Source organism: Malus domestica, chromosome 12, assembly GCF_042453785.1.
Source record: "Malus domestica chromosome 12, GDT2T_hap1".
Lineage (NCBI taxonomy): Eukaryota > Viridiplantae > Streptophyta > Magnoliopsida > Rosales > Rosaceae > Malus > Malus domestica.
The window spans coordinates 14445863-14517951 of NC_091672.1; the positions used below are offsets into that span (position 1 = coordinate 14445863).

The 72089-nt window shown below is 39.1% G+C and overlaps 2 protein-coding genes and 1 pseudogene across 2 annotated transcripts in view; 2 read left to right on the forward strand and 1 right to left on the reverse strand.

The window, feature by feature from the left end:
* Window positions 1-2692, forward strand: part of LOC139189826 (uncharacterized) — a 3871-nt gene extending 1179 nt beyond the window's left edge. Inside the window, exons 3-6 of the mRNA XM_070809058.1 lie at window positions 1-167; window positions 516-661; window positions 914-2036; window positions 2163-2692. The exon at window positions 1-167 is cut by the window's left edge and continues 152 nt beyond it. Of these exons, the coding sequence (XP_070665159.1) occupies window positions 1-167; window positions 516-661; window positions 914-2036; window positions 2163-2692 (1966 nt within the window). The remainder of the gene's footprint in view (window positions 168-515; window positions 662-913; window positions 2037-2162) is intronic.
* An 18976-nt stretch (window positions 2693-21668) lies between these two features.
* Window positions 21669-23360, forward strand: LOC103427598 (pentatricopeptide repeat-containing protein At1g07740, mitochondrial-like; annotated as a pseudogene).
* Window positions 23361-26302: 2942 nt separating this feature from the next.
* LOC103433326 (F-box protein PP2-A15) lies at window positions 26303-41957 on the reverse strand. The gene is made up of 3 exons (XM_008371572.4): window positions 41214-41957; window positions 40958-41076; window positions 26303-27128 (listed from the first exon to the last, which is right to left on the reverse strand). Exons 1-3 carry the CDS (start codon window positions 41523-41525, stop codon window positions 26666-26668), a joined length of 894 nt encoding a protein of 297 aa, XP_008369794.3. The 5' UTR covers window positions 41526-41957; the 3' UTR covers window positions 26303-26665.
* Window positions 41958-72089: the final 30132 nt, after the last annotated feature.

The window sequence follows — 72089 nt, forward strand, 5'->3', positions numbered from 1 at the left end:
CATGTTGCGTAGTGGAAAAGAAGTTGGAAGTGAGTCCGACACTCCTAAATCTGCCCAAAAAGAGGATGAAAAGCTGCAAAATGAGGAGGGGAGCACTAGCACACCCACGGAAAGAGTGAATCAACCGTTGCCCCAGGCCCTTATCATTCCTAAATCGGCCAAACAAGGTAAGTTGAGTTCAAATTCACTTAATACTAATCTGACTCATGTTCATTTTCCTCGTAGGTTCATGCAATCGAAGAAGGATGAGAGTGAGAAGGACATTCTTGAAACATTCCGGAAAGTGCAAGTAAACATTCCATTCCTTGAGGCAATTAAACAAGTCCCGAAATATGCCAAATTTCTCAAAGAGTTATGCACAACCAAGAGAAGAATGTCGAACAAAGAGGTATTTAAAGTAAGTGAAAATGTTTCAGCCGTATTGCAACGTAAACTGCCCACTAAATGCAAAGGCCCCGGAAGTTTTACGATTCCCTGTGTGATTGGCAATACTCGATTTGAAAATGTAATGCTAGATTTAGGTGCATCTATAAATGTCATGCCTTACTCTATATATGCATCTATGAACTTAGGTGAATTGAAAAAGGATGGTGTGATTATACAATTGGCTGATCATTCTAACGCATACCCAAAAGGTGTTTTGGATGATGTTTTAGTACAGGTGAACCATTTGATATTTCCGGCTGATTTTTATGTTTGAGACATGGAAGATTAAGTCCATTCCACCTCTTTGCCGATTCTTCTTGGTAGGCCATTCATGAAGACAGCCCGTACAAAGATTGATGTATACAAAGGAACTTTGACGATGGAATTTGATGGGGAAGTTATCAATTTTAATATTTCTGAAACTATGAGATATCCCGTTGATGATCACTCTTGCTTTTCTATTGATGTTATTGATTCTTTGACGCAGGAGTATCTTGAGGAATTGAACGAGGATGCCCTTGAAATAGCCATTACGAAGGGCATAGAACTAAAAAACCAAGAACTTGGGGCAATGCAAACCCACGGCCAAATTGGGGAGCCCAATGTCGTGCCCTTTAATGAGGAAGTTGTGGAGGTTGTGGCTGCCCTTGAGTCGCTTCCACGAAAATATGGTAAGGTTCCGCTCTCAATTTCAAGTTCAGTTTCTACTAAGATGTTACCTTCTGTTGATCATGCACCTACTCTTGAACTTAAGCCGTTGCCGGACCATTTGAAATATGTGTTTTTGGGAGATGATGAGACATTGCCCGTCATTGTTTCTTCAAGTCTCACGACACATGAGGAAGAAAAGCTTGTGAGAGTGTTACGAGAGCACAAAACAGCCATGGGGTGGACCTTGGCCGACATTAGGGGAATTAGCCCCACCACTTGCATGCACCGTATACTTCTTGAGGAGGGGACTAAACCATCCCGAGAAGCTCAACGCCGTCTCAACCCTCTTATGATGGAAGTTGTGAAGAAGGAAATAATCAAGCTCTTAGATTGTGGCGTGATCTATCCTATCTCCGATAGCCATTGGGTTTCACCAGTTCAAGTTGTTCCCAAGAAGTCTGGAGTTACTGTTGTCAAGAATGATGAGAACGAGTTGGTACCTACACGAATTCAAACCGGATGGCGTGTTTGTATTGATTATAGGAAGCTAAACGCTACAACGAGGAAAGATCACTTTCCTTTGCCATTCATCGACCAAATGCTTGAAAGGTTAGCCGGTCATGCTTTTTATTGTTTTCTTGATCGATATTCTGGATATAACCAAATTGTGATAGCACCAGATGACCAAGAGAAGACCACATTCACATGTCCCTTTGGAACTTTTGCCTATCGTCGCATGCCATTCGGCCTATGTAACGCACCTGCCACTTTCCAAAGGTGTATGGTAAGTATATTCTCCGATTATGTTGAGAAGATAATTGAGGTATTTATGGATGATTTCAGTGTATTTGGGCAGTCTTTTGATAATTGTTTGGATAATCTGACCTTGATCTTGAAACGATGTGTTAAAACTAACCTTGTGTTGAATTGGGAAAAATGCCACTTTATGGTTAAACAAGGTATAGTTTTAGGCCATATTGTTTCAGAAAAAGGAATTGAAGTAGATAAATCAAAAATAGACCGTGTACGTCACTTACCCTCTCCTACTTCGGTTAGAGAGGTTCGTTTGTTTCTTGGCCATGCAGGGTTCTACAGGCGTTTCATCAAGGATTTTTCCAAAATATCCAACCCCCTTTGCCGATTGCTTCAAAAAGATGTGCCCTTCCAGTTTGATGAGGAGTGTGAATCAGCATTCAAGCAGCTCAAAGAGAAGCTCACTTCAGCCCCTATCATTGTTCCTCTCGATTGGAGCCTTCCTTTCGAGCTTATGTGCGATGCATCCGACTATGCATTAGGTGCTGTTTTGGGGCAAAGAAAAGACAAGCAGCCGCATGTTATATACTATGCCTCTCGGACTCTCAATGATGCCCAATTGAACTACTCCACAACGGAAAAAGAACTTCTAGCTGTTGTCTTTGCTTTAGATAAATTTCGATCTTACTTAATTGGAACTAAAGTGATTGTTTATACTAATCATGCAGCTTTAAAGTACTTACTAACGAAGAAGGAAGCAAAACCGAGGCTCATTCGTTGGATGCTTCTTCTTCAAGAGTTTGACATCGAAATCCGAGACAAGAAAGGAAGCGAGAATGTGGTGGTTGACCACTTGAGCTGAATGGTCCATGAGGAGCATGAGCATAACGTGCCTATCCCTGAAACTTTCCCCGATGAGCAGCTGCTGTCCATTGAGGTAAGTGAACCATGGTATGCCGATCTAGTGAATTACATAGTGTCTAAACAAGTTCCTAGCACTCTCACCAAGCACCAATGTGATAAACTTCGAAAAGATGCACGTTTCTATGTTTGGGATGATCCCTATTTGTGGAAGTATTGCTCTGATCAGATTTTGCGTAGATGTATGCATGATTGTGAATTTCTTTCGATTCTAAGATTTTGTCATACTTATGCTTGTGGTGGACATTTTGGCACTCAAAGAACGGCATTAAAGGTTCTTGAATGTGGATTTTATTGGCCCACGTTATTTAAAGATGCTAGAACTTATTGTCTAACGTGTGATCGGTGCCAAAGAATGGGAAACATAGGTACCAAGGATCAAATGCCGCAGCAACCCCTATCATTTGTTGAAATTTTTGACGTTTGGGGTATTGATTTCATGGGTCCTTTCCCTCCATCTTATGGTTTCACTTATATCTTGCTAGCTGTTGATTACGTTTCAAAATGGGTGGAAGCAAAAGCCACTCATACTAACGATTATAAGGTTGTTGCAGATTTTGTGAAAACTAACATTTTTGCTAGGTTTGGAATGCCTAGAGTTCTCATTAGTGATGGAGGATCCCACTTTTGTAATCGAACCATTGAGGCTTTGCTCAAAAAGTACAACGTTACACATAAGGTTTCAACACCTTATCATCCTCAAACCAATGGGCAAGCCGAGGTTTCAAACAGAGAGATCAAGCAAATCCTTGAGAAAACTGTGGGGCCAACAAGGAAGGATTGGAGCTTGCGCTTAGACGATGCATTGTGGGCTTATCGTACGGCCTACAAAACTCCCCTTGGCATGTCCCCTTTTCGGCTCATCTATGGTAAGCCATGTCATTTGCCCGTCGAGTTAGAGCACAAAGCACATTGGGCTATGAAGACCTTCAACATGGATATAGATGTTGCCGGGGTGCATAGAAAGCCCCAATTAAATGAACTCGAGGAGATTAGGCATGAGGCGTACGAGAATGCTCGGATTTACATGGATAAGACCAAGGCGTATCATGACAAGATGCTTCGTACAAAGATATTCTTCAAGGGGCAGAAAGTGCTTCTCTTTGATTCTCGCCTTCGGTTATTCCCCGGTAAGTTACGCTCTAAGTGGATTGGACCCTTTGTTATTACTAATGTTTTTTCCCATGGTGCAGTCCAAGTCCAAAGCATGAAAACCGGCCATGAATTTAAGGTGAATGGGCATCGTTTGAAGCCCTATTACGACCTGTTTGAGGAGCATATCGTGGAGGAAATACCTATCCATGCCGTGAGCCCTAATGGAGCTTAAAATGAGGTATCGTCCGACTGCAAGACGTTAAAGAAAGCACTTCTTGGGAGGCAACCCATGTATTCAAATAAGGAAGATTTTTGAATTGCTCCACAATCAGTTTTGCGTTTCTAAAAACCTTCCATTTTCTGTAGTTTTATTTTGCCATGATTGTCATTTTTATTTTGTTGCTTGTTTAAATTATTTTTGGTGTGGGTTTATTTTTGAAACACTGACAATTATGCAAGGTATTTTTACATTCATAAAAAAGAAAGGAACATTAAGCAGATAAATACAAGAGGGAGCCTTCAAAAAGGCTGCTTAGGAGAAGTCTCAGTAGTCGGCGGAGCCTCAGCAGTCGGCGGAGCCCCAGAAGGAGGAGGCATCAGAGGTTGATCATTTAGAGCTTCATTATGCAGCATAGCCCCAGAAGACGAAGGCAAATGCTGTTGGAACAAACCCACAAACCGCTGATGATCAAGTAAAATCTGACCATCATATTCCTACATCTGGTCAATCTTCCTCTTCATGTTTGTAGCATAATTATGTGCGAGCCTGTGCAATTGTTTATTTTCATACTTAAGCCCTCTAATCTCCTGCTTGAGACTCATCACTTTAGCCGCCAATGATTCAACTTGACGGGTTCGGGCAAATAGGCGTTGGGCCATATTGGACACGGAACCTGCGCACTGCACACTGAGAGCCAGAGATTCCTTAACAGCCAACTCATCAGACCGTTTGGCAAGTAGTCTGTTATCTTTGGGAGTGACAAGGTTCCTGGCCACCACCGCAGCTGTCATATCATTCTTCATCACTGAATCCCCAACGGTAAGGGGACCAGTAGGGGATATGAAGGATGGGCGCCATATGTTGTCTGGAGAAGGCGGGGCTGCCTCTTCACCAAGGGTCAAGTCAAAACGACGGTCGGAAGGGCCAGACATTTTTCAGAGGTGTTAAAGAAAGAGGAGATCGGACAAGTCAAGATCGTAAAAGTGCAAAACGGGAGTTTTTACAGGCAGAAATTCAAGTGTGCTTTGAACGTCCTGCATACCTCTATAAAAATCAGCACACGATGGGATTTCAGAGATCGAAGAGGCGATCTCAGAAATCGAAGAGCCCAACTAAAAAAATCAAAGAGGCGCTAGTTTTCTCAAAAGCTGAGCTTGCTCAGAAACCACGGCCAATCTTCTTTTCCAGATTTGTCAACATCTGTCACATGCATAGTAAGCTTTGTGGAAATCACGGGCAGTTTGTCGAAGCGCTGATTCCAACCATCTGCTTTTCCAGACGTGTCAACATCTGTCACATGCAGAGTAAGCTTTTCAGAAATCATGGGCAGTTTGTCGAAGCGCCGATTCCAACCATCTGCTTTTCCAGACGTGTCAACATCTGTCACATGCAGAGTCAGCTTTCTGGAAATTACGGGCAATATGTCGAAGATCTCTTGTGAAGTAGAAAGCACGTGAAGTTTACTATTAAATCATCCAACGGTTGCTGACGAGAGTGAAAGACTAGTACCGGTTATTAATTTTTATAAATGTCATCCTTCACCCTCAATTGCAAGGCAGACATACATAACCCTTCTTCTTCTCAGAGAATGCCTTTCCAACAAACCCTCTCGAGTCACTCAGTGTTCCTTATTCCTTGGGGTACCTCTGCAAACAACCCATCCAAAGCAAAAGTATTTCATATCATGAAGGTTGAAAGCAAGAGTATCTCATATCATGCTTTCTCCCTGTCCTTCTCCTTGTCGTTATTTATTGACAAGAAGAAAGTGAGTAATCAGCCAGCACTTGGTATCAATCTTCCGATCTAGAACCGACTGCCTGGAACCCCTTCTTGATTGCTTACCTAGCCTTGCTCTCGAGTACTCATCTTCATAATCTTATGTTTCCGCTTCGTCTACCACATCTGCCTGGGGAACAGATAAGGAAAGTGAAAATGATATCTCTAAGCATGTGGAGACAATTTACCAATTCATCCTCAGCTAGGGACAAGGAGAAAGAAAGCAAGAGGTGGGCACTTGGAAAGATTGAAAAAAGAAACAGACCAACATTTTACCTCGTGCCTGCCCGCCGTGCAGAAGAAACAAGCAGAGAAGAATGCAGACTGCACAATCAAATCATCCCAGCGGAAGGAGTCTAATTTGAAACCAAGGAACTCTCATATTTCTCGCTCAGAATTCCAAACCAGTTTGAGATCAAAGCTGTGGAAAGTCAACAAGATCATCTATCTCCAAAACCAAATTTGCATTCTTAAACTTTACTCTGTCTGGTTTTTACTTTGCCATATTTGTCATGTTTATTCGTTAATTGTTTGTTTGCTTGTTTTTGTGTGAGTTTATGCTTAAAATATTGAGGACAATGTTTGATTTAAGTGTGGGGGGGGGTAACCAAGTTGTTTTGCATGAAATTCGTAAGAGTTTATCACCCATTACTTCTAGTGTTGTTCCTTGCTGTTTTAAGTGTTTTTAAGCTGTTTTGGAGTATTTTAGTGTGTTTTGACATGAAAATCTCATAAAAATTTGAAAAATTGTTTTGAAAAAAACCAAAAAGAGTTGTTTTTGTATGTGTCTTAGGGTACCTTCCAACACAATGATGAGGATTTGGTTTTTAATTACATGACTGTTAAAGAGAGTTATAAACATGGATGAACATTTGATTTACTCTTCGGTGTATGCTTGGTTGTGGTTATAATTTATGAATTCACATGCAATCATAAAGGAAAAATCAGTTTTGTAACATGCTTGAAAGAAGGAACTCAAATGTACGCTACAACCTTGTGAGACTTGAGCCTAAACGTTTATTTGGAGAGTTAATAAACTGTGCATCATTGTTTTCTAAAGTCGTTGCATGATCTCATTATTCTTTGCTTGGTTGCTACTTAGAAAGCGTTTCATCATTTAGTTCCAAATGCTAGAACTCATGCCTATTTCATACAAAGCATGTTATTGATTTGCATAACACATATTCAAGATGAAGTTGCTTAGTGAGCCAAGAGCCAAAAAGCCTATCCCATTCATTATATGTTTAAGTTTAACCCCGTTGAGCCTTGTTTAGCCTACGTTCTTTGTTAACCCACACTATCCTCACCTAGCCTAGATTAGGACCATTCATACCCTTGTTCTTGAAGCATAGTAAAGCATGACTCAAATTGAATTCCTTTTGATTAATGTATTGCAGAAAACAAGTGTGGGGGAAGTGATTCTTATGTGTGTGTGTGTGTGTGTGTGTGTGCCAAAGTCCTTAATAAGGCAGGGGTCGAAAAAAAAAAAAAAAAAAAAAAAAAGTTGTGAAAATGTATGAAAAAGAGTTCTAAAGTGTTGTTTATTGAAGAAAGGGTCCAAAACATTGAATTCGGCCCTAAGTGTTGCTTAAATCTTCCATTTGTGTTAAAAGTTGATTTCTACATTCTAAAGTGAATTCTAAGTTTCGATTTCATTACTTTGCTTGCTATTGCTTTAAGAATGTTTGTTATCCCTATCTTTCCTTTGTTAACCATTACCCCAAGCCCCGTTACAACCCTTGACTTCTATCATGAGTGTTATGTGTTTCAATTTGTGGAGTTTGAATTTGGTATGAGCATATGGTGTCACTGGTTCTTGCATCTAAGTAGTAGCATTCCATTCATGAGATCATATCTAAACATGCTTAATAACTCCAGAAATTGCTTTCTTTGTAACACATATATGTGAGTGTTCGTTACCATGTTTACATCTATCTTCTCACATATAACTAGTGTAGGGTGTGTAGTCAGAAAATGTGTGAAAATAGAGAGTATCTTGTAAGGAATTGAGGAAATTCTCTAAGGCATGTTACTACATTCAAAACATCATTTTAATTGGTTAAATGTGAACTAGTAAGTGGTGACTATGATTAAGTATGTGCTCAAGTGTAAAGATAACTAAAATCTGTGGGAATAATGATTTTTAACATGTCATGTGCATTGGAAATCCCTGAGGCAAATGTTGGAAGGATTAGAATGTGGTTTATTTACTTTGTTTTGTTTGTTTGTTTTCTTTATTTTGCTCGAGGACTAGCAAAAGCTAAGTGTGGGGGAATTTGATAGGAGCATATTTATGCGACTTAGTTAACATGTTTTCTTACACTTACTTAGTTAGTTATTGCTTATAAGAGTGTTTTAAACCATTTTCGTATGTTTGTAGGTCCTAATAACAAAGATGGCAAGAAAAGTGCATTTTGGTGCATTTTAGAGCAATTTTGGGATGAAATGGATTGCATGCACTTGGAGACATGAGGATGGACGTTTTGGGAAGATTAGAATTCAGCATATGTGTGTAAGTGTGTGACCTACAACTAACAAACATCATAGCTGCCATGTGATGGAGACAACATCATGCAAGGTACATGCAAAGACACCCACATGCAAAGACAACACACAAACGGCATGGAGAGAAAGTATAGTGGTTTGTGGCTGAAATGTTGAAGCAAGTGTGTGCAAATGCAAAGGGGATCTAGACATGGATAGCACATGTCATGTAAAAAGGAGAAACAAAGATGACAACACACACATGCAAAGAAGAAAACAGCAAGAAAGGCACGGCACATGGAAGAAAGCATGGCAGCACACACATGGGAAAGAAAGGCACGGCATGGGCAGGAAATGAGTTGAATTGTGGCTGAAATAATGAAGAGCATGTGTGTGTGCAAGTGTGACAGCTTGTACATGTGGAAATGATGACTAGATGGCAGCACACACACATGGGAATGCAAGGAAACACACGGCATGGGCAGCAGGAAATCAGAAAATGAAGAATGAAGATGTGGAAATGATGATTACATGGACATACACACACATGCAAAGAGGCCTTGAGCACCATCCTTCACACTTGTGCAGCAGCAAACCTTCATCATTACTTAAAATTTCTGCCACAAGAACATGGAGACAACATTATACAAGGCATGTGCAAAAGAGAAACATGGACAGCCAACAAATTCGTCAAAACTGCCTGTGCAGATTAGCTGACTTTGGAAGCATGTTACGAACAGCTCCGAATGAATGAGAGAATGAGCCTTATATTCTTGGAAAGCTACGGATGTCTATTTTCTGGAGAAATTTACGGATTGTTAATATCATTTTTCCAGAAGAAGTTATGGGCATTGTAACACTGAAAGGTTCAGAAAAGGGCTAAGCAGATTTGGCTAATAAAATGAGAAAGTAAAGGCACTTGTTTTGTGTTTTGCTTTGTCGTCAACACTCAGCAGCAAATGGGGTTATGATTGCACTCATTTGGCTTTGGAGCAAGTGGAAATGCATAGCTAGAAAGAGAAGACACACCCACATGCAAAGGAAAGGAGAAACATGGGCAGAAAATGGGTGGATTGGTGGCTGAAATGATGAAGCATGTGTGTGCAAAAGGAAAGGAGAAACATGGACAGCACACACCCATGCAATCTGCACATGCAAAGGAAATGGAGTGGTCCTCTCCCTAGCCTATAAATACATCCACCACCCCCCTTCCAAAGGGGTACAATCTTGATCCATCAAAAGAGCTTCATTTCATTCACAAACACAATTTCCTTGTAGTGACCTCCATCCATTCATCCAGCCATACCACAAAATTTGATGCGATGAAAGTTAAGCACTCAAATTAAACCCTCTTTTGACAATTGTAGTATATGTATAAGTACGGATCGTTCTTAAACCGGGGATTAGGAGGGCTTGCTAAAACCACTAAACTTACTCAAAAACATAAAAATAAATTAAAAACGTTTGAATAGACTCAAGGGACTCAAAACAGATTCTAAAGACTCAAAACAACTTAAAAACACTCAAAACTGCCTAAAAACAAAGACTAGGCAGTTTCTGACTCTAACACAACTTTGGACGAAATTTGGTTTTTGACTTGACTCAAAACACTCCAAAACACAAACAAAACAGATTTTAACACTTTGAAACAAGAAAGTAAAAGGGGGGTTTTAGTTTTGATGAATTTGAAACAAACAAACAAACAACTTATAAAATTAGACAGATTGTAAAACAAATTTAAGAAATGAGATGATGGATGGATTAGTTAGAGGTCCGTTCTTCACACATGACACACTTGTATATGAATCGATTTCCAATTGCTTTTCAATTAACTATGATGCTCAACACCCCAAATTAACCGTGATGCACAAATTAACCCTCAAATTTTGCTTTACTCATTGAGTTGGATGAATGCATGCAACAACCCAAATCATTCTCTAAAAGTCCCCTATATGAATGCATAATAGAGATACAATCAGAGATCATTACGTTCAATGAAAATCATAAGTGTTGATGAGGCAATTATAACTATGAATGCATGATACATTTGCCAAGAATTCAATTAACGCGATTGTGATAAACAACCTTCACTACTCATGAATATAAACTTGTAACAATTAGGTGAAACTCATTTATATTCTAGCATCTAATTCATGCATGAAAACTAAGTATGCATCCTTAATAAACATACAAGAATTAGTTATGAATAAAATAGATAATTGAATTGCAATCACAACTTATCAAATCACAATTGGAGGAAATCAATTCAAATCTCAAGCATGTTCATGGCTTCAAACTTCCCCCTAACTAAATAGGGGTTTAGTCACTCATAATTGCAACAAAATTAGAAAGTAATAAAGTAGACATTGAAAGCAAGAACGAAGTACACCTAAAACGCTCCAAAGTTCCAAGCTTGAAACGCCAAGGACCTTTGTTTTCACCGCCTTGTTGTAGCACAAGTGTCTAGGATGTGTATGGATATATGGATGGAATGGATTTGCACGGCTAAGAGATGAAAGTGTATGGATTGGTGAGATGTAGTATGGCTAGATGAATGGATGGAGGTCACTACAAGGAAATTGTGTTTGTGAATGAAATGAAGCTCTTTTGATGGATCAAGATTGTACCCCTTTGGAAGGGGGGTGGTGGATGTATTTATAGGCTAGGGAGAGGACCACTCCATTTCCTTTGCATGTGCAGATTGCATGGGTGTGTGCTGTCCATGTTTCTCCTTTCCATTTGCACACACATGCTTCATCATTTCAGCCACCAATCCACCCATTTTCTGCCCATGTTTCTCCTTTCCTTTGCATGTGTGTGTGTCTTCTCTTTCTAGCTATGCATTTCCACTTGCTCCAAAGCCAAATGAGTGCAATCATAACCCCATTTGCTGCTGAGTGTTGATGACAAAGCAAAACACAAAACAAGTGCCTTTACTTTCTCATTTTATTAGCCAAATCTGCTTAGCCCTTTTCTGAACCTTTCAGTGTTACAATGTCCATAACTTCTTCTAGAAAAATGATATTAACAATCCGTAAATTTCTTCAGAAAATAGACATCCGTAGCTTTCCAAGCATATAAGGCTCATTCTCTCATTCATTCGGAGCTGTTCGTAACATGCTTCCAAAGTCAGCTAATCTGCACAGGCAGTTTTGACGAATTTGTTGGCTGTCCATGTTTCTCTTTTGCACATGCCTTGTATAATGTTGTCTCCATGTTCTTGTGGCAGAAATGTTAAGTAATGATGAAGGGTTGCTGCTGCACAAGTGTGAAGGATGGTGCTCAAGGCCTCTTTGCATGTGTGTGTATGTCCATGTAATCATCATTTCCACATCTTCATTCTTCATTTTCTGATTTCCTGCTGCCCATGCCGTGTGTTTCCTTGCATTCCCATGTGTGTGTGCTGCCATCTAGTCATCATTTCCACATGTACAAGCTGTCACACTTGCACACACACATGCTCTTCATTATTTCAGCCACAATTCAACTCATTTCCTGCCCATGCCGTGCCTTTCTTTCCCATGTGTGTGCTGCCATGCTTTCTTCCATGTGCCGTGCCTTTCTTGCTGTTTTCTTCTTTGCATGTGTGTGTTGTCATCTTTGTTTCTCCTTTGCACATGACATGTGCTATCCATGTCTAGATCCCCTTTGCATTTGCACACACTTGCTTCAACATTTCAGCCACAAACCACTATACTTTCTCTCCATGCCGTTTGTGTGTTGTCTTTGCATGTGGGTGTCTTTGCATGTACCTTGCATGATGTTGTCTCCATCACATGGCAGCTATGATGTTTGTTAGTTGTAGGTCACACACTTACACACATATGCTGAATTCTAATCTTCCCAAAACGTCCATCCTCATGTCTCCAAGTGCATGCAATCCATTTCATCCCAAAATTGCTCTAAAATGCACCAAAATGCACTTTTCTTGCCATCTTTGTTATTAGGACCTACAAACATACGAAAATGGTTTAAAACACTCTCATAAGCAATAACTAACTAAGTAAGTGTAAGAAAACATGTTAACTAAGTCGCATAAATATGCTCCTATCACCCATACATCAAAGATCTCCACATTAAAGATGAGGGTTTGCGGCATTTGATCCTTGGCACCTATTGTACCTGTTCTTTGGCATCTATCACAAGTTATACAAAATGTTCTAACATCCTTAAACAATGTAGGCTAATAGAACCACTCTCTAAAACCTTAAGGGCTGTCCTTTGGGTGCCAAAATGACCCCCACATCCATAACTATGGCAAAATGCAAGAATTGAATTAAACTCGGAATTGTGTACACATCTACGAATAATCTGGTCAGGACAATACTTCCATAAATATGGATCATCCCACACATAAAATCGTGCATCATTTCTGAGTTTATCACGCTAGTATTTATCTAGAGTGCAAGGAACTTGTTTTGTGATCAAATAATTGACCAAATCAGCATACCAGGGCTCACTTACCTCTAGGGACAGCAATTGCTCGTCAGGGAAGGTCTCTAGAATGGGTAAGGAGTCCTCCTCGTGCACCAAACGGCTGAGGTGGTTAGCCACCATGTTTTCACTCCCCTTTTTGTCTCTTTTTTCAATGTTGAACTCTTGAAGTAGGAGCATCCAACGAATCAGCCTTGGTTTGGCCTCCTTCTTGGTGAGGAGGTACTTCAACGCTACATGGTCAGAATATACAATCACTTTAGTGCCAAGTAAGTATGAACGAAATTTATCTAAAGCAAATACAACCGCAAGAAGTTCTTTCTCAGTGGTAGAATAATTCAATTGTGCATCATTTAGTGTCCGGGAAGTGTAGTGGATGACGTGGGGTTGTTTGTTCCTTCTTTGGCCTAAAACAGCACCAATGGCATAATCAGATGCATCACACATGAGCTCAAATAGAAGGCTCCAATATGGTGGCATGATGATGGGGGCCGAAGTCAACATGTCCTTAAGGGTTTGGAAAGCGGTCTCACACTCCTTGTTGAACTCGAATGCTATTTCCTTTTGGAGTAAACGGCAAAGGGGTTGGGTGATTTTTGAGAAATCCTTGATGAATCTCCTATAAAATCTTGCATGGCCAAGAAAAGAGCGAACCTCCCTCACCGAAGTGGGAGAGGGTAAGTGACGTACAAGATCTATTTTAGATTTATCAACCTTAATCCCTTTTTCTGATATGATATGCCCTAAAACTATACCTTGTTTTACCATAAAATTGCACTTTTCCCAATTCTAGACAAGATTAGTTTCGATGCATCGTTGTAAGATCAGAGTAAGATTATTCAAGCATGCATCAAATGAGTCACCAAAGACACTAAAGTCATCCATAAACACTTCAATGATCTTTTCCACAAATTCTGAGAAAATACTTACCATACACCTTTAGAATGTGGCTGGTGCGTTGCATAGCCCAAATGGCATGCGTCGATAAGCAAATGTACCAAAAGGACATGTGAATGTAGTCTTTTCTTGGTCATCAAGAGCTATCACAATCTGATTATAACCTGAATAGCCATCAAGAAAACATTAAAATGAATAACCGGCTAACCTTTCCAGCATTTGATCAATAAAGGGCAGCGGGAAGTGATCTTTTCTTGTCGTAGCGTTGAGCTTCCGATAATCGATACAAACTCTCCATCCGGTTTGGATTCTGGTGGGCATAAGCTCATTATCTTCATTTTTTACCACAGTGACTCCGGACTTCTTAGGAACAACTTGGACCGGCGAGACCCAATGGTTATCAAAAATTGGGTAAATCACTCCACAATCTAGTAGCTTGATGATTTCCTTCTTCACAACATCCATCATGGGTGGATTGAGCTGGCGTTGTGCTTCTCTAGATGGTTTGGCTCCTTCTTCCAAGAGTATTCGATGCATGCAAGTGGTAGGGTTAATTCCCTTGATATCGGCCAATGTCCACCCAATGGCAGTTTTGTATTCCCGAAGCACCCTCACCAACTTGTCCTCCTTTTGTGCAATGAGTGAAGAAGAGATGATGACGGGCAGTGTCTTTTGTTATTCCAAAAACACATATTTCAAATGGCTCGGCAATGGTGTAAGCTCTAGGGAAGGGGGCTGGATTACAGAAGGAAGCAACTTGTTAGTCGAATTGGGAATTGAAATTAGGTTAAGAGACTTACCAATATGCCTTGGATTTGACTCTAGGGTAGCAACCATCTCCACCAATTCTTCTTGAATAGGCATGGCAAGATGTTCCTTGTTGTTGCCGTGTGCATGCCTAAGTGCTAACCCTTCGTTTTTTAGTCCAATGCTTTGCGTGACAGTCTTTTCAAGTGCATCCTCACTCAAATCATCAAGGAATTCCTGCGCCCAAGAGTCAATCACATCAATGGAGAAACAAGAGTGACCATCATGAGGATATCTCATAGCATCATAAATATTGAAATCAATAACTTCCCCATCAAATTCCATGGTCAATGTTCCCTTGAATACATCTATCTTTGTAAGGGCAGTCTTCATGAATGGTCGGCCAAGTAATATTGGTAATTGAGGGGAATGGTTCGAGTCTTCCATTTTAAGCACGTAGAAGTCCGCCGGAAAGACTAGGGGCTGGTTTGGTATTGCTGTGCTTTGAAAAAAAGCTGCTGTGAGAATAAGCGACTGTGCTGTGAGAATAAGCAACTGTGAAATAAATCAGCAGAGTGTTTGGTAAACTTTTTTGTAAAAGTGCTTTTGGAAAAAAAAAAGCAGTCTAATAGTGAGTCTTTTCATTAAAGAAACACTGTAGCTCCGTGTGCTTTGAAAAAAAACCAGTTTTCCAAAGCTGCAAATAGCAGCTTCAGCTTTTTCCTTTGATTTCAGCTTATTCTCACAGCAGCTTCCAAAATAAGCCCTTTTTTTTCAGTTTACCAAACACCTAAAACCCTTACAGCTTTTTTTCATGGGTGCTTTTTTTTTAAGCACCTCACTCCCAAACTAGGTCTAGGTGATTCACCTGCACTAAAACATCCTCCAAAACACCTTTTGGATACGCATTAGATCTATCGGCCAGTTGAATGATCACTCCATCATTTTTTAATTCTCCCAAGTTCATAGATGCATATATTGAATAAGGCATGACATTTATTGATGCACATAGATCTAACATGGCAGATTCAAAGCGAGTATTTTGATGCGAAAATTAACGTAACACACAATTTAAACCCTCTTGTTGTCAAATTGTAGTATAAATGCAAGTAGGGATCGTTCTAAATCGGGGATTAGGAGGGCTTGCTAAAACCTCTAAACTGACTTAAAAACATATAAACAAAGTTAAAAACACTAAACTAGACTCAAAGAACTTAAAACAAACTCAAATGACTCAAAACAAGCTAAAAACGCTCAAATCTACCTAAAAACACAAACTGGGCAGATTTGGACTCTAACACACTTTTGGGACACCTAAAAACAAAAATCAAAACAAAATTTGACTAATAAAACACTTTAAAGTAAAGGGGGTTTTGGTTTTGACGAATTTGAAAACAAAACAAGTAAATTAAAGAACTAATGAAATCTGCACGAATTTGAGTAAATTGAATGGATGGAAGGCTAGCTAGGAGGTTCTTCTCCACACATGACATACTTGCACATAAACCAATTTTCAGTTGTTCTTTCGATCAATCATGAAACTCAACACCCCAGGTTAATTAAGTCCGCTTAAATTAACCTTGAAGTTCTCCTTAAGTTATTGAATTGGATGAGAAAGCGCATACAACAATTCAAGCATTCTTCAAAAGTTCTTTACGTGAACAGCACAATAATGATACAATCAAAGATCATTAAGCATTATGAAAACTATAAGTATTAACGAGGCATTCGTTACTATGATGAGCATGAAACTCCTGCCAAGAATTTATTTAACGCTATCGTTTATAAGCGACCTCCACTAATTGTGAATATAAGTTTGTAACTATTAGGTGAAACTCCCTTATACTCCAGCATCATATTCATGCATGCAAACTAAATGTGCACTCTTAATAAACATACACGAATAAGTTATCAATCAAGCAGTTAAACAAATTGAATTCACAACTTATGAAATCACAACTGAAAGTAATCAAATCATATTGCAAGCATGAACATGGTTTCGAATTCCCCCCTAGCTAAGAGGGGTTTAGTTCCTCATACTCACAAAGCAAAGATAAACAAATTTACACATTGAAAACAAAAGAATGAAAACACCTAAAAACGCTCCAACAATCCAACTTGAATGGCAAGCACGTCCAAAGGTCCTCCTTCTTCTCTTTGTTGCGGCACAAGGTGTGGTTTTATGGATGAGTGGTAAATTATGGTGGTGGATGGATATAGGTGAGTTATGGTGAAGGGTGGATGGATGGATTGTGTTCTCCCGACCAAGGAATGAAAGTGTAAGTGTATGGAGTTGTGAGATGTGAATGTAGTGTCTTTTGATGGATCTTTTCTCCTCCCCCTTGTTATGGTGAAGGATGGATGTATTTATAGGCTAGGGAGAGGACCACCATCTAATTAAGGTGGTAGTGGTGTATGTTGTGGTAATGAGTGGATGTAATGGGTATAGTGGATGGATGTTTGGTAATGAGTGGATGTAATGGGTGTAGTGGATGAGTGTTTGGTATTGAGTGGATGTAATGGGTGTAGTGGGTGGATGTTTGGTAATGAGTGGATGTAATGGGTGTAGTGGATGGATGTTTGGTAATGAGTGGATGTAATGGGTGTAGTGGATGGATGTTTGGAGTTGTAGGTCAACACACTTGCACACACACATGCTGATTTCTAGCCTTCAAATCTTCAAAAACGTCTATCCTCATGTCTCCATGCTTGCACTATCCAATCTTGGTCAAAAAATACTCCAAAATGCTCCAAATAGCACTTTGTTGCTAACTTTGTTATTTGAACCTACAAACACACGAAAATAGCTTAAAATACATAATTGACTAAGAAATAACAACATAAATGCACCAGAACAAGCTAACTAAGTCGCATAAATATGCTCCTATCATATTTCCTATAACACAAGGAATTGTAAAACTGCATGGATCTTTGCACTTAGGAGGTAATTTTCGTTGCAACACAGCTGAAACATTCTCACTTACCCTTACCACCTCTTTGTTCGAAGCCCTCTTCCTTGTAGTGTACAACTCCTTCAGGAACTTAGCATACTTGGGGACTTGTTTAATTGCATCTAAAAGTGGAATGTTGACTTGCACCTTTCTGAATGTGTCAATGATGTCTTTGTCACTCTCATCCTTCTTTGATTGCATAAACGTACGAGGAAATGGTGCATTGGTTGGAATGGAATTAGAAGTCATGGAATTTAAACCCAACTTACCTTTGGTGGTCGAATTAGGGTGTGTAGGTGGCTGCGGCAAAGATTGCTCAATCCATGTCGAAGGCAGGCCTTGCTCTTTCTCCTCAGATTGCATCTCTTTATCCTCATTTTGATTAGATTTAGATGGGCTGGGATCCTATCCAACTTCTTGTCCACTTCGCAAGGTGATGGCCTTGGCAGATTCGAAGCCTCCCTTTGGATTCACATCTGTGGAACTAGGTAACTTACCTGGCTCTCTACTAAATTGCCCCATGAACTCAGCCATTTGTCCCATCTGTCTCTTCAATTCAGTCACCTCTCGAGCTTGATTTTGCACTTCCTTGGTGTAATTGTGCATATCTTTGGCTTGATTTTCTTGACCCTTCGCCAACGTAGTTAGTAACTGAATAACTTGAGCATTATCAAAAGACGAACCTGAGTTATTTTGGGCAAGTTGTGTTTGGGGTTGTGCAGGTGCATACGGCCTTTGATAGATTCCCGGAGGTTGCTGTCTGAATACACTTTGTTGTTGGGTTTGTTGGGGCTCCCTCCATTTGAAATTTGGATGATCTCTCCAACCTGGATTGTATGTATTCGAGAACGGATCATTCCTTGGTTGGTTTTGACTCCCAAAACCCACGGCATTGGCAGATTCCTACCCTCCGTTCTCGATCAATTGAGGGCACTTATCCGTGAGATGTCCATTCATTGAGCACACGCCATAAGCAGCTACACTTTGTTCTTTTGGTTTTTCAACCACCTGTGAAAGAAGAGTAGTAAGATTAGCCATTTGATTTTAAAGTTCGGAAATAGCACTTACCTCATTAACTTGTTGCTGCCGTGGGTTGTCTCTTTGACCAACGCCTTCATATTGTTGAGCATTCAATGCTCGGTTAGCAATTAAGGTCTTAGCGGCCATGGGTGTTTTGTCCACCAAAGCTCCTCCCGCTGAGGCATCTAGCATTTGGTGTTCAATTGGTAGAAACCCTTCGTAGAAATATTGAAGAAGAAACTCATCCTTCATCTGGTGTTGTGGACATGAAGCAATAAGGGTTTTAAAACGCTTATAGTAAGTGGGAAATGATTCACCTTGGTTTTGTTGAATGCCACTAATCCTTTTGCGTAGTAGAATGACTCAAGAAGTTAGGAAAAACTTCTTAAAAAATGCCCGTTTCATACTCTCCCATGATATGACAGTTCCGGGGGCTAGCTCATACAACCAATCTTTAGCCTTTTCCAAGAGAGAAAAGGGAAAAGCCTTCATTTTCAAAATGCTCCCATCAACATTCACAGGGGTCATGCTTGAACAAACAACCTCGAACTCCTTCAAATGTTTATTAAGATCTTCCATGGACAACCCATGGAACTTAGGAATATGATGCAATAAACTGGACTTTAATTTGAACTCGTCAGTCTTGTTTTGGGCCGCCCTTGGATATTGAATGCATAAAGGCAGAGCATTGTCCAATCCTGAAGCGGAAAGCTCCTTGATTGTTCGATTGTCTACTGCCATATCTTTGGCTTCTTCAAAAGTCCTTACCGTGGCCTCCTCTTGCTCTTCTACTTTGTCTTCTTCAAGATCTGGTGCAAGTTGAGATGGTTGGGGATCTTGTTGATTCCTTGCTCGTCTCAAAGTTCGTTCAAAATCGTCGTCAAAGTCAAAGATATGCTTATGAATAGGTTGAGAACTTCGAGTCATAAACCACATAAAACAAGAAAACAAGTAAAATCGGCAACTAGGAACAAAAACACATGAAAATAAACAAAAAGAAATAATAAGGGCTTAGCAAAGTTGCTAATCCCTGGCAACGGCGCCAAAAACTTGATGCGAAAAATTATCTTAACACACAAATTTAACCCTCTTTTGACAACTGTAGTATAAGTATAAGTATAAGTAGGGATCGTTCTGGACGGGGATTAGGAGGGCTTGCTAATAACCTCTAAACTAACTCAAAAACATAAAACTAAACTTAAAAATAATTAACAAAACTCACAAGACTCAAAGCAAACTTAAAATACTCAAAACAGCTTAAAACAACTAAATAAACTTAAACTAAACACTAGGAATGACTTTGGACGAAAATTGACTTTTACTTGAATCAAAACATTTAAAAACACAAATTAAACAGATTCTAACTAATTAGACACACTAAAGTAAAGGGGGATTGAGTTTTGGACGAAGTTAAAACAAACAAACAAGTATGAAAAACTAGACAGATTGTAAAACAAATTTGAGAAATAAGATGATGGATGAGATAGCTAGAGGCTTTTTCTCCACACATGACATGTATGCAAATAACTCGATTTCCAGTTACTACTTCATTGAATTATGAATGACAATGCTCCAAATTAACCATGACATCACTAGTTAACTCTAAGATTTTCCTTATTTTATTGGATTGGATGACATCATTCGACAACCCAAAACATTCTTCAAAAATTCCCTACATGACATCATAATAGAGATACAATCAAAGATCATTACGTTTAATGAAAATCATAAGCATTGACAAAGCACTTGCAACTATGACATCATGTCACTCATGCTAGGAATTGAACTTAACGCGATCATTTATAAGCAACCTCCACTACTTATGAATATAAGTTTGTAACGATTATGTGAAACTTTCTTATATTTTAGCATCGGATTTATGCATGCCAATTAAGTGTCGACCCTTAATTAACAAATACAAATAAGTTATCAATCAAATAGTTAAGCCAATTGCATTCACGATTCAATAGTTCATAATTGGAATTTTTCAAATTATATTGCACACATAATCATGGCTTTGAAATCACCCCTAGCCAAGAGGGGTTTAGCCACTCATATTTACAACAAAACGAAAGGAAATGAATTTAAACATTAGAAACAAAAGAAAGAAAACACCTAAACGCTCCAACGATCCAAGTTGGACAGCAAGCACGTCTAAGCACTTTCCTTCCCTTCCTTTGCTATGGCACAATGTGTTGGTGAGTGTTTGAAGGTTTGTTTGTATGGAGGAATGGATGTGAAGATGAATGGATGTGTTTGGATGAAGGTTGTGTTGAAATGGGAGTGAATGATCTCACCAAGTATGAACTAAATTTATGTTACACACACTTCCTTTTATAGAGGAAGTGCATGGCAATGGAGGGGAACATGGAGTGGTGTAGCAATTGAGTGCAATGATGCATGAAATCTGAAATGATGGAGGGAACAAGGAATGGTGTAGCAATTGAGTGCAATGATTCAATGTAATGATGCATAGCATGGGGGTAAAATGGAGTGGTGTTGCAGCTAGGGAACATGAATGATTATGCACATGGTAGAGAAAGGAAAGAGAGGTGGAATGATGCAACAAATGAGTCAATGGAGGGAACATGGATGATGATGCACGGCATAGGAATCCAAATGGAGTGCAATGGTGGTGCACGGCAATGATGGAAAGGTGAATGGTGGAGTGACACCCCTTTGTGGTTGAGCTCTTTGTCCGTTTTATATTAATTCTTCTTTCTCTTTAACACATTCTTAGCCTCTTTAGTCTTCAATTTCGTCCATCCACCTTGCTCCATGCATGTGCTATTCATTCCAGGCCCAAAACTGCTCCAAAATGCACCAAAATGCATCTTATTGCTTCATAAGCCTATGGACCTACAAACACACGAAAATAGCTTAAAATACATAATTAACTAAGAAATAACAACATAAATGAATGAGAACAAGCTAACTCAGTCGCATAAGTATGCTCTTATCATCCGCTCCCTTTTGCACTTGGCAGACTAAGGAATGATGATAGGATTAATAATAAAAAGAGAATCGTATCTCCGCTTTTGCTTTTCCCGTGTTATTCGCAGGAGATGGAATCTGGGTCGGTGACTGAATACAAAAACTTCTTGAGTAATTGTAGATCTTTCTGCAACTCAGGTGTCATGGTTGGTGTAGGCATGTCGAATCAGCTTTGCTTTTGCTTTGCTTGTACGACAGAAGGTAGCCAACAAAGCGGTTGCTGAAGACATAAGTGTGGGGGATGCCCTCATTGGTTTCGTCGTCGGAGTTGTTTTTGGAGGACTTGACTCCGGTGATAATGCGTGGGAGGCTTCATATGCACGTCGTCGTCTATAAGAACACCACTGCCTTCTGCCAATTTTAGACTCCCTTGCCTCCGCCGGACATATCTTCTCCGAGCAGAAGCTTTGCAAACCGCTCATTCATCAATTCAACTTCAGACAACTTGGTCTGGGTTTTCTCCGTTATCGACGGCGGAAGGACGACACGTCGTCCACCTACTGCCGGCAAAACAAACGGCATGGGTGGCTGTGCCGACAAGAAAAGCCACTGGAGCTTTTGGACTCACTGACGTCGGCACTCCAGCTGTAACTTGTCGAAGCGCTCGCTCAACCGCAAAGCTCCGTAGGCCGATACCTTTTGTCTCCGATGTCAAAGAAACGCAAGACCCAGAAGACGCCTTGTCTCTCTTCCACGAGTACCACCAAATGGGCTTCAAACACGACTACCCTTCTTACTCTGCTCTTCTCTACAAGCTCGCTCGCCGCCGGAATTTCGAAGCCGTCGACGCCGTTCTCAGCCTTGTCCGAGATCGAAACATTCACTACAAAGATACCCTTTCACTGCTTTGTTTCAACATTACGGGAAAGCCGATTTGGTAGAGAAGGTCGTCGATCTTTTTCATCAAATGCCTTCTTTTAACTGTGTCCGTACGTTGCAGTGCTTCAATGAACTCCTTAATGTGCTTGTTGATGGCGGTAGGTTTTCAGATGCGGATGAGATATTTGGGAGGTGTTCTACATTGGGTTTTCGTCCGAATTCGATTTCGTATAATATAATGATCAAGGGGTGGCTTCAGAAGGACGACTGGGAAGAAGCATGGAAGGTGTTTGATGAAATGCTTGAGAAAAAGGTGCAACCTAGTGTTGTGACGTATAATAGTCTTATAGGTTTTTTCGGTAGAACGGGTGAGTTGGAGAAAGCTACTGGTTTGTTTGAGGACATGAGACAGAAAGGGAAATACCCAAATGTGGTAACATATGCATTATTGATGGAAGGTTTGTGCTTGGCGGGGAAGCATAATGAAGCAAAGAAGATAATGTTTGATATGGAGTATCGAGGTTGTAAACCACGTCTTGTGAATTATGGTGTATTGATGAGTGATCTTGGAAAGAGAGGGAAAACTGAGGAGGCAAAGTCTTTCCTTCAGGAGATGAAGAAGAGGCGGTTTAAGCCGAATGTTGTGATTTATAACGTATTGATTAACTTTCTGTGCAAGGAAGGCAGGGCTGCAGAGGCTTACAAAGTCTTGGTTGAAATGCAAGTTGGAGGCTGTGAGCTGAATGCAGCTCCTTTCAGGATGATGGTTGATGGGTTTTTGCAGATTCACGGTGGGGGTGAAAATTTGAGAGAGAATCGACATAACTTTTCGTGTCGATTCCCACAGACGGCGCCAAATGTTGATGCACAAAACCGGAGGTCTTAGAACAACGTAAATCTGACTGTGAATCTGCAAAAAATGTAAATAACAGAAGATGTATCGTGGTTCACCTCAAGATTTGGGCTACGTCCACACTGATATTCTATTTATCTGAGAGGTGAGGGAGAGAATGTGAGAGCCTCTGTAATGAGAGTGAGGCTTTGAGAGGGGGTGAGAGGACCTAGGAATTGGCCTTCCCTAATTGTGAGGGTGAGGAGTCCTTTTATAGAATAAGGGATCCTCACTTATTACATATTTGCCTCTTCTTTTATTACATAATTACATTTAAGTCCCCTGAGTATTTATATGAGATCTAAATATGAAGGCCCTAAGTATGGTACAAACACACCTCTTTACCCTAATCATTAACTTCTATTAATTTCCAACTTCCACCTCAACCTATCTAGAGTAGTGACTAACTCCTCCTGTTTATTCTCTAATGGTTGCCAAACGCCACTTAGCCTAGTGAGAAAAATAAAGCCAAACTCATCATAATCTCCTTCTCCAACTCAAACTAAAAATATCTCTAATTACATATGAACATGAAATACTACTAGCTAGTTTTTGAAATAATTTGTAGTAAAAAGGATTTTACATTGAAACTATTTTACATATCGAAAGTAGGTTCTTGCATAAAATAAATCTAATAAAATCATTACGTAAAAATAATTACCCAACATACACCCATATATATATATAACCATTTTTTTTAAATATGGGGTATTACATGCACATACTGCTTGAATAAGGAATGAGCACTCTCCGTACCTTGACTGTTGGACATTCTGGCAGAAAAAGCATGCTTACAAAATGCGGGAACCCAATTTGCACGCAATCCATAAATGTCTTCAAGCCTAAGTTTATGTTCTTATACCAACGTCTTCCACTTCACCTCGAAATCTTTCTTGTTTCAATATCATGCAAATTCTTTAAAATGCGCTCAACCCAACATTTTTCCTTGAATTTGTTAATAATATACCATATGCAGCACCAATGAAACGTTTGCTGCCAATCACCTTTTCTATAGCACCATCTTGTTCCGTAGTTATCACTTTCAACGGCTTGCCAACATAGCAGTAAGGAATTCTTCAAACTAAACCATTCAAAGCTCTCGGTCTTTTCATTTTTTAGGAATCCAATACCGTGGTTCGGCCATGGTTATTCACTCTTAACAAAGGAGCAAACATTATCCCACATTGAGGTTGAACGTAGTATCAAACACAATCATATCATCAAAATAGCCATAACCACATCTTGACTTAGCATTGCCCAAAAGAAATTGCCAAGTATTCCAGCTTCGTCAATCTCCAAATTGTTTTCCTCTTTCTCATCCTCAAAATGCTTAAAGAGCATTTTTGCATCATGCTTGCTTAGATGAGCTCGCAGTTGTTGTTCGGAATTATACATATCCTTAGGGGTGCATTCAATATTTCTAATTCCTCCACTTTTCATCTCCAATAAACTCACTTGTTTACTTATGGAAATATTTGCATGCACACATTGTTCAATCATCACCTTCTTTACCTTGTTTAACCTGACGATGAGATCTAAATAAGTGTGCAGGATTTGCCACAAGGTGGTTGTGTTCTTCACTGAAAACTGATGCGACAAAGTTATCACGACCAATTGGGTTCAACAGCGCAACTTTTAGTTTTCAGTCACTTCTACTATCTCCCCACTTACCATTCCCATTCGGTTTGGGATTAGCATCCACCTTGTTTTGCCTTGTTTGCAACAAACAAAATCCTTCATTACCAAATAATCACCATCACTGTCATTTTTATTATTATGTTCATGAACCCGAAAACCAGATGCAAGTGCATAATTATTGTAAAAAATGTACCCTTAATCCAACGAATAAAACTTCATATTCAAATTGAGTTTCAACTCATCGACTATATTTGGTACCACAAATTCAGCCTCCCTGCACTAAATTTATCTCCTGCATCTACATCCTCACTTTCTTCTATACTTTCTTCTATTTCGAACTTATCCACCATTGAAATCGTATTCAATAACTTGCTGCTTCAAGGGTATACAAATGCAACAACTTATCAGGACCCAGCACAAGTTTTACCTGTATATATCCAAAATTGAACTTGAGGATTTTCACGATATCCAGTTGTAACCACTTTGGAATAAAAATTTCCAAAATAAAAAGCATCTTACAAACGCACCCGAAATAGATTTTCAAAACAAAAGACTTGGATCTTAATCTAAAAGGGGAACAGAAAGGTGGAGGCTGCAAACCTTCATGCAAAACTATTTCCTCCTGAAATCGCCTCCTCTCACCCTCCAATCGCCTTCTGAACACTTCATGTCTCTGACAAAAAATAAAAAATAAAAAATAAAAAATCACCCACTGAACAAAAAAACAGTGTATTGAATAACACCGGGTCCTAAAGACTCGGTTCTACACGTGAGCTCGCCTTTTCTTAGCGGCAAATCATAGTCTGCACGGATAGTCCGCGCTAATGGACACCATGTTAAACACGCCCAATAGGTTTTAACCCAAACAAAAAAACAAGCTAAAAAGCTCCACAGAGGTTCAAGCGTGACTAGTAGAGAAAAACCTAGAAGCCTAGGTGATGGATGTTCCACAACGGATTTAGATCCTCTCTTGAGCTTATGGAGAGGATTCTCCTGACCAGGACACTTGGGCTGTTGGATGAAAATTCAACGGCTACAAACAGGAGAGTCCCTTTAAAGTTATAATAATTATAACCGTTGAATTTTCATCCAACGACCCACATGCCTTGATCAGGAGGATCCCTAATTAAGCTCAGGGAGGATCCAAATCCGTTCCGCAACAGCTTCCCAGAATCCAAAAGCGGCCGACAACCCGTACTGCCAGCTCAGCACCACAATTAACTAGAATCCAGAGGAGATGGATAGATCATGCATGGTGAGGACGTTTATGTCGTTTTGTATTTTTTATTACAACCAATATCATATGCTAATCTACACTAAGAGGAGCAAGAAAGAAGGATTTGAACCCGAAACACAACGGATTAAAGAGGACAGGCTAACCACCAGATACTTGCATTGAGAACTAATTTTTAGTACAAAGGATATTGATGAACTAAATACATCTAGGGAGATAGAGAGGGTACATATGGTAGATCAAGATGATAATTAACCAAACCCAGAAAACACATTCACCAATAAACCCAAAAAGATAAATAGAGAGAGAGAGAGAGAGAGAGAGAGGCCATGACCTTTCGACATCCATGATTTTCCAAGAATCTAGCATGATCTATGAAACCAATGCAAACAGTGTTATTAGACATCACATATATCTAGGTTACAAAATGCTTTACAGTAAGCAACTGACAAACACAAGGCAACAACCAAGTGTATTCACTTAATCTAATCTGCAAAGGTATACAATGGAACAAAACTTGGATCAAATACATGAACTCAAGTTACAGAAACCATAGAGGACACACACCTACTGCAAAAACCAAATAAGATGACATCCTCCATCCTCCAAAACACCTTGTGCCTTTTTCAAAGTATAAGCTGTATTACAAATCCCAGCTTCAATCTTGTGGGATCACTGTTGCGAATGATCAACTTCCCTGTTTAGGGCTTGGCTTACTTCCAGACCCCTCTTCTTCTATGTTCTTTCAAATCACTGGGGACGATAGACACAGAATCCACGCATAGCCCACCTTTCGAATGTGTGCAATCAATCTGTTTCATGGAAAACCTAATTTCTGTTACTGGATCTGTATCGGTGACAGTAAATTCACCAACCTTGTACTCAACCCAGCATCCACGCTTATGGTTTCCATATGCATCCTCATGTTCAATTTCATCCAAGCAGCATTCATATGATGCTTGCTGTCCATCTGAAGTCGACAACTCAAATCGCATGGGCTTTAAATCCCAACCATGGGTGTGCTCAAAATTGCAGACACGTCGTCCCAATCTTTTTGAGAATCTTCCAATGTGAAGCCTGAAAGACAAAGTGTAGATATCAGCAGGAAACGGGAACTTCACCACCCCATCTACTTCAAACCACCATATTTGCTGTAAATACGCCACCACCTGAAACCTGCAAATAAAGAACAGAGCATGCAGATCATCAAGATCTATAAAATATAATACATCCTAATGCTGAGAAAAAAATGAAGAAATAATGAATTGACGAAATAATGAATTGACAGCAAGCTGGCATAACTTGCAATCAATGTTTTAATTATGATAACTGACCCAAAAGAGATTTATGAACATACATTGCTGTAAAAGTATTAAAACACAATAGTTAGTTGATGTAATGAGATCAAAGGTGGCAGCCCCAGTCACAGAAAAGCATAAGCTAATCTCTCTGATTGAGTGGTGGCGTTGAAAATCAGAAATTACCTTTAACAATGACTACTGATGAATGACATGTGAGAACTACATTGGCAATTCTGATTCCACACAAGAAACTAGTACACGAGAAATAAACCACCGCAGAAAGAAACGCACTAATTACTAGTTCATTCCATAGTGACAAAGTGGTTCACCCTTTTCAGTTTGACATAGGCCAACCAAGATTCTCCACTGACCTTGAGGAGTTTCTAATTGTCCGTATAGAGTGTAGACCCTTTGTAAACATTATTATACATAGATAAGACGGAATTTGAGCGAATAAGTGGAACATTCTACTGCCATGATTAACCTTGATTTCTTGAAGACCCTGACTTAGAACAACTCTGTCAAGACCAACTAAAATTTCATTGATGTTTTGTAGTTTAGACTTTTAGGCTCTTAACTTTTAAACCTCCAGTTTTACCTAGATTACATTCCTTGTTTGGTAGTGCACTATCCAGTGAACTATATATTAGTACATACACAATATATCTAATATTAAGTAAGGTAGCGAGAGGCAAGTGTGTTTCTAGTAAAGCAGAACTCAGTTACTACCAAATATAGGAAATATTGTACATTAGCTGACAACAAAACTTAATTTCCAACTGCAACTTAACAATTGCATTTGTTCTCTCCTCGATTGAAACTATAGCTAGCCATTTTCATAAAGATAAACAGTTTCATTTTTGAGAAAAATAAAGATTATAACATACAGGTCTTGAAATTAGGTTCTCCAACCAGCTGAAAACAAAGATAGGAATTTATTTTGGGTTTACTGATGTACAAGTGTATGCAAATCAGAAATTCGCTACAAAAACTATGAAATGAAACATATACAACAACAACAACAACAACAAAGCCTTTTCCCACTAAGTGGGGTCGGCTATATGAATCCTAGAACGCCATTGCGCTCGGTTTTGTGTCATGTCCTCCGTTAGATCCAAGTACTCTAAGTCTTTTCTTAGAGTCTCTTCCAAAGTTTTCCTAGGTCTTCCTCTACCCCTTTGGCCCTGAACCTCTGTCCCGTAGTCACATCTTCGAACCGGAGCGTCAGTCGGCCTTCTTTGCACATGTCCAAATCATCGGAGCCGATTTTCTCTCATCTTTCCTACAATTTCGGCTACTCCTACTTTACCTCGGATATCCTCATTCCCAATCTTATCCTTTCTCGTGTGCCCACACATCCCACGAAGCATCCTCATCTCCGCTACACCCATTTTGTGTACGTGTTGATGCTTCACCGCCCAACATTCTGTGCCATACAACATCGCTGGCCTTATTGCCGTCCTATAAAATTTTCCCTTGAGCTTCAGTGGCCTACGACGGTCACACAACACGCCGGATGCACTCTTACACTTCATCCATCCAGCTCGTATTCTATGGTTGAGATCTCCATCTAATTCTCCGTTCTCTTGCAAGATAGATCCTAGGTAGCGAAAACGGTCGCTTTTTGTGATCTTCGCTAGATTGCTCCGGTCATTAGTGTGGATAAGTATATAAATGGATAGAGATAGGAAAGCAAACACAAGATGTACGTGGTTCACCCAGATTGGCTACGTCCACGGAATAGAAGAGTTCTCATTAATTGTGAAGGGTTTACACAAGTACATAGGTTCAAGCTCTCCTTTAGTGAGTACAAGTGAATGATTTAGTACAAATGACATTAGGAAATATTGTGGGAGAATGATCTCGTAATCACGAAACTTCTAAGTATCGGAGTGTGGTGTCGTCTTGACTTGCCTTATCTGTCTCATAGGTAGATGTGGCATCTTCTCTGGAAGTACTCTTCCTCCATCCAGGGGTGGTATCTTTAACTGGTGGAGATGCACAAGGTAATGTATCAATTTCACTTGAAGCTTACTTGTAGTCTCAGGCTTGGTCAAGCGCGATACAAACCATGTAGTAGGAGTCCCCCAAGTCGCCGAGCTAGGGGGTCTGCTGAAAGAGGTGACAGACAAGGTAAGCAATCAGAGCTCCGACTGATTGTTCACCTTCTCCCCATCTTGCAGCAGCATGAAGGATAAAGAGAAGAAAAATGAGAAGAGATGATATGAGATACTTTTGCTTTTGAAGAAGTAACTTTCCACAGGCTTATTCTTGAACTGAGCTGGAGGGTTTTCTGGTTTCCTCCAGAGTATAAGGCCGACTGAAGAATTTGAGGGTCAAAACAAGTCCATCAAATCTAGAGTACGTTCCACCCTGCTGATATGGGATACTTTTGCTTTTGACAGAGTAATGGGTGTATCGGCACGTGTGCTGTTACGCTTGTCTCCACATGCTTCCTTGTATCCTTCGCACTTGCCCTATCTGTTCCTCAAGCAGATGCGGAATCTTCCCTGGAAACATAAGATGTTGAAGATGAGTACTCGAGAGCAATGCCAGGTAAGTAATCAGGTAAGGGGTTCCAGGCAGTCAGTTCCTGGCTGGAAGCTTGATTCCAAGTGCTGACTGATTGCTCTTTCTCCTTGTCTTGCAGGTAAAAACAAGGCCAAAGGAAAAGACAGGGAAAAAGCATGATATGGGATACTCTTGCTTTTAACCCTGATGATATGAGATATTCTTGCTCTAGTATAGCTTGTTTGCAGAGGCATTATCGGGGGGAAAGAAAGCTGAATATTTCGAAAGGCTTCGTTGGGAGCGCCCTCTCAGATATGATGAAGGGTTGAGCATTTTTGCAGGTCTGCCTGTCCATTGGGGATGGAGGTCGACATATATAGGAGTCTTCCTAACAAGTAGTAATGCTATTCCTTTACCCTGCTTGGTCATAGCACGGTAGTGGGAGCTGCCAGTTTCACATGTTTTAACTCTGTCAGAGCACTTTGAAAAAGTGGTCTGTGGTATCTGGCTCTCGAGATTCGGAGAACGATGCCTCTTCGATTTTTGAGAAAGCAATCATGCTGGGGGTCTGGCTCTCGAGATTCGTAGAGCAGTGTCTCTTCGATTTTTGAGGAAGTAATCATGTTGGGAGTCTGGCTCTCGAGATTCGGAGGGCGGTGCCTCTTCGATTTTGGAGCAAGCAATCCTGTGGGGAGTGTTGTCTCGAATGTGAGTAAAGGTTGGGCATGTTTGCTAGTCTACCTTGCCACGAAGCACAAAGGTTGACACACAGAGACTTTCCAATTATCCAGCAATGGTACTGTTCCTTTACCCTCTCTTCGCTTTTGAGAAAGTAGTCATGTTGGGAGTCTGGCTCTCGAGATTCGGAGGACTGTGCCTCTTCGATTTTGGAGCAAGCAATCTTGTTGGGAGTGTTTTCTCGAAAGTGAGTAAAGGTTGGGCATGTTTGCTAGTCTACCTTGCCACGAAGCACAGAGGTTGACACATAGGGACTTTCCAATTATCCAACAGTGGTACTGTTCCTTTACCCTTGTGGGTAATAATATGGTAGCTAGACCTTCAAAATTTATGTGTCTAAACTTTGTTAGTGCTGTTTCTTTGCTATTCTTTTACCTTTCTTGGTCAGAGCGATGTAGTGGGAGCTGCAAGCTTCACGTGCTCAACTTTGGCAGAGAACTTTGGCAAAGTTATCTGTGGTACCCATGAGCTATTGTTGCGTGTGGGAAGTGGGTGATTGAACAGTAAGATTCATGTGCTTTCTACTTCACCAGAAGTCTTCGACAGAATGCCCATAATTTCTGCAAAGCTGAGTGTGCGTGTGACAGGTGCTGACAAGGCTAGAAAAGTAGGTGCCTCTTCGATTTCTGAGATCGGCCCTCGTGGTCTCTGAGCAGCCCAGCTTTTGAGAAAGCGAGCGCCTCTTCGATTGATTCGGAGAACGATGCCTCATCGATTTTTGAGAAAGCAATCATGCTGGGGGTCTGGCTCTCGAAGATTCGGGGAGCAGTGTCTCTTCGATTTTTGAGAAAGTAATCACGTTGGGAGTCTGGCTCTCGAGATTCGGAGGGCGGTGCCTCTTCGATTTTGGAGCAAGCAATCTTGTTGGGAGTGTTTTCTCGAATGTGAGTAAAGGTTGGGCATGTTTGCTAGTCTACCTTGCCACGAAGCACAGAGGTTGACACACAGGGACTTTCCAATTATCCAGCAATGGTACTGTTCCTTTACCCTCTCTTCGATTTTTAAGAAAGTAGTCATGTTGGGAGTCTGGCTCTCGAGATTCGGAGGACGGTGCCTCTTCGATTTTGGAGCAAGCAATCTTATTGGGAGTGTTTTCTCGAATGTGAGTAAAGGTTGGGCATGTTTGCTAGTCTACCTTGCCACGAAGCACAGAGGTTGACACACAGGGACTTTCCAATTATCCAGCAGTGGTACTGTTCCTTTACCCGTGTGGGTAATAATATGGTAGCTAGACCTTCAAAATTTATGGGTCTAAACTTTGTTAGTGCTGTTTCTTTGCTATTCTTTTACCCTTCTTGGTCAGAGCGATGTAGTGGGAGCTGCAAGCTTCACGTGCTCAACTTTGGCAGAGAACTTTGGCAAAGTTATCTGTGGTACCCATGAGCTATTGTTGCGTGTGGGAAGTGGGTGATTGAACAGTAAGATTCATGTGTTTTCTACTTCCCCAGAAGTCTTCGACAGAATGCCCATAATTTCTGCAAAGCTGAGTGTGCGTGTGACGGGTGCTGACAAGGCTGGAAAAGTAGGTGCCTCTTCGATTTCTGAGATCGGCCCTCGTGGTCTCTGGGGAGCCCAGCTTTTGAGAAAGCGAGCGCCTCTTCGATTTCTGAGATCGGCCTTCGTGGTCTTTGAGCAGCCCAACTTTTGAGAAAGCAAACGCCTCTTCGATTTCTGAGATCAACCCTCGTGCTTTTGAGAAAGCAAACGCCTCTTCGATTTCTGAGCAGGCGCCTCTTCGATTTCTGAAGCTCCGTCGAGTGCAGATTTTTATAGAGGCTGACATTAAGTTCCAAAGCACACTTGAATCTCCACCAGTAGAAGCTTCATTCTTGCACTTCTAAGATCTTGATTTGTCCGACCTCTTCTCTCTTCAACACCTTTGAAAATGTCTGGCCCCTCCGACCGTCGTTTTGACTTGAACCTTGTTGAAGAGGCAGCCCCGCCTTCTCCAGACAACATATGGCGCCCATCCTTCGTCTCCCCTACTGGTCCTCTTACTGTTGGGGATTCCGTGATGAAGAATGATATGACCGCTGCGGTGGTGGCCAGGAACCTTCTCACTCCCAAAGATAACAGACTACTTTCCAAACGGTCTGATGAGTTAGCTGTTAAGGATTCGCTGGCTCTCAGTGTTCAGTGTGCAGGTTCTGTGTCTAATATGGCCCAACGCCTATTTGCTCGAACCCGCCAAGTTGAATCCTTGGCGGCGGAAGTGATGAGTCTCAAACAGGAGATTAGAGGGCTCAAGCATGAAAATAAACAGTTGCACCGGCTCGCACATGACTATGCTACAAACATGAAGAGGAAGCTTGACCAGATGAAGGAAACTGATGGTCAGGTTTTACTTGATCATCAGAGATTTGTGGGTTTGTTCCAAAGGCATTTATTGCCTTCGTCTTCTGGGGCTGTACCGCGTAATGAAGCTCCGAATGATCAACCTCTGATGCCTCCCCCTTCTAGGGTTCTGTCCAGTACTGAGGCTCCAAATGATCCCCCTCCGGTGCCTTCTCTTTCTGGGGCTCTACCGACTGCTGAGACTTCTCCTAAGCAACCTTTGTGAAGGCTCCGTCTTGTGTGTTTATTTTGACTCATGTATATGTACATATTTGTAGCTGATCGGGGATATCAATAAATAAGCTTTCCTTCATTTCAACGTATTGTGTTAAATACACCAAAGCCTTCTTATTTTTCTAAAGGATAAACACGTGCAGGTTTTAGGCATAAATTCATTCAACTTTGAGAATTCAAAGCTAGAAAGACATCTTAGACCCCCAGTGTAGTAATTAGAATAATGACGTTAAGTAACCCTCCCAATGTACAGAACTACAATGATAGAGAGGTGGACCATAGTATTCAACCTGACATGCCATACACTATGTAATTATATCAGATGACCAATTAACTAACAGCACCAAGCCAGTCACAAACAAGATAATATAGAGAAGCGTGTTCAAGTATAAAACAACCAAGCAAGGATATATTTTGCTACAACAACAAAGAGAATTAACCAACAATACAGACTTCTATAAAGATAAAATTTTTATTCTTTCATGCATCCTCAACATTTGCATCAAATATATGTCAAACCCGATAATGACATAGTTCACCAGACTCCAGTCCACAAAATTAGCACATGCACTAATTATAGAATGGATTGCACCTACTGAAGCCTAATCTTAACCTGTGAGTGATCTGCTCTCACATAAGAAAAGCGTCCATAGTACCATAAGATACTACCATATCTTCCCTGCACAAAATTTTCTTCACCTTCTTGATAAATGTAGTATCATTTCATAACATGTGGGAGACAAATTTGCATGCAACTGGCATATAATACAATGTTAGTAGGAAAACCTACAAGACCATACTCGTGTTAGCCAAAATTCTGTTTAGCACTCAACTGATGTTCACCATGTGTTCAATCATTTGAGATGGATGCCATGACTGTCTATTCAGATTAAATTTTGTGCGACTAAGACATCACCTAGTTGGCAACCATTTACAAATAGATGCCTCAATCCCTCCTCGCCAAATTTTCTAACAAGTTATTAGAGAATGAAAAAAGAACCTAAAAGACAAGAAAGTGTCCTGATGAAACAAAAGATATAAACATCTTTCAAGCACGAATATCAGTTCCTTAAGAATTTCTGATTTCTCCTCTTATTTGGTTAATATAACTACTTAATTATCACTAAACAAAAAAACTTGACTGAATGAGTGCTTCTTTAGGGGAGTTGAGTAACTCAGAAGAGTGTAGAAACTACTCTTTTTATCGTCGAATCCGGAAGGAAGAAGTGGTTGTAGCTTTGAAGAAGATGAAGCATAAAAAAGCAATAGGCCCAGACGATATACCAATCGAAGTGTGGAAACTTTTGGGAGAGACAGGTATAACATGGCTCACTGACCTTTTCAATAGGATTTTGAAAACGAAGAAGATGCCAAATGAGTGGCGAATGAGCACTTTGGTGCCTATCTACAAGAATAAGGGCGACGTACAAAATTGCATGAACTATAGGGGTATTAAGCTAATGAGTCATACAATGAAGCTCTGGGAGAGAGTCATTGAGCATAGATTGAGGCAAGAGACACGGGTTTCGGACAACCAATTCGGGTTCATGCCAGGGCGCTCAACCATGGAGGCAATCTATCTCTTACGAAGATTGATGGAAAGATATAGAGATGGGAAAAAGGATTTACACATGGTCTTTATAGATTTGGAAAAAGCGTATGATAGGGTCCCAAGAGACATTCTTTGGAGGATTTTAGAGAAGAAAGGAGTACGAGTAGCATATATCCAAGCTATAAAGGATATGTATGAAGGAGCAAAGACTGCCGTAAGAACTCATGAAGGACAAACCGAAAGCTTTCCCATAACTGTAGGATTACATCAAGGCTCATCCTTAAGTCCTTACCTTTTTGCGTTGGTAATGGATGAGTTAACACGACATATTCAAGATGATATTCCTTGGTGTATGCTTTTCGCAGACGATATAGTGTTGATAGATGAAACTCAGGAAGGGGTAAATGCAAAGCTTAACCTTTGGAGAGAAGTGTTGGAATCTAAAGGTCTTCGCCTAAGCCGATCAAAGACAGAATATATGGAGTGCAAGTTCAGTGCAAATGGAGGCCAAAACGAGTTAGGGGTGAGGATCGGAGATCAAGAAATACCAAAGAGCGACCGTTTTCGTTACCTAGGATCTATCTTGCAAAAGAACGGAGAATTAGATGGAGATCTCAACCATAGAATACAAGCTGGATGGATGAAGTGGAAGAGTGCATCCGGCGTGTTGTGTGACCGCCGTATGCCACTGAAGCTCAAGGGAAAATTTTATAGGACGGCAATAAGGCCGGCGATGCTGTATGGCACAGAATGTTGGGCGGTGAAACATCAACACGTACACAAAATGGGTGTAGCGGAGATGAGGATGCTTCGTTGGATGTGTGGGCACACGAGAAAGGATAAGATTAGGAATGAGGATATCCGGGGTAAAGTAGGAGTAGCCGAAATTGAAGGAAAGATGAGAGAAAATCGGTTACGGTGGTTTGGACATGTGCAAAGAAGGCCTACTGACGTTCCGATTAGAAGATGCGACTATGGGACAGAGGTTCAGGGCCGAAGGGGTAGAGGAAGACCTAGGAAAACTTTGGAAGAGACTCTAAGAAAAGACTTAGAGTACTTAGATCTAACGAAGGACATGACACAGGATCGAGCACAATGGCGTTCTAAGATTTATATAGCCGATCCCACTCAGTGACTTGGATTTTCCAAGTCTCCAACCGAGAAGTTTTCCTCACTCGGGAAATTAAGGGAACACTACCCCAACCTACATGCTCCACTCAGAAAGCTTCAACATACAAGCTTTAACAAAAGAAAATTCAAAGAACTTAGCGAAGAAGGCTTTGGTGTATTTAACACAATACGTTGAAATGAAGGAAAGCTTATTTATTGATATCCCCGATAAGCTACAAATATGTACATATACATGAGTCAAAATAAGCACACAAGAGGGAGCCTTCACAAAGGTTGCTTAGGAGAAGTCTCAGCAGTCGGTAGAGCCCCAGAAAGAGAAGGCACCGGAGGGGGATCATTTGGAGCCTCAGTACTGGACAGAACCCTAGAAGGAGGAGGCATCAGAGGTTGATCATTTGGAGCTTCATTACGCGGTACAGCCCCAGAAGACGAAGGCAATAAATGCCTTTGGAACAAACCCACAAATCTCTGATGATCAAGTAAAACCTGACCATCAGTTTCCTTCATCTGGTCAAGCTTCCTCTTCATGTTTGTAGCATAGTCATGTGCGAGCCGGTGCAACTGTTTATTCTCATGCTTGAGCCCTCTAATCTCCTGTTTGAGACTCATCACTTCAGCCGCCAATGATTCAACTTGGCGGGTTCGAGCAAATAGGCGTTGGGCCATATTAGACACAGAACCTGCACACTGAACACTGAGAGCCAGCGAATCCTTAACAGCTAACTCATCAGACCGTTTGGAAAGTAGTCTGTTATCTTTGGGAGTGAGAAGGTTCCTGGCCACCACCGCAGCGGTCATATCATTCTTCATCACGGAATCCCCAACGGTAAGAGGACCAGTAGGGGAGACGAAGGATGGGCGCCATATGTTGTCTGGAGAAGGCGGGGCTGCCTCTTCAACAAGGTTCAAGTCAAAACGACGGTCGGAGGGGCCAGACATTTTCAAAGGTGTTGAAGAGAGAAGAGGTCGGACAAATCAAGATCTTAGAAGTGCAAGAATGAAGCTTCTACTGGTGGAGATTCAAGTGTGCTTTGGAACTTAATGCCAGCCCCTATAAAAATCTGCACTCGACGAAGCTTCAGAAATCGAAGAGGCGCCTGCTCAGAAATCGAAGAGGCGTTTGCTTTCTCAAAAGCTGGGCTGCTTAGAGATTACGAGGGTTGATCTCAGAAATCGAAGAGGCGTTTGCTTTCTCAAAAGTTGGGCTGCTCAAAGACCACGAAGGCCGATCTCAAAAATCGAAGAGGCGCTCGCTTTCTCAAAAGCTGGGTCTCCCAGAGACCACGAGGGCCGATCTCAGAAATCGAAGAGGCACCTACTTTCCCAGCCTTTTCCAGCCTTGTCAGCACCTGTCACACGCACACTCAGTTTTGCGGAAATTATGGGCATTCTGTCAAAGACTTCTGGGGAAGTAGAAAACACATGAATCTTACTGTTCAATCACCCACTTCTCACACGCAACAATAGCTCATGGGTACCACAGATAACTTTACCAAAGTTCTCTGCCAAAGTTGAGCACGTGAAGCTTGCAGCTCCCACTACATCGCTCTGACCAAGAAGGGTAAAAGAATAGCAAAGAAACAGCACTAACAAAGTTTAGACCCATAAATTTTGAAGGTCTAGCTACCATATTATTACCCACAAGGGTAAAGGAACAGTACCACTGCTGGATAATTGGAAAGTCCCTGTGTGTCAACCTCTGTGCTTCGTGGCAAGGTAGACTAGCAAACATGCCCAACCTTTACTCACATTCGAGAAAACACTCCCAATAAGATTGCTTGCTCCAAAATCGAAGAGGCACCGTCCTCCGAATCTCGAGAGCCAGACTCCCAACATGACTACTTTCTTAAAAATCGAAGAGAGGGTAAAGGAACAGTACCATTGCTGGATAATTGGAAAGTCCCTGTGTGTCAACCTCTGTGCTTCGTGGCAAGGTAGACTAGCAAACATGCCAAACCTTTACTCACATTCGAGAAAACACTCCCAACAAGATTGCTTGCTCCAAAATCGAAGAGGCACCGCCCTCCGAATCTCGAGAGCCAGACTCCCAACATGATTACTTTCTCAAAAATCGAAGAGACACTGCTCCCCGAATCTCGAGAGCCAGACCCCCAGCATGATTGCTTTCTCAAAAATCGATGAGGCATCGTTCTCCGAATCAATCGAAGAGGCGCTCGCTTTCTCAAAAGCTGGGCTGCTCAGAGACCACGAGGGCCGATCTCAGAAATCGAAGAGGCACCTACTTTTCTAGCCTTGTCAGCACCTGTCACACGCACACTCAGCTTTGCAGAAATTATGGGCATTCTGTCGAAGACTTCTGGTGAAGTAGAAAGCACATGAATCTTACTGTTCAATCACCCACTTCCCACACGCAACAATAGCTCATGGGTACCACAAATAACTTTGCCAAAGTTCTCTGCCAAAGTTGAGCACGTGAAGCTTGCAGCTCCCACTACATCGCTCTGACCAAGAAAGGTAAAAGAATAGCAAAGAAACAGCACTAACAAAAGTTTAGACACATAAATTTTGAAGGTCTAGCTACCATATTATTACCCACAACTGTAAAGGAACAGTACCACTGCTGGATAATTGGAAAGTCCCTGTGTGTCAACCTCTGTGCTTCGTGGCAAGGTAGACTAGCAAACATGCCCAACCTTTACTCACATTCGAGAAAACACTCCCAATAAGATTGCTTGCTCCAAAATCGAAGAGGCACCGTCCTCCGAATCTCGAGAGCCAGACTCCCAACATGACTACTTTCTCAAAATCGAAGAGAGGGTAAAGGAACAGTACCATTGCTGGATAATTGGAAAGTCCCTGTGTGTCAACCTTTGTGCTTCGTGGCAAGGTAGACTAGCAAACATGCCCAACCTTTACTCACATTCGAGACAACACTCCCAACAAGATTGCTTGCTCCAAAATCGAAGAGGCACCGCCCTCCGAATCTCGAGAGCCAGACTCCCAACATGATTACTTCCTCAAAAATCGAAGAGACACTGCTCTCCGAATCTCGAGAGTCATACCCCCAGCATGATTGCTTTCTCAAAAATCGAAGAGGCATCGTTCTCCGAATCTCGAGAGCCAGATACCACAGACCACTTTTTCAAAGTGCTCTGACAGAGTTAAAACATGTGAAACTGGCAGCTCCCACTACCGTGCTATGACCAAGCAGGGTAAAGGAATAGCATTACTACTTGTTGTTAGGGAGACTCCTATATATGTCGACCTCCATCCCCAACGGACAGGCAGACCTGCAAAAATGCTCAACCCTTCATCATATCTGAGAGGGCACTCCCAACGAAGCCTTTCGAAATATTCAGCTTTCTTTCCCCCCGATAATACCTCTGCAAACAAGCTATACTAGAGCAAGAATATCTCATATCATCAGGGTTAAAAGCAAGAGTATCCCATATCATGCTTTTTCCCTGTCTTTTCTTTTGGCCTTGTTTTTACCTGCAAGACAAGGAGAAAGAGAGCAATCAGTCAGCACTTGGAATCAAGCTTCCAGCCAGGAACTGACTGCCTGGAACCCCTTACCTGATTACTTACCTGGCATTGCTCTCGAGTACTCATCTTCAACATCTTATGTTTCCAGGGAAGATTCCGCATCTGCTTGAGGAACAGATAGGGCAAGTGCGAAGGATACAAGGAAGCATGTGGAGACAAGCGTAACAGCACACGTGCCGATACATTCATTACTCTGTCAAAAGCAAAAGTATCCCATATCAGCAGGGTGAAACGTACTCTAGATTTGGTGGACTTGTTTTGACCCTCAAATTCTTCAGTCGGCCTTATACTCTGGAGGAAACCAGAAAACCCTCCAGCTCAGTTCAAGAATAAGCCTGTGGAAAGTTACTTCTTCAAAAGCAAAAGTATCTCATATCATCTCTTCTCATTTTTCTTCTCTTTATCCTTCATGCTGCTGCAAGATGGGGAGAAGGTGAACAATCAGTCGGAGCTCTGATTGCTTACCTTGTCTGTCACCTCTTTCAGCAGACCCCCTAGCTCGGCGACTTGGGGGACTCCTACTACATGGTTTGTATCGCGCTTGACCAAGCCTGAAACTACAAGTAAGCTTCAAGTGAAATTGATACATTACCTTGTGCATCTCCACCAGTTAAAGATACCACCCCTGGATGGAGGAAGAGTACTTCCAGAGAAGATGCCACATCTACCTATGAGACAGATAAGGCAAGTCAAGACGACACCACACTCCGATACTTAGAAGTTTCGTGATTACGAGATCATTCTCCCACAATATTTCCTAATGTCATTTGTACTAAATCATTCACTTGTACTCACTAAATGAGAGCTTGAACCTATGTACTTGTGTAAACCCTTCACAATTAATGAGAACTCTTCTATTCCGTGGACGTAGCCAATCTGGGTGAACCACGTACATCTTGTGTTTGCTTTCCTATCTCTATCCATTTATATACTTATCCACACTAATGACCGGAGCAATCTAGCGAAGCTCACAAAAAGCGATCGTTTTCGCTACCTAGGATCTATCTTGCAAGAGAACGGAGAATTAGATGGAGATCTCAACCATAGAATACGAGCTGGATGGAAAGAGTGCATCCGGCGTGTTGTGTGACCGTCGTAGGCCACTGAAGCTCAAGGGAAAATTTTATAGGACGGCAATAAGGCTAGCGATGTTGTATGGCACAGAATGTTGGGTGGTGAAGCATCAACACGTACACAAAATGGGTGTAGCGGAGATGAGGATGCTTCGTGGGATGTGTGGGCACACGAGAAAGGATAAGATTGGGAATGAGGATATCCGAGGTAAAGTAGGAGTAGCCGAAATTGTAGGAAATATGAGAGAAAATCGGCTCCGGTGATTTTGAACATGTGCAAAGAAGGCCGACTGACGCTCCGGTTCGAAGATGTGACTACGGGACAGAGGTTCAGGGCCGAAGGGGTAGAGGAAGACCTAGGACAACTTTGGAAGAGACTCTAAGAAAAGACGTAGAGTACTTGGATCTAACGGAGGACATGACACAAAACCGAGCGCAATGGCGTTCTAGGATTCATATAGCCGACCCCACTTAGTGGGAAAAGGCTTTGTTGTTGTTGTTGTTGTTTGAATGAGCAGAAGCTCAATTAAATTTGCAAAGCCTAAAAAGTACTCCCAAACAAAGAAAGGAAAAAACTATGTATATCAAAAGCACAAACTAGTAGATGATAGATAATTAGCTAACCTAGATTCTTCAGTAGGAATCCAGTTCCAGTATCGCCTATCTTCGATCCCAGTTATCGCCATCCCCTTGGCAGAAACCGACATGCAAACCCTCCCTGTGACCCTGTCTATCCACACTACCTGCAAAACACACCAAACACATCAAAAAAAAAAAAGAACAAATTCAGATATCACCAAACCTAAAACCCTAAATTGCAAAATTACCCCAAGACAATCAACCCAAAACCCTAATTCCCAATCACAAACAAACAACCCACCTTATTGCCATCGTCGAAGGGTACAGGGCGGGAGAGCATAGCAAAGATGTCCTTTTTAGAGAGATTTTGGTACCTCTGAGGAGGCACCAAATCGAGTAGATCATGGTAATTTGGGGGCAACTTGGATTCCCAAACCGAATCAGACGACGCCGCACCGCGAAACGCCCTGTTGAGCCTCGCAAGATTGCAAATCTCAGGCGGAGTCAGGTACATGAAGACGCAGGCCACACAGCTCTCCGGTATGTCGCCAAGACCCGGTCCATGACCAGACCCGTTCGCCCCCTCCGTCAGGTTCGAGAGCGAAGCCCCCATATCCTCTCCTCCTAGATTTCACTGTATCTACAGAGACTGTTGTGCTCCAATCAGGTCATGGCGTCCAACGCCGATATGTTTGTAAGGCGGAGAATCGAAGAAATGGATGGGTGGGTTTTCTTAGGGTTTTGAGGAAGATGGTGGGTGTTGTGTGGCGATTTGGAGTGTTTGGTTAGTGAGAAAGTGTAGTGGAAAATTCTAGCATGGGTTTTTGGGTTTGTGATGGGTTTTCTCGTCAATCATATTTTCCGGGAAAATTTTGCAAGGTGGGGAAGTCAGGGAAAGTTGGAAGGGACGGAGGAGCTGAGGGGAGGGAGGGAGGATGCAATTTCGCTCCCCACCATTAATTACTTACCGTGTAGTGTATTACAACCCATATTTTTTTTATTACGTTATATTTAGATGGATATTGTTTTTATTCTTGTATATTGCTGGACGATGATATCTCCGCTTAGTTGTGTTTCTATATATATATATATATTAATGATAAAAATTAAAACTGAAAAAAAAAATCTGGAAAATTAAAAATAAAATTTAAAAATGGAATAAACCCTAACTAGTTGTAATCATGAAAACAAACTACCTACAGACTTTGAGCCAATAACAAAAACAATGAAATCTCTTCTTAATTTGCTAATGGAGTCTGCAAAGCTTGGATGAGATTGTTGCCGAAAGTCTCCCTACTATCTACAGAAAAATCACCATTAGGTAAGCAAAACACAATCATATATTCGTTATTATTGTTCACATATGTAGATAGATTAATCAGGTTTTTGCAATTTTTTTTTTCGTTTTGTCAGTTCATTAGTTGATGATTTTTCTACCCATTTGGTGCCCTTGTATCATTGTTGGCCTATGAATTTGGTCAATATGTTCCAATTCTTCAAGCAGTTCTAGGGTTTTCTCTAGCCATGAGTTAATTAATACTCTCCAGTAAAACACCAAATCTATTAAAAAAATATGAGAAAAGAACTACTTTGAGTCTACATTGTAGAAGCATTAAAACAATCGTTAATAAAAAAAATTGCAGATGACTGAATATGGACCTTTGGATCCATGTCCTTTAATGGATTCCTTTAAACCTGCAGATGACTTTTGTGATTAAAAAAAAAACCATGATTTAAGACCCTGTGGTGGAATCTCTTAGGATTTAGGCCCAAAATTAAAAATTATGTCAACTCTCCATTAGTCATACATATTAGGCTAAAACGGAACTCTCCGTTAAATGTTAGCACGTGGAGCTTATATGTGAGACTAACTTTATTTTTTTAGTTTCACATGTGAGCCTCATGTACTAATAATTAACAGAGACTAGACAAAATTTATAATTTTAGGCCTAAATCCTAACATAATTCACCACATGGTCTTAAATCCTAATTTTTTTTTACCACATAGCTTATCTTCTAAGGGTTTGCTTGGCATTGCTATGCTTTTAAAAAAATTAAAAAATAAAAAATAAAAAAGTTGTTTCTAATGTGTTGTGAGAATAAATAGCTCTAAAATAAAGTTGTTGAGTGTTTGGTAAACTTTATCTAAGTATTTGGTAAACTTTTATATAAATGATAGGAGCATATTTATGCAACTTAGTTAGCTTGTTTTCTTGCATTTTCGTAGTTAGTTTCTACTTATTATAATGTTTTAAGCTATTTTCGTGTGTTTATAAGTCTAAATGACAAAGTTGGCAAGAAAGTGCATTTTGGAGCATTTTAGAGCAGTTTTGGGCTGGAATGGATAACTTACGTATGGAGCAAGATGGATGGACGAATTTGAAGACCAAAGATGTCAAGGAATGTGCTAAAGAGTTGAAGAAATAAATCCAAGACAAAGAAGATAAGGAATCAGCTCAAAAGAAGGAATATTATCCAAAACCTTATCCGACCTTATCTTATCCAAACAAACCTTATCCGACCTTATCTTATCCAAACAAACCTTATCTTATCCTATCCTAATCTTATCATGCCTTAAATCCAGTTGCGAGGAGACCTAAATACCTGATTTCTAGAAGTCTTATCTGTTCCTACATTGGTGCCACATGTTTTAGGCCTTGTTCTTCTAAAAATCAGCCACATAACACTTCTTCTATAATTCCCTACAAATATGGCGCCTCCCCCTCTTCTAGAAGCTCTAGAACTTGCAATCCTTTTCCTTCTTGATTTTTGCCAAACCCTAGTCCTTTTCCCTCTTGAATTAGGTTGAATTTATACCCTTCCTTGCAGGAATTTGTGCTGTGTAACTCTAGCCTAATTCCCCTTGGTTTCTGATTGTTTTAACCCATTCCACTTGGGTTTTGGTTACATAATCCTATTCCTACTCAGCCTTATGCCATGCTTAGCCTATAAATACGTCATTCTGTACAAATCAGATCACCAACCCCATATTCATTCTACACCACACATACAAGAGCCAAAACATCAGAAAATACATACTTGTGCGTAGATTTGCAAGGAAGGAAGGAGATGAGACCCTTGGAGTCATGCCTTGCCATTCAAGCTTGGATTGCTGGACGTTCCTAGGTGTATTCTATCCTTAGTTTTAGTTTAATGTTTGTTTTAATTTGGTTTTATGTTTTCAAAGACATGAGGAACTAATTTCTTTTTAGTTAGAGGTGAATTCAAAGCGGATTATATGTTTTATATGAATTGATTACATCCAATTATTGTTTCTTGAGTCTTGAATGTGATTTTCTTATCTGAGTTATTAAAACTTGTTTATGTATGTTGATTGAGGATGCATACTTAGTTTGCATGCATGAACTTGATGCTAGAGTATAAAGGAGTTTCACCTAATTGTTATGAACTTATATTCACAAATAGTGGAAGTCACTAGTCATGATTGTGTTAAGTAAATCCTTGGCAGGAGTATCATGCTTTTCATAGTTACGAATGCCTCAGCAATGCTTATGGCTTTCAAAGAACTTAATGACCTTTGATATGTTTTTCTATCATGCTTTTCATAGTTAGGGAACTTGAGAAGGATAATTTGGTTGTGATGTGTATCTATTCCAATTCAATGAGTTAAGGAAAATCTGATGGTTAATTTGTGATGTCACGGTTAACTTGGGGTGTTGTCATTCATAGTCTAAGGGAACAATACTGGAAATTGGTTTATATGCATATGTCATGTGTGGAGAATGATCATCTGGCTAAGTTTTCACCATTCAAACCACCTAATTTACTTTGTTTTGTAATCTGTTTAGTTTAGTTAAATTTCGTCCAAATCAATCCCCATTTTAATTAAGTGTCTTAGATTAGTTAGAAAAGTGTTTAAATCTATCCAATTTAGTGGTTTGAGTCTTACTAGTCTTAAATTCGTCCAAATAGCTCCCTAGAGTCTGTTTTGAGTCTTTTTAACTTAGTTTTACTGTTTTGAGTGTTTTGAGTCTGTTTTGAGTCTATAGAGTCTAGTTTAATGTTTTTGAGTCTTATTTGTGTTGATTAGCAGCCCTAGTTAATCCCCAGTCTAGAACGATCTATACTTGCTTAATACTACAATTACATGTTTAATAGGGTTTAATTTGTGTGTCAAGTTAATTTTCACATCAAATTTTGGCACCGTTGTCGGGAATTAGCAAAATTGCTAATCACCCTATTTTGTTTATTTTACTGTTGATATTTGATTTCGTTTTCTTTCTTTGATTTTAGGTACTAGAGAAGTAAGACATGACAATTGCTAATCTTTAAGCTCAAATAACGAATCTTACTTCTCAGTTAACGCAATATATCGAAAGGGCCACAAGGCAAAGTGTCCCCACATTTGGTGCGTCTTATAGGCAAGAATATCAAGCAAATCAATGTCCACAAAGAGGCTGGGAGAATGTCAATACCTGGGTTTATCAATATCATAATCAATCAGGGAACAATTTGTTTTCTAACATGTACAATTCAGATTGGAGTGATCATTCAAACTCTATGTGGTGGGAATCTTAACAAGTTCAACACGAAGGATATTGGTAGCCATATGAGGAGTTCTATTCAAAACCTGCGCAGCTTCCACAACCGCATATACAATATGCCTAACCAAACTCAGGTTCGTCAATAGATTGTGCTCAAATTATTGATGAATTAATTTCTTTAACGTAGGGCCAACAAAATCAAGCCAAGGAGATGAGTGACATGAAGAAGCAAATAAGGCAGATTTCAGAGTTCCTTGGGCAGTTTAGAGAACAAGGCAAACTTCCTAGTTCAACCGTTGTGAATCCAAATGGAGGATTTGAAACCACCAGCGCTATCACATTAAGAAGTGGAAAAGAGGTTGGAACCAGCCCTAAAATGTCAAAATCTAGCCAAGAGGAGGATGAAAAGTTGTAGCAAGAAGATGAAACATTGGACAAACCCACGGCAAGGGTAGAACAACCCTTGCCGCAGCCTCCTAAGCTCTATATGCCATCCAAAACAAGCAAGGTAAGTACAAATTCGAATTTTTCTAGTTCTATTCCACTAAATGTGCCCTTTCCTGGCAGGTTTATGCAAGCTAGGAAAGAAGGATGAAAAAGACATTCTGGAGACGTTTAGGAAAGTGCATATCAATATCTCGCTCCTTGATGCTATAAAGCAAATCCCGAAGTACGCTAAGTTTTTTAAGAAGCTTTGTACAACAAGGAAATGGATTCGGGAAAAAAAGGTGGTACATGTAAGTGAGAATGTCTCTGTAATGTTGCAAAGAAATATGTCACCTAAATGCAAAGATCCAAGTAGTTTCACTAACCCTTGTGTAATTGGTAATAAAAGGTTTGAACATGCTATGCTAGATTTAGGTGCTTCCATTAATGTCATGCCATATTCTGTTTATGGATCTATGAATCTAAGAGAGCTTAAAAATGATGGTGTTATTATTTAATTAGCCGATCGATCTAATGCATACCCGAAAGGAGTTTTGGAAGATGTTTTGGTGCAGGTAGACCACCTGTTTTTCCTGCAAATTTCTACGTGCTTGACATGGAGGACTCAAGCCACTCTCCACCATCGTCAATCTTACTTGGACGACCTTTCATGAAAACAACCCATACAAAGATTGACATGGCCAAGGGAGCCTTAACTATGGAGTTTGGTGACGATATGATTAACTTTAAAGTTTCTGAATCTGTTACGAATCCTAATGATGTTCGTTCTTGTTTTGTCATAGATGTGATTAAAAATTTAGGGCAAGAACGTTCAGCAGCACCAATCAAAGAATGATGTATCTCGAACTACCAACGAAGAGGGAATTGAAGTAAAGCACAAGGAACACGCCTCAACCCTCAAACCATCAAATCTGGCCGAGAGCACCTCTTGCACATCTGTTAACTGTGCTGCCACTTCATTGCAGCACATTGGTGAACCACCTATTCCAATTTTCATTCCCATTTCAAATAATAGGTTGTTACCTTCTTTGGTGCAGGTATCCAATCGAATCCAAGATGGTGGGAGCGTTTACATTGACTTTAGGAAGCTCAACGCCACAATCAAGAAGAATCACTATCCCCTTTCGTTCATAGATCCAATGCATGGAAGTTTTGAGAAGCGTGTCGTGAAGGATGTACCCCTCCCTACCGTGAGCCCTAATGAAGCTTACAAGGAGGTATCGTCCGGCTAAAAGATGTTAAAGCAAGCGCTTCTTGAGAGGCAACCCATGTGAATAAAAAAGAACTAGGAAGCTCCAGCATCATAACCAGATTTGCGTTCTTAAACTCTACTCTTTCTTGCTTTTACTTTGCCATGTTTGTCATGTTTGTTCGTTGTGTCGTGTGCTTGTTTATGTGTGAGTCTATGTTTGAAACATTGAGGACAATGTTTGGTTTAAGTGTAAGGGGTAAACAAGTGTTTTTATTGAAAATTCGTGGGTTTTTAGCACCTAGCACCACTAGAGTTGTTTCTCATTGTTTTTAAGTGTTTTTAGTGTGTTTTGAAAGAAAAATACGAAAATTTGAAAAAAAAAATATAGAAAAAGTTTTGAAAAACCCAAAAAGAGTCGTTTTAGAGTTGTTTTTGTGTGTTTGTTTGTGTCTTAGGGTACCTTCCAACACAATGATGAGGATTTAGTTTTTAATTACATGACTGTTAAAGAAAAATTACAAACATGGGTGGAAGTTTGATATACTCTTTGGTTTATACTTGGTTGTAGTTGTCATTAAGGAATTCACATGTAATCACAAAGGAAAAAAATCAGTTTTTGTAACATGCTTGAAGGAAAGAACTCAAACTAACGCTACAACCCTAAGAAACTTGAGCCTAAACGTTATTTGGAGAGTTATTAATCTGTGATTTCTTGTTTTCTAAAGTCGTTGCATGATCTCATTATTCTTTGCTTGGTTGCTACTTAGAATGCGTTTTATCACTTTAGTTCCAAATACTAGAACTCATGCCCGTTTCATTCAAAGCTTAAAATTGAATGCATAACATATAACAAGATAAAGTTTTTTAGTAGTTACCACCAGAGCCAAAAAGTCTTCATCCCATGCATTTGTTTTGTAGGTTTAACCTCTTTGAGCCTTATTTAGCCTATTTTTGTTGTTAGCCACATTACCTCGACCTAGCCTAGAATAGGACTATCCATATCCTTGTTCTTAAAGTATAGTGGAGCATGACTTAGAGAGAATTCCTTGTGATCAAACATATTTCAGAAATCAAGTGTGGGGGAAGGTTATGTACACGAGTAGAAAGAGAAAAAAAAAAGAAAAAAAAACGTGAAAAAGAAGAAAAAGTGGAAAAAGAAAGAAAAAAAGTTGTGAAATAAATGAGAAAGAACTCACAACTATTGGTTGTTGAAGAAAAGGTCCAAAAAGTTTGAATATGACCCTAAGTATGTACGAAATCCCCTTAGTGTTTCAAGTTATTTGCTGCATTCAAGAGTGAATTCTAAGTTGATTTCATTACTTTGCTTACTATTGCTTTAAGAACCTTTGTTTATCCTTGCCTTTCCTTGTTGGCCAATACCCTTAGCCCCGTTACAACCTTTAGACTTTAATCTTGGTTGCTGTGTGTTTCAATATGTGGAGTTTGGGATTGGTATGAGCATATGGTATCCCTGGTTCTCGTGTCTAAGTAGTGGCATTCCGTTCATGAGATAATATATATATATATATATATATATACATGCATTAATAATTTCAGAAAGTGCCTTCTTTGATTATAACATATGTGAGTGCTAGTCTACATGTTTGCATCAATCTTTTCACATATAACTAGTGTAAGCAGTGTAGTCAGAAAATCTGTGTGAAAATAGAGAGTATATCTGGTGAGGAATTGAGGGAATTCTCTAAGGCATGTTACTACATTCAAAATGTTGTTTTAATTGATTAAATGTGAGCTAGCGAGTGGTGACTATGATTAAGTGTGTGCTCGAGGGTAAGGATAACTAAAATATGTGGGAGTAGTGATTTTTAACGTGTCATGTTTCATTGGAAATCCCTGAGGCGAATGTTGGAAGGTCTAGGTTATGTTTTGCTCGAGGATTAGCAAAAGCTAAGTGTGGGGGAATTTGAGAGGAGCATATTTATGCAACTTAGTTAGCTTGTTTTCTTGCATTTTCATAATTAGTTTCTACTTATTATAGTGTTTTAAGCTATTTTTGTGTGTTTGTAGGTCCAAATGACAAAGTTGGCAAGAAAGTGCATTTTGGAGCATGTTAGAGCAGTTTTGGGTTGAAATGGATAACTTACTTATGGAGCAAGATGAATGGACGAATTTGAAGACCAAAGATGTCAAGGAATGTGCTAAAGAGTTGAAGAAATAAATCCAAGACAAAGAAGATAAGGAATCAGCTCAAAAGAATGAACATTATCCAAAACCTTATCTGACCTTATCTTATCCAAACAAACCTTATCTTATCATATCCTAATCTTATCATGCCTTAAATCTAGCTACAAAGGGACCTAAATACTTGATTTCTAGAAGTCTTATCTGTTCCTACATTGGTGCCGCATGTTTTGGGCCTTGTTCTTCTAAAACTCAGCCACATAACACTCCTTCTAGAATTCCCTACAAATATGGTGTCTCCCCCTCTTCTAGAAGCTCTAGAACCTGCAATCCTTTTCCTTTTGGATTTCTGCCAAACCCTAGTCTTTTTCCCTCTTGAATTAGATCGAATTTATCCCCTTCCTTGCAAGAATTTGTGCCGTGTAACTCTAGCCTAATTCCCCTTGGTTTCTGATTATTTTAACCCATTCCACTTGGGTTTTGGTTAGACAATCATATTCCTACTAAGCCTTATGTCGTGCCTAGCCTATAAATACATCATTCTGTCGCAAAAATCAGATCACCACCCCCATATTCATTCTACACCACACATACACGAGCCAAAACATTAGAAAATACATACTTGTGCGCAAATTTGCAAGGAAGGAAGGAGAGGAGACGCTTGGAGTTGTGCCCTGCCATTCAAGCTTGGATTGCTGGACATTCCTAGGTGTATTATATCCTTAGTTTTAGTTCAATGTTTGTTTCAATTTGGTTTTATGTTTTCAAAGACATGAGGAACTAATTTCTTTTTAGTTAGAGGTGAATTCGAAGCCATGATTATATGCTTTATATGAATTGATTACATCCAGTTATTGTTTCTTGAGTCTTGAATGTGATTTGCTTATCTGAGTTATTAAAACTTGTTTATGTATGTTGATCGAGAATGCATACTTAGTTTGCATGCATGAACTTGATGCTAGAGTATAAGGGAGTTTCACCTAATCGTTATGAACTTATATTCACAAGTAGTGGAAGTCACTAGTCATGATTGTGTTGTAAATCCTTAGGAGGAGTATCATGCTTTTCATAGTTACGAATGCTTCGTCAATGCTTATGGTTTTCAAAGAACTTAATGACCTTTGATATGTTTTTCTATCATGCTTTTCATAGTTAGGGAACTTGAGAAGGATAATTTGGTTATGATGCATATCCCGTCCAATTCAATGAGTTAAGGAAAATCTGATAGTTAATTTGTACTGTCACGGTTAACTTGGGGTGTTGTCATTCATAGTCTAAGGGAACAATACTAGAAATTGGTTTATATGCATATGTCATGTGTGGAGAAGGATCATCTGGCTAAGTTTTCACCATTCAAATCACCTAATTTACTTTGTTTTGCAATCTATTTAGTTTAGTTAAATTTCGTCCAAATCAATCCCCCTTTTAATTAAGTGTCTTAGATTAGTTAGAAAAGTGTTTAAATCTATCCAATTTAGTGTTTTGAGTCTTACTAGTCTTAAATTCGTCCAAATAGCTCCCTAGAGTGGGGAGAAGTTTCAAATTGCTATTTTATAAGGAAAAAAACTCACAACATTACTCTATACTAAAAGCTAGCTAAAAAACATTATTCATTAGCAATATTTTGACAAAATTGCCCTTATTTTTTTTCTTTCTTTTTAATTTATTTATTTTGTTTTTTGGGAAAAACTATCCAAAAATCCTCAAATACTTCCTTTTAACCATTAGGACATAGAATTTTGAGAAACCCTAAAATATCAGAGAAAAGCATTCCTTACACTATTGAAAGTGGTCCAGGAAAATATAGCAAAATGCAGAACATGCAGTAAGTTCACGTGGCCATTATCAAAACAAAAGCAAAAGGAGACAAAGCAAAAAGAAGACAAATAATTTAGTCCACGTTTTAGAAACAGTACAGACACTTTCAAGAAATTCAGAAAAAGTGGAAGCAAAAAGTGAAAAATCATCATGAAAAATTTGACAAGTACCTAAGGAGATGTCCACACCATTCATTTGTAAAGAATTTTTGTACAATAGTATCTTCATTCATATATATAAGAGAGGCCTTCATTGTAGTATGGGCAAGTAGGGATCGTTCTAAGTAGCGGATTAGGAGGGATGCTAATCAACACAAATTAAACTTAAAAACTGAAAAATAAGCTAGACTAACACAAAATAAGAACTGAGGGGGTTTTTGGACGAGTTTTAACAAAAATAAAGTAAATAGCATCAAACGAATTAGGTCTTGTACAAGATATAAGTGAAAGGCTAGCTAGAGAATTGTTCTCCACACATGAAACATATGCATACAAATCGATTTCCAGTTATTATTTCTATAAACCATGAATGACAATGCCCCAAATTAACTGTGAACTGCACAAATTAACTCTAAGATTTTCCTAGGTTTATTGAATTGGACTCAGCCACGCAATCAAATTATTCTTCTCGAGTTCCCTAACTATGAAAAACATGATAGAGATACATCTCGAAGGTCATTAAGTTCTGTGAAAATCACGAGCATTGACGAAGCATTCGTAACTATGAAAAGCATGAAACTCCTGCCAAGAATTTACTTAACTCAATCATGACTAGTGAATTTTCGCACAAATCCAACACCATTTAAACACCAAAAATGTCAACCCATATGCTATCCAAGCCTGCTGTCCAATCCAAGTCCAAAACTGCTCCAAGTTGCTCCATTTTGCCATTTATTGTTATCTTTCCCAATTGGACCTACAATAATACGAAAATAACATAAATTACCAAAATAAATGGCAATTATCTAAGTAAATGCAAAGAAATAAGATAAGAAAGTCGCATAAATATGCTCCTATCAAATTCCCCCACACTTAGCTTTTGCTAGTCCTCGAGCAAAACAAAGAAAATAAAACAAAACCTAAACCTTTCAACAATTGCATCAGGGATTTCCAATGAGACATGACATGTTAAAAATCACTACTCACATAGATTTTAGCCATCCTTACCCTCGAGCTTATACTTAATCAGATTTTAGCCATCCTTACCCTCGAGCTTATACTTAATCGCAGTAACCACTCACTAGCTCGCATTTAATCAATTAAAACAACATTTGAAAGTAGTAACATGCCTTAGAGAATTCACTCAATTCCTCACTGGATATACTCTCTATTTTCACACAAATTTTCTGACTACACTCCCTATACTAAGTATATGTGAGAAGATTGATGTAAACATGTAGACTAGCACTCACATATGTTATAAAAAAGAAGGTACTTTCTGGAATTATTAATACAAACATGTATATGATCTCATAAACGGAATGCCACTACTTAGAAGCGAGAACCAGGAATTTCATATGCTCGTACGAATTTCAAACTCCACATATTGAAACACACAACAACCAAGATAAAAGTCTAAGGGTTATAATGAGGCTAAGGTATTGGCTAACAAAGAAAGGTTAAGGATAAACAAAGGTTCTTAAAGTGATAGTAAGCAAAGTAATGAAATCAACACTTAGAATTCAACTTTTGATTGCAGTACCCAACTTTAAACACAAAGGGAAGATTCATATAACTTTAGGGTCAAATTCACATTTTTGGACCCTTCTTCAACAACCAACACTTATGAACTCATTCTCACTTCTTTTCAACCTCTTTTTTTTCCTTTCTCTACTTTTTTTTTGAAACATAAAACATAAGCACTACACTTCACCGGATTCAAAAGAACAAATCCTTCCCCCACACTTATTTCTTTGCAGATCGTAGATCAAAACGAATTCCCAACAAGTCATGCTTCACTATTCTTTAAGAACAGGGGTATGAATATTCCTATGCTAGGCTAGGTAGGGATAATGCAGGCTTACAAAGAAAATAGGCTAAATAAGGCTCAAAGAGTTTAAACCTACAAAACATATGCAAGGGATAAGGCTTTTTGGCTCTGGTGGTAACTAAACAACTTCATCTTATTATTTGTTATGCAATCAATTTTATTCTTTGAATGAAACAGGCATGAGTTCTAGTATTTGGAACTAAAATGATGAAAAAGCATTCTAAGTAGCAACCAAGCAAAGAAATAATGAGATCATGCAATGACTTTAGAAAACAAGAATATCACAGATTAATAACTCTCCAAACAAAGAATAGGCTCAAGTTTCACAGGGTTGTAGCGTTAGTTTGAGTTTCTTCCTTCAAGCATGTTACAAAAACAGATTTTTTTTCTTTGTGATTACATGTGAATTTGTAAATGACAACTACAACTAAGTATTAACCAAAGAGCATATCAAACTTCCACCCGTGTATGTAACTTTCTTTAACAGCCATGCAATTAAAAACCAAATCCTCATCATTGTGTTGGAAGATACCCCAAGACACAAACAAGCAACAAAAACGACTATTTTTTGGTATTTTCTCAAAAAGTTTCAATTATATATATATATATATGTATATGTATATATATACACGACACACAATAAAACACTTTAAAACAGTGAATAACAACGTTATTAGTGATAGGTGGTGAAATTCGAAGATAAGTCATGAAAAGCAATATGTTTACCCCCCAACACTTGAACCAAACATTGTCCTCAATGTTTCAAAACTAAACTTAATCAAGAAAGCAACAAAAGAGAACTAGCAAACAAGACAATCATGGCAAAACAATAAAAATAAGGGTAAGAGAAAGAAAATTTGGTTGCATGAGCTGGAAATTCCATGGTCTCTTTATTTGAACACATAGGTTGCCTCCCAAGAAGCCCTTGCTTTAACGTCTTCCAGCCGGATGATACCTCCATTTAAGCTTCACTAGGACCAACGGCATGGAGAGGTACATCCTCCACGACATGCTCCTCAAAACACTCATAGTAAAGCTTCAAATGGTGTCCATTCACTTTGAATTCATGTCCCATCTTTAAACTTTGAATTTGGACTGCACCATAGGGAAAGACATTAGTAACAACAAAAGGACCAATCCATTTAGAGCGCAACTTACCTGGAAACAATTGAAGGCGAGAGTTGAAAAGCAACACTTTCTGCCCTACAGAAAATGTCTTACTACGGATCATCTTATCATGGATAGCCTTTGTTTTCTCCTTGTAAATATCAGTGTTCTCATAAGCCTTATTCCGAATTTCCTCAAGCTCATTCAATTGTAACTTCCTATGAAGACCAACAACATCAATGTCTATGTTGAAAGTCTTAACTGCCCAATGTGCACGATGCTCTAACTCAACTAGAAGATGACATGGTTTCCCATAAATAAGTCGAAAATGAGACATTCTAATTGGTGTTTTGTAGACAATACAATATGCCCACAATACATCATTCAAACGCAAGCTCCAATCCTTTCAAGTTGGTCCAACTGTCTTTTCCAAGATTTGCTTGATTTCCTGGTTAGAAACTTTGGCTTGCCCACTCGTTTAAGGATGATAAGGTGTCGAAACCTTATGTGTGACATTATACTTTTTGAGCAGTGCCTCTATGGTTTGATTACAAAAGTGACAACCCTCATCACTTATAATTACTCTCGACATTCCAAACCTAGCAAAGATGTTAGTTTTGACAAAATCTGCAACCACTTTGGAATCATTAATACAGGTGGCTTTTGCTTCCACCCATTTCGAAACATAATCTACAGCAAGTAAAATATAATTGAAACCATGAGAGGAAGGAAAAAGGACCCATGAAGTCAATGCCCCAAACTTAAAAAATCTCAACAGAAAATATAGAAGTCTGCGACATTTGGTCTCTTGAACCTATATTGCCTATTCTTTGACAATGATCACAGGTCATGCAAAAGATTCTAGCATCCTTAATTATAGTAGGCCAATAAAATCCACATTCTAAAACTTTAAGTGATGTTCTTTGAGTACCAAAATGACCTCCATAAGCATAAGTGTGATAGAAAGTTAAGATTGAATTGAATTCAGAATGATGCACACACCTACGAATAATTTGATCAGGGAAATATTTCCACAAATAAGGGTCATCCCACACATAAAAAAGTTTATCACGTTGGTGCCCATTTATGGTGTTTGGAACTTGTTTAGACACAATATCAGCAAACCATGGCTCACTTACCTTAATGATCAGCAATTGTTCATCTGGGAATGCATCTGGAATAGGTAGAGGGTCTTCTTCATGTACCAAACGACTCAAATGGTCAGCTACTACATTCTTGCTTTTTTTTTTGTCTCGGATTTCCACGTTAAACTCCTGGAGAAGAAGCATCTAGCGAATAAGCCTCGGCTTGGCTTCTTTCTTCCTAAGTAAGTACTTCAAAGCTGTGTGGTTAGAGTAAATTATAACTTTAGTTCCAAGTAAATAAGAACGAAACTTATCTAAAGCAAACACAACAACAAAGAGTTCTTTTTCAATGGTGTAGTAATTCAATTGAGCATCATTCATGGTCAGAGAAGTGTAGTAGATGACATACGGCTTCTTGTCCCTAAGGCATAATCTAAAGCATTGCACATAAGCTTAAAAGGAAGACTCCAATCTGGTGGAACAATGATAGGTGCTGAAGTTAGCATCTTTTTGAGGTGATTGAATGCCTTCTCACATTCTTCATCAAACACAAACGGCACATCTTTTTGTAGAAGTCGGCACAATGGTGTTGAAATCTTTGAGAAATCTTTGATAAAACGTCTATAGAATCATGCATGTCCAAGGAAATAATGAACCTCTCTCACCGAAGTGGGAGAGGGTAAGTAGCGTAAGTAGCGTAAGTAGCATACAAGATCTATTTTAAATTTATCCACTTCAATTCCCTTTTCTGAAACTATATGACCTAAAACTATGCCTTGTTTTACCATGAAGTGACACTTTTCCCAATTTAAAACAAGGTTAGTTTCAATGCACCGTTTTAATATCAAAGTGAGATTAGTTAGACAATCATCAAAAGAATCACCAACGACACTAAAATCATGCATGAAAACTCCAATAATCTTCTTAACAAAATCTGAAAAGATACTTACCATGCATCTTTGAAAGGTGGCTAGTACATTACATAATCCAAATGGCATTCGAGGATAAGCAAAAGTACCAAATGAACAAGTAAAAGTAGTATTTTCTTGATCATCTGAAGCTATAACAATCTGATTATATCTTAAATAATCGTCAAGAAAGCAATAAAAAGAATGACTAGCTAACCTTTCAAGCATTTGATCAATGAATGGTAGAGAAAAAAGGTCTTTCCTTGTGGTGGTGTTAAGCTTCCTATAGTCAATACAAACTCTCCAACCTAGAGTGGGTACAAGTTCATTCTCTGCATTCTTTACCACAGTGACTCCAGATTTCTTTGGTACTACTTGAACCGATGAAACCCAACGATTATCCGAAATTGAATAAATGACTCCACAATCAAGAAGCTTGATGATATCCTTTTTCACAACTTCCATCATTGGAGGGTTGAGTCAGTGTTGAGCCTCTTGAGTTGGTTTAGCCCTCTCTTCTAGAAGTATGCGATGCATTCAGGTTATAGGGCTTATTCCCCTAATGTCAGCCAAAGTCCATCCAATGGTTGTCTTATACTATTTCAACACCCTAACCAGTTTCTCCTCCTCTAATGCTTTGAGTGTTGAAGAGAATATGATTGGAAAAGTCTCTTTATCTCCCAAGAAAACATACTTCAAATGATTTGGTAACGGTTTAAGCTTAAGAGAGGGTGCCTGAATCACTGAAGGTAACAACTTATTAGTAGAAACAGGAATTGGAATTAGAAGGGGAGGCTTACCAATATGTTGTGGCAAAGACTCAAGGGTAGCCACCATCTTGACAATTGCTGCATGATGAGGCTCGATCACATTGGTTTTGAGTCCAATTCCTTCGGCAATGGTTGTATCAAGGGCATCCCTATTTAAGAATTCGAGATATTCCTAAACCAAAGAATTAAATACATCAATAGAAAAACAAGAATGATTATTAATAGGATACCTTATAGCTTCAGAAATATTAAAGTCAATGACATCGCCATCAAATTCCATTATTAATGTCCCCTTGAACACATCTATCTTGGTTCGGGCCGTTTTCATGAAAGGTCTTCCAAGTAAGATTGGCAATGGTGTAGAATGGGCCGAATCTTCCATCTCAAGCACATAAAAATCTGCTGGAAAGATCAAGTGGTTAACCTACACCAAAACATCTTCCAAAACTCATTTCGGATTTGCATTAGAACGATCAACTAATTAAATAATAACACCATCATTTTTAAGCTCTCCTAGGTTCATAGATGCATAGATAGAGTAAGGCATGACATTAATGGAAGAACCTAAATCTTACATAGCATGTTCAAACTTGGTATTACCAATAACACAAGGGATTGTGAAACTACTTAGATCTTTGCATTTAGGTGGCAGTTTTCTTTGCAAAACTGTAGAGACATTTTCACTTACCCGTACCACTTCCTTTTCCGAGATTCGTCTCCTTGTTGTACAAAGCTCTTTAAAAAATTTAGCATACTTTGGAACTTTCTTTATTGCATCAAGAAGTGGGATATTGACTTGTACCGTCCTGAAGGTTTCTAAGATGTCTTTTTTATTCTCTTCATTCTCTTCTTTCTTTAGAACCCAGAAGGTCCGTCTATATCCACCTTGTTGTTGAGTTTGCTGAGGTTCCCTCCACTTCATATTTGGATGATCTCTCTAGCCCGGATTGTAGGTGTTGGAAAATGGGTCATTCCTTGGTTGATTTTGGCCTTGATAACCTATGCCATTGATCAGCATGGTATCCTTGCATAGAACACACGCCACATGCAGCTACACTTTGCACTTTGGATCCTTTAACAACCTGTGATATAAGAGTAGAGAGATTAGCTATTTGAGATTGAAGTTTTGAAATAGCACTTACCTCGTTAACTTGACTTGGCCGTGTATCTTCTCTTCCTCCCACTCTTTCGTATTGTTTTGCATTCAAGGCTCGATTTGCTATTAAGATCTTCATAGCAACTGGTGTTTTGTCAACCAAAGCACATCCTGCTGAAGCATCAAGCATTTTTCTCTCAAGTGGAAGTAATCATTCATAGAAATATTGAATTAAAAGCTCTTCCTTAATTTGATGTTGTGGACAAGATGCAACCAAAGTCTTGAAATGCTCATAATACGCTGGAAAGGATTCTCCTAGGCCTTGTTGAATTCCACTAATTTTCTTCCTCAAAAGAATGACTCTTGAAGTTAGAAAGAATTTCTCTAAGAATGCTTTCTTCATGCTTTCCCAAGAAGTGACGGTTCCAGGTGCTAATTCAAAGAGTCAATCTTTAGCCTTTTTCCAAAAGAGAGAATGGAAAGGCTTTCATCTTCAAAATATTTCCATCCACGTTAATTGGTGTCATACTGGAACATACTACTTCAAATTCCTTAAGATGCTTGTTCGGATCTTCCATGGATAGCCCATGGTATTTGGGAATGTGATGCAGCAAACTAGACTTTAATTCAAACTCATCAGTTTTGCCTTGAACTGCCCTAGGGTATTGTATGCAAAGAGGAACGGCATTGTCCAATCCTGAGGCTGAGAGCTCCTTGATTGTTCGATTGTCAACAACCATGTCTTATTCTTCTTCCTCTTCCTTAAATTCAAATTCAGAGCTAGAACTAGGTGGATTGCATTCTGGCTGCTTCCTCTTCATTATCAAAGTTCATTCAAAATCGTCGTCAAACTCCAATATATGCTCACGAACAGGTTGAGAACTTCAAGTCATAAACTAATACCTAAAACAAAGAAAATAAAACAAAACTACATTAGAAACATAAGGAAAAAAAACACAAACAGAAACAAAGGGGACGATTAGCAATTTTGGTAATCCCTGGCAATGGCACCAAAATTTGATGTGGTATAAACTAACACACAAATTAAACCTTATAATTTAGATGATTGTAGTATGAGCAAGTAGGGATCGTTCAAGGACGGGGATTATGAGGGATGCTAATCAACACAAATTAAACTTAAAATTGAAAACGAAGTTAGACTAACACAAAATAAGAACTGAGGGGGTTTTTGGACGAATTTTAACAAAAATAAAGTAAATTGCAGCAAACGAATTAGGTCTTTTACAAGATATAGGTGAAAGGCTAGTTAGATGATTGTTTTCCACACATGAAACATATGCATACAAATCGATCTCCAGTTATTATATCTATAAACCATGAATGACAATGCCCCAAATTAACTGTGAACTACACAAATTAACTCTCAAATTTTCCTAGGTTTATTGAATTGGACTCAGCGACGCAATCAAATTATTCTTCTCAAGTTCCCTAACTATGAAAAGCATGATAAAGATACATCTCGAAGATCATTAAGTTTTGTGAAAATCATGAGCATTGACGAAGCATTCGTAACTATGAAAAGCATGAAACTCCTGCCAAGAATTTACTTAACTCAATCATGAATAGTGACTTTTACTACTTGTAAATATAAGTTCATAACGATTAGGTGAAATTCCTTTATATTCTAGCATGGAATCCCTACATGTAAACTAAGTATGCATCCTTAATAAACATACAAGAAAAAGTTCTTTATAAAGCAGATAAGTAAATCGCATTCATGTCTTATGAAACAATAACTGAATGTAATCAATTCATATAAAACATATGATCATGGCTTCGAATTCACCTCTAGCTAAAAAGAAACTTAGTTACACATGTTCATCATAATTGAAAAGCAATCTAAAATAAACATTAAAACTAAACATGGAAAGAAAGAACTCTGAAAAAAACTCCAATAGTTAACTGGTAGATTCGGCACTTTTCTCTGGATGCAGGATGCTGCACTTTTTTCTCCCCCCTTCCCCCTGGTATTTGCTGCAAAAATCTGTATATATAGGGCAAAGGGCACGGCTAAACCCTAGGAGGAAAAAGATTAGGTTATTTGAATTATTTTAGGACTCCTAGAATCAGATAGGAAGTGTTGGAATGTGATAAGGATTTCTCTTTGCAGCTGGATATAGGATAAGGTACGATTCGATAAGATAGGATAAGATAAGGTTGGATAAGATAAGATTGGATAAGGTTGCTCTTTCTTGTCTAATTCCTTATCTTCCAAGCCTCAATTTTAATTCCTCCAGATTTTAGCACAAATCCAGCACCATTTAAACACCAAAAACGTCAACCCATATGCTATCCAAGCTTGTTGTCCAATTCAAGTCCAAAACTGCTCCAAATTGCTCCATTTTGCCCTGTATTGTATCTTTCCCAATTGGATCTACAATACTACGAAAATAACATAAATTACCAAAATAAATGGAAATTAACTAAGTAAATGCAAAGAAATAAGATAATAAAGTCGCATAAATATGCTCTTATCAAAATCATCAAGAAACATTTGACAAGCACCGAAGGAGACGTCCACACCATTCATTTGTAAAGATTTTTTGTACAATAGTATCTTCATTCATATATATATATATATATAAGAGGCCTTCATTGTAAACACATACCTACCTACGACTATAGACGACTACAACACACACACCTAAGCAGAGAAACACATAGCCTTCCTAGCATCATTTCCATCACTCGTAAACTTTTCATGTAAACACTTCCTTTGTAATTATCTTCTGTATACCAATAAAAATTTAAGTGTACATAAGTTTTCTATTTTTTTCTTTTTAGTGTTTTTGTTTAATTAGACTTCTAGTCCAAAACAGAGAAATATTATTATAGTTATATTATTATCTCGTTAAACTAACGATTATATTTTGCTTGAGCACTCTGTTATAGTTGTGCCATACTTAAGGGTACCTCTGAGTTCAGCCTCTAAGGCCTTATACCTGCATTGTGAGTGACCATCATGCTGAAACATGTTGAGTTTCATGTGCAATGTTCTATGTCTAGTTGTTATAATGGTCATCCAACTATTTAACTGGGTCTTGCTCTTCAAATTTGGTATCAGAGCCAAGTTTAGCATTTTAATAGTATAATTATAATAGTAAAGTACCTTGAGGATGAAATTCATCAACACAACTTGTTGATGCACAAAATCAGTGATGACTTTGGTACAACAAAAAGTGTCAAGTTTGGAACCTTCGCTAGATTGCTCCAGTCACTAGTATGGATAGGTATGTAAATGGACAGAAACAGGGAAGCAAACACAAGATGTACGTGGTTCACCCAGATTGGCTACGTCCACGGAGTAAAGGAGTTCTCATTAATTGTGAAGGGTTTACACAAGTACATAAGTTCGAGCTTTTCTTTAGTGAGTTCTAGTGAATGATCTAGTGAATGATTTAGCACAAATGACATTAGGAAATATTGTGAGAGAATGATCTCCTTTTATAGAAGAGAGTCTCTAGCTTTGTTCTGACTTTGACATGTGTCGTGCTATGATTGGCCTCTGATGTCGACACGTGTGGCCTTTGATGTTAACATGTGCCGCACTGTGATTGGCCTCCTGGTTTAGGGGAAACTCTTGTGGATCCTTGATGGTATAACGTTGACCCGTGCTCAGTAGTTTTTGGATTGGTCAAGTATGGTACAAACTGTGCTCCCCTAAGTCCCCGAGTAAGGGAAGCTCCTCGGTTGGGGACTTGCAAGATCTAAGCCGCTGAGTACTCACGAAACTTCTAAGTATCGAAGTATGGTATCGTCTTCACTTGCCCTATCTGTCTCATAAGTATATATGGCATCTTCTCTAAAATTACATTTCCTCCATCCAAGGGTGGTATCTTTAACTGATGGAGATGCACAAGGTAATGTATCAATTTCACTTGAAGCTTACTTGTAGTTTCGGGCTTGGTTAAGCGTGATACAAGCCCTATAGTAGGAGTCCCCCAAGTCTTTGAGCGAGAAGATCTGCCGAAAGAAGTGACATACAAGGTAAGCGATCAGAGTTCCAAGCAGTCAGTCTCGGATTGAAAGTTTGATCTCATGTTCTGGCTGATTGTTCTCCTTCTCCTTGTTGTGTAGACATCAACAAAGACAAAGAAAATGACATGGAGAATAGATGATATGAGATAGTTTTGCTTTTGAAGAAGTAACTTTCCATAGGCTTATTCTTGAACTAGGCTGGAGGGTTTTCTGGTTTCCTTCAAAGTATAAGGCCGACTCAAAAATTTGAGGGTCAAAACAAGTCCATCAAATCAAGAGTGTATTCAACCTTGATGATATGAGATACTTTTGTTGTTGACAAAGTAATAGATGAATCGGCACGTGTTCTGTTGCGCTTGTCTCCACATGCTTCCTTGTATCCTCCTCACTTGCCCTATCTGTTCCTCATGCATATATGGTATCTTATCTGGAAGCATAAGATGTTGAAGATGAGTACTCGAGAGCATTGCTAGGTAAGTAATCAGGCAAAGGGTTCCAGGTAGTCAGTTCATGACTGGAAGCTTGATTCCAAGTGCTGAATGATTGCTCTCTTTCTCCTTATCTTGCAGGTAAGAGCAAGGGCAAAGGAAAAGACAAGAAAAAAGCATGATATGGGATACTCTTGCTTTTGACCCTAATGATATGAGATACTCTTGCTTTGGTGTGGCTGGTTTGCAGAGGTATTATTGGGGGGAAGAAAGTTGAGTATTTCGAGAGGCTTCGTTGGGAGTGCCCTCTCATATATGAGGAAGGGTTGAGCATTTTTGCATGTCTGCCTGTACATAGAGGATGGAGGTCGACATATATAGGAGTTTCCCCAATAACAAGTAGTAATGCTATTCCTTTACCCTTCTTGGTCATAGTAATGTAGTGGGAGCTGCAAGCTTTATCCAAGGAAATCTAGCTCTCGAAGCTCGGAGAGTGGTGCCTCTTCGATTTTCAAGTAAGAAGATATGTTAAAAATCTGGCTCTCGAAATTCGGAGAGTGTTGCCTCTTTGATTTTTGAACAAGCAATCCTATTAGGGATCTAGCTCTTGAGATTAGGAGAGTGGTGCCTTTTCAATTTTTTAGAAAGCAATCATGTTGGGAGTCTAACTTTAAAGATTTGGAAAGCGGTGCCTCTTTGATTTTTGAGAAAGCAATCCTATTAGGAGTCTGGCTCTCGAGATTCGGAGATCGGTGCCTCTTCGATTTTTGAGCAAGTAATCCTGTTGGGGGATCTGGCTCTCAAGATTTGGAGAATAGTGCCTCTTCAATTTTTAAGCAAGCAATCCTGTTAAGGGATCTGGCTCTCGAGATTCAAAGAGCGGTGCCTCTTTGATTTTTTAGCAAGTAATCCTGTTGGGAGTGTTTTCTTGGATGTGAGTAAAGGTTGGGCATTTTTGCCAGTCTGCCTTGCCACGGAGCATAGAGGTTGACATACATAAGAACTTTCCAATTATCAACCAGTGGTATTGTTCCTTTACCCTTGTGGGTAATAGTATGGTAGCTGGACCTTCAAATTTTATGTGTCTAAACTTTGTCAGAGATCTTTGGCAAAGTTATTTGTGGTACCCGATGAGCTAATGTTGCGTGTGGAGATTGTTAACAGATTTTACTCAGGAAAATCCGCATCTCGAAATCTAGAGAGTGGTGCCTCTTCAATTTTTGAACAAACGACCTTGTTGCCCTTTCTTTCATAGGGGCACCAATTGTGTGCAAGAAGTATGTTCATAGAGTTATTGCTTGTAGGAATTTTCCCCTTATTTTTGTAGTTTAGAGATTTATTGGACTCATTTTTCCTTCATCATTTATGAAAATGTCTAGCCCATCAGATCGTCATTTTAACTTGAACTTTGGTGAAGAGGTAGTCATGTCTCCTCAAGACAACATATGGTGCCCATCCTTCTTATCCCCTACTAGTCCTCTTCCCATTGAGGCCTCTATTATGAAGAATGATATGACTGATGCAGTGGTGGCCAGGAACCTTCTCATTCCCAAAGATAACAGACTACTTTCCATACAGTCCGATGAGTTAGCTATTAAGGATTTTCTGGCTCTCAGTGTTCAGTGTGCAGGTTCTATGTCTAATATGGCCTAACGCCTATTTGTTCGAACCCGTCAAGTTGAATCATTGGCGGTTGAAGTGGTAAGTCTAAAACAGGATATCAGAGGGCTCAAGAACGAGAATAAACAGTTGCATAGGCTCACATATAACTATGCTAAAAGCATGAAGAGGAAGCTTGACCAGCCGCAGGAATCTGATGGTAAGATTTTAATTGATCATCAGAGGTTTGTGGGTTTGTTAGAAAGACATTTATTGCCTTCGTCTTCTGGGGTTATGCCACGTACTGAAGCTCCAAATGATCAACCTCTGGTGCCTCCTCTTTCTGGGTATCTACCCAGTACTGAGGCTCCAAATGATCACCCTCTGGTGCCTTCTATTTTTTGGGCTCTGCCGAGTGCTGAGACTTCTCATGAGCAACCTTTGTGAAGGCCCCTCCTGTTTGTTTGTTTTGATCCATGTGTATGCATGTATCTGTAATTTATCGAAGATATCAATAAATAAGTTTACTTCATTCAGCCAATTGTGTTAAATACACTAAGGCATCTTTCACTAAGTTCTTTGAATTTTTTCTTTTGTTGAAGTTTGCATGTTGAAACTTCATGGATGGATCTTGTAAGTTGAGGTAGTGCTCCCTTAATTTCCCGAGTGAGGAAAACTTCTCGATTGGAGACTTGAAAGATCTAAGTCATTGAGTAGTCATGAAACTTCCAAGTACCGAGGTGTAGTAGTATATGGTAGGAGTCCTCCAAGTCTCCAGTTGAAGGAGCTGACGAATAAAGTGCCTTGCTAGTAGCCAAGTTTCCAAAAGTAACAAAACTTCACCATTTTCCTTTCTAAGTGGTAGCCCAAAACTCTTCATTCATATATATTTGTTATGAAAGTTGTTAGGCCCAACAAAGCTTGATCAAAAGTGTGTGAAGCTTTTGGCATTTGTAGTTGCCTTCCAATTGTTGAAGCTTTTGCTGGTGAAACTTTGTGGTGAAGCTTTATAGGTGAAGCTTTTGTGTTGAAGCTTTGTAGGTGAAGCTTTGAGGTTGAAGCTTTGTTGAGTACCATGAATTGATATTGCTTCACATTATCTTGATCAAGAGTGTGTGAAGCTTTTGGCATTTGTAGTTGCCCTCCATTTGTTGAAGCTTTTGTTGGTGAAGTTTTGTGGGTGAAGCTTTTGTGTTGAAGCTTTGTAGGTGAAGCTTTTGTGTTGAAACTTTGTAGGTGAAGCTTTGAGGTTGAAGCTTTGTTGGGTACCATGAATTGATTTTGCTTCACACTATCTTGATCAAGAGTGTGTGAAGCTTTTGGCATTTGTAGTTGCCCTCCATTTGTTGAAGCTTTTGTTGGTGAAGCTTAGTGGTGAAGCTTTGTAGGTGAAGCTTTGAAGTTGAAGCTTTGTTGGGTACCATGAATTGATTTTGCTTCATATTATTTTGATCAAGAGTGTGTTAAGCTTTTGGCATTTGTAGTTGCCCTTTATTTGTTGAAGGTTTTGTTGGTGAAGCTTTGTAGTGAAGCTTGTTAGGTGAAGCTTTTGTGTTGAAGCTTTTTAGGTGAAGCTTTAAGGTTGAAGCTTGGTAGGTGACGCTTTTGTGTTGAAGCTTTGTAGGTGAAGCTTTGAGGTTGAAGCTTTGTTGGGTACCATGAATTGATTTTGCTTCACGCTATCTTGATTAAAAGTGTGTGAAGCCTTTAGCATTTGTAGTTACCCTCCATTTGTTGAAGCTTTTGTTGGTGAAGCTTTAAGGTTGAAGCTTTGTTGGGTACCATGAATTGATTTTGCTTCACACTGTCTTGATCAAGAGTGTGTGAAATTTTTGGCATTTGTAGTTGCCCTCCATTTGTTGAAGCTTTTGTTGGTGAAGCTTTGAGGTTGAAGCTTTGTAGTGAAGCTTGATAGGTGAAGCTTTGAGGTTGAAGCTTTGTAGGTTAAGCTTTGATGTTGAAGCTTTGTAGATGAAGCTTTTGTGTTGAAGCTTTGTAGGTGAAGCTTTAAGGTTGAAGCTTTGTTGGGTACCATAAATTGATTTTGCTTCACAATATCTTGATCAAGTATGTGTGAAGCTTTGTTGGCACCATAAATTGATTTTGCTTCACACAATCTTGATCAAAATTGTGTGAAGCTTTTCAGAATTTTAGTTGCCCTCCATTTGTTAAAGTTGTTGAATTTCTCAATTTCCCTTTGTTTTTTTTGGGAAACTGGAAATTTGAAAATGTGGGAGAGACAACATATACAAATTTTACTTCCATACTGTTGAGCAAGAGATTGTGATGCAAGCCACACCATGTAGTAGTCGAAGGTTTAGATAAACCATATAAATTGAATTTGCTTCGAATAGTCTCGATTAAGAGTGTGTGAAGCTTTCTACGAGTTGTAGTATTTGCATTGTTACAGAGGAGAAATGTCTGAAGCAGATGCAAGAGGGTTGAAGAGCTTGATCTTCGTATACCATGCACTGAAGCCGTTGTTGGCTTACAATAAGACTTTGTTAGTGACTATAACTCTTGTTGGGCATAAGTGCTCCCTTAGTTAAGTTGTAAAGCTTGAGGGTTTTTTATTATTTGTGAATGTTAGGAGTTCACATGTACAAGTTGTACCACTCGTCTTCTAGTTGGTGGAATGAATGGTGAGTTGCTTTCATCACTTGGTTGGTGGTACGAAGGTGAGTTCCTTCATCATCTTTCATCACATTTCATCACCTGGTTAGTAGCACGAAGATGAGTTCCTTCTTCACCTAGTTGGTGATAAGAGTGGCAAGTTGCTAAATAATATTAGAGTACGGGTTGTACATTTCATCACTTGGTTAGTGGCATGAAAGAGAGTACAGGATGTACATTTCATCACCTGGTTAGTGGCACGAAGGTAAGTTCCTTCTTCACCTGGATGGTGATAAGTGTGGCAAGTTGCCAAATAATATTAGAGTACGGGTTGTACGTTTTATCACCTGGTTGGTGGCACGAAGGTGAGTTCCTTCATCACCTAGTTGGTGAGAATAAGGGCAAGGTGTCGAGGCACATTGTAGCAAGTGTCGAATGACACAAAGTATGTTGAACCCTTTCGAAGCACAGTTGGCTTATGTATGGATCTGTTGGAATGTATGATGTTTATGTATGAATGTGTTAGAATGTGTGATGTTTATGTTGATTAATATGAGTTATGCTTATGAATGTTTTGCTATGCATGAAGGAATCCATGCTTTCGATATGTGAACCATATTAGTTGTAACACTTAGTATCACTTACTTTGTGTCAAAGTACGCATGTTAAAGCTCTGAGTTGAAGCATAGAGGTAGGTCAGCGTAGACCAAATGTTCCAATGCTATGAATGCAAAAGACTCAGAAGAAGTTGTCTGAATTCTCTCTTCTTTAAATATTTGCCGAATGGCTTATGTGACAAAAGATCTCAAGCAGTTGAGGGTCAAAACATTTGTAATATGTATGCCTTCTTATAATAGCATTTCCTTCATTACCTAGTCTTCCACTTTGAAACAGTGAGGCTTGGTCCCATAGTCATAATAGCCAACGGTACATTCACCCCTGGTTGTCTTGATACGAACTTTTATCCCTCTTGTTGTAATGAGCTTGCTGAGAGTAAATATCCTTCCTCTTACTAAGAGACGAATATGTTTGGTGACTTAGCGAGTAGCTAAATGAGGCAGGAGAGGATGCAATGGGTGTCTGAATAGCCAATATCTCCTCACTTGGTAGAACTTGACTTCCACTTCCCACTTATTGATAGGGGTTAACCATATGGGGTTCCCTTGGTATGTCCTTACCTCGACAAATGTATAGTTGTAAGCTTGCATCATTACTTCAGAGTAAGTCTTCCAAGTGTTAGCATTCATCATGTACTTGAAGAAACATTCCTGCATGCCTACTGTGAAGGCCTTCAGTACTGTTTTATCATTTGCCTCAGCACAACGAGAGTACTCATAGCTGAAGCGACCGGCATATTCACACAATGACTCATTTGATTTCTAACGAATAGTGTATAGCTCATCAGCAGAGTGTACGCGATCGGCTTAGAAGATGCGTTGAGCCACGAAAAGTCTCCTTAGCTCAGTGAAGGAATCCACAGTATTAGGTCGAAGACGACAATACCAATTGAGAGCTTTACCAGAGAAAGTTGAGGGGAATATGAGACATCGTTCCTCATCATTGTGTATTCGGTATGCCATGGTAAATTCAAAAAGGTAGATATGCTCAATCGGATCTTCCCTCCCAGTATAAGATTGCAAGCCAAGCTTTTGTTTCGTTTCTCCTTGTAGAAGGGTGCCAAGGATTCTCTTTGTCAAAGGGTCGGGCCTTGGTTGATCCCAGCCAGGGATTTGGGTATGACACTCGGCCTTTAGCTTGTTCACCTCTTCGAGGAGATGCATGATATGAGGATCATGAGTGAAGTCAGGCATCATTAGAACTCTCATTCGAAAATTTTCCTCATCCTTTGGAAGTATGGAAGTTTGGTCAAAGGCATGTTGCTTTTTCTTAGATTCACCGTACTGTCTTTCGAGACGTGCCGTTTGGAAGTCCCCTGAGTCTCCTTCACCTTTTTGTCCCTTTTAGGCATGTGGTTCCTTTCTTGGATTAGGCGTTGGCCTACATTGTGGTAGAGGACCGAGCCCTTCGATGACTTTTGGGTCTTTGATCCTTGAGCCTATGTGGACTGAGCCCTTCGAGTGGACACATGGTGGAAACTAACTTGACAAAGTTGAAGAAGGTAGGAATAATGCGTTTCCCACAGATGGCGCCAAATGTTGTTGCACAAAATTAGTGAGGACTTTGGTACAACAGAAAGTGTCAAGTTTGTGACCTTCACTAGATTGTTCCGATCACTAGTATGGATAGGTATGTAAATAGACAGAAACAGGGAAGCAAACACAAGATGTACGTGGTTCACCCAGATTGGCTACGTCCAAGGAGTAGAGGAATTCTCCTTTAGTGAGTTCTAGTGAATGATTTAGTACAAATGACATTAGGAAATATTGTGAGAGAATGATCTCCTTTTATAGAAGAGGGTCTCTAGCTTTGTTCTGACTTTGACACATGTCATGATGTGATTGGCCTCTGATGTCAACACATGTCGCGCTATGATTGGCCTTTGATGTCAACACGTATCGCGCTGTGATTGGCCTCCTGGTTGGAGGGAAACTCTTGTGGATCCTTGAGAGTATAATGTTAACCGGTGCTCAGTAGTTTCAGGATTGGTCAAGTATGGTACAAACACAACTAATATCACACACTTGTTTATTTTGTATGAGCACTGTATATTGTTGTCCTTGTAGATCCTGTCAACCATAGCTACTAGGAATATATTGTCCTAGATACCCAACTGTAACTAGCATAAAGAGAAGATTAGTATATATTTTTAAAATAATTAACAAGACTAAAGACTTTGAAGAAATAGAGGTTTTATCTTGATTATCTTGAACATCCTTCATTTATTAGTAAATATAAAAACATGAAAGTGCAGTATAACGTATTAGTGATAGGATTAAAAGCACACCACAAAGTAGTACACAAATGTCCTATTGATTTTCCTTATTAACACTAAGATTTGTCAATTGTAGCATATGAAAATAAGGGTCTTTCCCGCAGAAGATTGTTTAATGTCACAAAAAATGGTTGCTGTCCCTACTGACCAACCACCGAAAAATAATTATTAGACCTACTTACACTTATCTAAAGTCTACGAAATTTTATATGAACACACTAGAAACATAGAGCTACACTCACACAAATGTTTAGGATTTTTGGAGTTGATTTGCTATTTAAATTAAATCGAACAAAAACAGGACAAAAACAAATTTTAAGTAGTTCACAAATTAAGAAAAACGAGTTAGGGGAATTGCTGTCCACCACCAAATAATTATGCAAACATGTTATGTTTCATTCAAATTCCTTTTATTACAGGATGAAGATGCTCAAGTTGGCTCAATATTAGAACTCAACCTATTACTCTTTCTTATGTAGTATGTTAAGAGAATGACATTTTCAATTCAACTTAGTCCCTTGCATGCAATCTAGAATGGCGTGTTCATAGATTTAACAAGTAGAAATCATTAAGAACGAAAAGAGTTTGAGTCATCACAAGGCATTGTAAGTACTAGCGTTGTCTTACTCATCCTAGAAATTGGTTCACATGTTAATCGCAATTAACAAGTACTACTCTAGAACATATGTAGGTCCTCATTTGACAAGGGTAGGCACACACATATTCATAGCGTCAGAATCCTAGATATGCTTACTAAGTATGCATCCGTAGAAAACACATAAAGAATTCATCAATGAGACAAGTAGTGAATCAATTTTCATCCATTCATAAAAGTAATTCAAACAAAATGTCATAACAAACTTGCAATCATATTCGGGGCTTCAAAACAGCCCCTAACTACTAAAAATTTAGTTACACATTATTATCAAATAAAACCCAAAGAAAGACATGAGTTTGAGAAGATAAAACCAAGAGAAGAGAATGCCAAGATTTCCTCCTTCCTTTCCTTCCTTTCCGCAAAGCTGCCTTGTCCTCTTTCTTTTCTATTGTTTTTTCCCTTTCCCTTCTTTTTCCCACACTGCAACCTGCAGCCTTTCCCCTTTTTAACTTGCTGCCCCATTTTCTTCTCCTTAACTCACCCCACTAACAGCCATTTAGTGATGGCAATAAGTGAGAGGAAATGGTAAAACAATTGTAACTCTTTGGGTAGCCTTTATGCCAATTACTCCCACTTAATCCTCATCTTTATTTCCATTTCCTCTGATATTTGAATAGGTGTCAGCTGGCTTGTTCTTGACTGCATCAGTTTTGGCTGCTAGAATTATTGCGTTTATTGTTTTCATTGCAGTTATAAACTGCTCAGTCTCTTGTGAACCTTTCAGTGTTAAAACGGTCATAACTTCTTCTACAAAAATGATATTAACAATCCGCGAAATGTTCCAGAACATAGACATCCGTAGCTTTCCAAGAATATAAGGTTCATTCTCTAATTCATATTGATCTGTTCACAACTTGCTTCCAAAGTCAGCTGACCTGCACAGGCAGTTTTGATGAATTTGTTACTTAAAATCCCACTTGTGCTATTTTTCTTTTCTTTGCTTGACAAATCCTAGAAAACACAAAAATAAAGTAAATAACTCAAAAATATAAGGAACTAACTAAGAAAAGACAAGTGAATTTGATGTAAAATATATATAAATATGAGCTTATCAAATAGTAGCAAAAAGAGCAACAAATCATACTTTAGAGACTCTAAGATAAGAAAGAGAATTTTGAAGAAATCAATTAACCTTAGAGAAAGGTAGATTCTTGTAGTTTATGATAGATTACCTAAATTTATAAATTAGTGAACCACAAAAAAAGAAAAATCACTTTAGACCAAAATAGTTTAGTTTTTTTTTTTTCCATTAAGAAAGCATAACCATATTTTACATAGTGAGGAAAATTCACAAGAAAATAGTATGAGATCTTATCATTAGTCAAGTAGAAAACATAAAATTAGAAAATAATAAGCATAATTACTTATTAAACCATTTGTTAAACTATTTTCAGAAAAAATCCATAAATAATATTAGACAAAAATTTAGATTATATTACATCCCAACTAGAAGATAATAATAAAAATATTCAAAGATTTCCTAGTAAGAAAGAGATAAAAAGAAGCTTATTGACCTTATAGATAGGAAGCCTAAGCAAGTAGAACTTAAATAATTAAAAATAGTTGAGCAATTAAAATTAGAAGTTCAAAAAGCTCAATTAGTACAAAAGAGTTAAATGAGCAAGTAGGTAAGTTACATAACAAAATAGATAGATTATTAGTTTAATGACTGATTCTAGAACAAATAGAAAATATATTCAAGATTTAAAAGAAACTAATAAGTTAAACAAAGAACCAATAGGTTTAACAGATTGGTCAATACAAGTAGCTAATAGTAATATACATGTTAGACAAAATAATTTAATCATCCAATTAGTTTTAAATTTAGCTGAAAATTATATCAAGTTGAAGAACAAATAGCAGAAATAAATCAAGTTTTACATAACACATCTTCATCACTTTCACCAACTTTGTTACAAAAATTAGAA

Coding starts and splice junctions, on each gene's coding strand:
- LOC103433326 (XM_008371572.4), bottom strand. CDS start 41,525: ATGGGGGCTTCGCTCTCGAACCTGACGGAGGGGGCGAACGGGTCTGGT. Junction 41,077..41,213: donor CCTTCGACGATGGCAATAAG/GTGGGTTGTTTG, acceptor TGTGTTTTGCAG/GTAGTGTGGATAGACAGGGT. Junction 27,129..40,957: donor ATTCCTACTGAAGAATCTAG/GTTAGCTAATTA, acceptor CTTTATTTGCAG/GTTTCAGGTGGTGGCGTATT.